This window comes from Peromyscus eremicus, chromosome 1 (assembly GCF_949786415.1).
Source record: "Peromyscus eremicus chromosome 1, PerEre_H2_v1, whole genome shotgun sequence".
Classification (NCBI taxonomy): Eukaryota; Metazoa; Chordata; class Mammalia; order Rodentia; family Cricetidae; genus Peromyscus; species Peromyscus eremicus.
In genome coordinates, this window is record NC_081416.1 from 187,774,341 (window position 1) to 187,843,408 (window position 69,068).

Here is a 69,068-nt window from a genome sequence, read left to right on the forward strand (position 1 = left end):
AGTGATATCTGTTCAAAAAAGAGGTTTCCCTGATGAGGGGTGAAAGCTAAGATTGCCTGTGGGTACAAAGGAAAATGTTTAGTTATTTGTTAGGGATTATGATGGTTTACTAAAATGGTAATTGTTTGTTGTCCTCTGTGATTCATGTCTTCACCTGCACCAGTAGTGTAGCCAGATTTTCTTTACCTGTCATTCTTCTCTTTTGTGAAGCCGTCTCAAGTTCAATGAGAGAGGTCTGGGTTGTTGTTGTATGATACTTTGTTTGTGTTCAGACAAATAAATCTTGCCTGCAGATCAGAGTGTAGAGCTAGCCAGTAGTTAACCACAGAGGCCTGGCAGTTGTGGCATACACTTTTAATCTTGGTTTGGAGGAAGAGAAGCAGGAAGATCTGGATTTCAAGGCCACCTTGGGCTACCCGAGATTGAATCAGTCTAAAAGAGAAACAGAGCTGGGTAGTGGTGGTTCACACCTTTAATCCCAGCACTAGGGAGGTAAAGACAGGAATATAAGGCAGGTGGAGACAGGATCTTGGCCCATTCTGTCTTAGAATATATAGAGACAGATTCCCTCCAGCATTTGGTCTGAGATTTCATAGAGGTAAGAATTCTCTGGTGATTGGCTGCTCTGCTTCTGATTTTCATTTTTCTCCTTCAATATCTGAATATGGGCTAAAAATAAATCTATTTTTTTTAAGATTTATTTATTTATTATGTATACAGTGTTCTGTCTGCACATATCCCTGCAGGCCAGAAGAGGGAGCCAGATCTCATTACAGATGGTTGTGAGCCACCATGTGGTTGCTGGGAATTGAACTCAGGACTTTTGGAAGAGCAAGCAGTGCTCTTAACCTCTGAGCCATCTCTCCAGCCCTAAAAATAAATCTAAATAGGATCGCAATTCAGGTTACCACCAAGGTATGCTTGTCACTACCACATTCTGAGGGCTATTGTTCCAGCATGACAATTGATGTGGTTCATAGACATCACAGGACTTTTGTTTGGCTCACTACTTTGGAAGCTTGCATGGTACTTCTGGAACCACGAAAGCTATTCCTCATGGAGCAATTTACATCATTTTGAGACAACATTTCCACTTTCCTAGAATCACTATGTAGATATCACTGGCCTTGAACTCAGAGTCCCCAGCGCAAGCCTCCTGAGTGCTGGATTAACTTGCATGACCTTCCTTAACTATATATAACTTTTTTGTTGTTTTTTTGAGACAGGATTACTCTGTGTAGTTTTGGTGCCTGTCCTGCATCTCATTCGACCATGCAGGCCTCGAATTCACAGAGATCCACCTGGCTCTGCCTCCTGAGTCCTGGGATTAAAGGCAAGCACCACCATTGCCCGGCTAACTTTTTATTATTATTTTTTTTGTTATTTGCTCTGTACTCTTTGCTCACTTGAACTCACTCTGTAGACCAGCCTAGTCTTGAAATCACAGAGATCTGTCTGTCTCTGCCTCCTGAGTGATGGCATTAAAGCAGTTTGCTACTACCGCCTCTCCTGTTATCATGTCTTGACAATTATACTAAGTACCTGCACAGCCTACATGATAGGAATTATTCATCAAGTGGATTTCTTGTTACCTGACATTAAAGACTTTTGTTACACTGTAATCCCAGCACAAGGGAGGCATAGGCAGGCAAATCTCTGTGAGTTCAAAGATAGCCAGGTATTCAGAATTCGAAGATAGTCAGGACTACAATGTAAAACCCTTCTTCAAAGCAAAAGAAAATAACACAACCAAAACAAACAAATAAAATCTTCTTGACACAAAAAAAGGAGATTCCCCCTGACTCTTAGTTTTACCTGATATTAAACCAGATAATGTGCAGGGTGTGGTGGCACACTCCTTTAATCCAAGCATGTGGACCAGAGGTAGGTCATTCTCAGTGAGTTCCACTTCATCCTTTTCTATAAAGGGAATTCCAGAACAGCCAGTGCTGTTACTCAGACTAATCCAGTCTCAAAAAACCAAAACTAAAACCAAAACCAAAAATGAAATAATTATACAGTGAAAAAGAATGTACAGACTGATATGGTCATTTAAAATAAACTTCTGAAAGGGTAGGATGGTGCACACCATTAATATCAATACACCCAAGATAGAGGTAGGCAGATCTCTCAGATTTTAGTCCAGCCTGATCTACAAAGCAAGTTCCAGGAAAGTCAGTGTTACACAGAGAAACCTTGATTCAAAAACTAAGAATTTTTTCTATTAATAACTATTTCATACTGACACACATATGTGTACATATACATACATACTCTATGTCGGAGCTTGCACACATCTCTGCTCTCCTGGCCCACAATTCCAACCAATCTCTCTAGAGTGTTCATGTCTATTAATTTTCCTTGGGATCCCCAGAGATTAACCAGGGAAATCTGTGAGACTGTGGGTTTGGAGCTATATTTTGGTGTCTGGTTGGCTCAGCAGAGGACTACAGCTAAAGACAGTGATTCTTCTCCTAAATTCCATATATAGCCAATATTTGAAAGGTAAGGGTGTGCCCTGTGAGCCTTTCCCTTTCCTAGTCTGATTGTGGTCTAGTGTGAGGTCCATGCAGGTCAGTACAGTTACTGTTGGTTACTGATTACAACAGCTGTGTGGAGTCTAGAGAAAGGCATGTCTAAGCCCTTCCTCCTTTCCCTTCTTTTTTTTCCTTCTTTAAAATTTTATTTTATTTATTTACTAAGAAATTTTTTATTCATTCTACATATCAATCAATGATCCCCCTCTTCCCTATTCCTGCCTCTCCAGCCTCCCTCTCCGAACCCATCAGCCATTCCCTTCTACAAGAAGGTATGGCCTCTCATGGGGAAGTACATTTAGAAGAGGCAAGTCCAAGCCCCTCCCCTGCCTCAAGGCTGTGTGAGGTGTCCTGTCATAGGCTATGATTCAAATGGACTAAATAGATATCCACAGAACCCACCCTAAAAAAAAAAAGAATATATCTTCTTCTCTTTCCCTTCTTACTCCCTTTCCTCCCCCACTTCCTCATTGTTTCTGGAACCATAGATGGAAGGTGTAACTGATATTTTTAGGCCAGGAACCACATACCTTACTTACTTTCTACTTCTGGCACAGCAAGAGTCTCTGCAGCCACCTGGGGTGGGTGGGGTTAGTGTGTGTGTGTGTGTGTGTGTGTGTGTGTGTGTGTGTGTGTGTCTGTGTGTGTGTGTGTTGAGGGGGAGTCTAATCAGATTATGGGTCACAGAAGACAAACTTGTTCCTGAGTTAGTATAATGACAAGACCACCATTTAGTGGTGAGAGCAGTACAGTGCTAGGTTTATTTAACTTCTGGATTTGTTTAATTGAGTAGTCTTCATATCAACTTCCAGAATGGCTAGATTTTTTGGTAATGGCATTTTCATTCATGTAGATTTTTTATATTGTGGCTGGTTAGATTATTGGGAGCATTTATGTGGTGATGTGTATGTACCCTAATAAAATTTTCCTGAAGATCAGAGGACAGAACAAGCTACTAGATTAGACATAGAGGCCACATAGTGTTGGCACATACCTTTAATCCTAGCAGCCCGGTGTCAGAGATCCATCTGGATCTCTGTGAGTTCAAAGCCACCCTGGACTACATTAGATTGACTCAGCGTAGGAAAGAAAACAGAGCCAGGCAGTGGTGGCCCACACCTTTAATCCCAGTACTGGGAAGCACACACCCTTTAATCCCAGGAAGTGATGTCTGGGCAGAGACAGGTATATAAGGCTTGAGGAGACAGGAACTAAAGGCATTTGGGCTGAGACCTTTTCAGCTGAGGAAGTTCATTCAGCTTGAGGTCTCTTGGCTGAGTTCTTTCAGGCTGAGGAGTTGGTGAGGTAAGAGGTCATGGCTGGGGCTTGCTCTGCTTCTCTGATCTTTCAGCCTTTACCCCAATATTTTGTTTCAGGATTTTTATTATAAGACCATTTTAAGAATCTTACAACGTATTTTTCTTCCTTCTGTGTGAGAATTGGTGATTTGCTGTCTTGCCCATGGATGATTACTTCCAAGTTCTCCTGTATTTATGTAGTCACCACATAGAATTATTATTTCCTGTATTTACATGGATAATTCTTCTGATACCCTTGTATAAATTTTGTCTCTAGTTATTGTCAGCAAAGCTACTTTAGTGAAATCAATTAATTATGTTATCTCAAGACTATCTTGAAATGTACTTATGTCTCCATCAATTTTAAGATAAATTTTTTCTTGATGCAGAAATAGAGTTGACAGTGATTTTCTTCAAGCTTGAAATATCATTCCACTCTCTTCTGGATTTGGGATCATTGTCTGGATACCTACCTGGTCATGTTTTGTTGCCTGGGTGTTTTCCTGTGGTTTGACATTGTTCTCTAACAGCTTTCTGTGGTGGTAGTTTGTGTATATTCTTTTTTTCTTTTTTTTTGGGGGGGGGGGGTTTCGAGACAGAGTTTCTCTGTGTAGCTTTGTGCCTTTCCTGGGACTCACTTGGTAGCCCAGGCTGGCTCTGCCTCCCAAGTGCTTGGATTAAAGGCGTGTGCCACCACCGCCCGGCTATATTCTTACAAATAAAGCTTGCCTGAAGATCAAAGGGCAAACAAAGCCAGCCACTAGGTAGTCATAGAGTCCAGGAAGTGATGGCACACACCTTTAATCCCAGTACTCAGGAGGCAGAGGCAGAGGCAGGCAGATCTCTGCAAATTCAAGGTCACCCTGGACTACACAAGATTGATCCAGTTTAAAAGAGAAACAGAGCCAGGCAGTGATGGCACACTCCTTTAATCCCAGCACTTGGGATCCCATGTCTTTGCTCCCAGTGCTGGGGAGGCACATATGCCTTTAGTCCAGCACTAGAGAGTTTGGGATAGGAAGTGGTGTTGCTGGGCAGAGAAAGGAATATAAGGTGGAAGGAGACAGGAACTCAGCACTCTTTCAGTTGGAGAATCTCACAGATTTAAGAACTAGTAGCTGGCTGCTCTGCTTCTCTGAGCTTTCAGTTTTCCCCCAATATCTGACTCTGGGTTTTTATTAATAAGAACAACAATTAGGGTTTGTGATACAGCTTTTGGTATTATTTTTTTCCTTTTCTTTTTGACCCCTTATATGAAAGGTCAGCAAGTCATCTATTCCTTGTTCCTGAAAGAGAAACTCAAAGAAAAGAAACAGAAAGAAATGGCTGATTCTCCAGTAAGTATTTTTCAGGTCAGTGGTCATGCCTACTTTTCTAGAAATGTAATATGTTCAGATATTGTAAACCTTTAATTTTTTGCTACTGACAATATTTTAAATTTTATTATGACAATTGTTGCAAATAAACAGCACACACACACACACACACACACACACACACACACACACACACACTGAAATTAACTGGACTCAAACACTGTACAAATACTTTACAAATACTGCAATTTTATGTAGTTAGAGTAGTCATTGGGAACATAAGCTCTGGAGTCTTTGGAGTCTTTCAAATGGGGCTTTATATTTTTGTTATTGAATATATTTTTATCAACTTATCCATCAGAAAAAAAGTAAAATTACTGTGAATTATAGCTAGAAAAGCACTTAGATTCATATCATTTTTCATAACTGTTGTTCATTACCTGCATTCAGTCCTACCTCAACCCTGTTATTTAACTTTTCTTGATCTCTTTTCTCCAAATTCTTCTATGCCCACATGTATATTGTTTCCCCTATACTCATATTATTGGCAATTTCTGCATATGAGTGAAAATGTGATTTCTTTTTTCTGGCACTGTGTGACCTACCTTAATATTGCACATTCTAAGTCCAACTATTTTCCTGCAATTTTTATTGCAATTTTCTCTTCAGCTGAATTGCATTCCATTTTATTTGAGTACCATCTTCATTATACTTAGGTTGATTCTAATGCTTTGCCATATTGAAGACAGTAGCAGTGAATGTGGAATGTAAATATCTCTGTAGTGGGGTGTGGAGTTCTCCAATTATGTTCCCAGGAGTGACATTACATTACATTAGTTCTATCTTCCATTTTTTCAATAATCTCCAAACTGATTACACAATGGCTGTATTAATTTTTACCCCCTGACATCAATAGTGAATAAGGTTTACTTTCTCTCCTCATTTTGCTTAACATTTCTTTTATGGCTAGTTGATGACAGCAAACTCTGCCTGGGGTGAGGCAGTATTTCAAAACAGTATTACTTTGTCTTTCCATGATGGCAGTTTAGGGATCCTGAACAGCTTTGCGATATTTATTCACCATTTGTGTATTTGTTTTTTAAGTGTCTATTCAGCTCATTTGCCCATTTGTTCATTGGCAGTTTTATTTCCTTGGTATTTAATTTCTGCAATTCTTGGTAAATGTAGATATGGGCTCCAATCCAAAGTGTTCTTGGTACAGATTCTCTCCTGTCACTTGGGCGTCTGTGTGCTCTGCTGATTGTTTCCATACAGAAACATTTTATATTCATCTTGTTCCATCTGTTCAGTTACTGTGCTGTTGGTGTTCTTTCTAATCAATAAGTCCTTGTGCATCCTAATATTCTGATGAGTGTTTCCTATGTTTTCTAGGTTTCTAAGAGTATCTGGCTTTAAATCAGATTTTTATCCATTTTGAATGGATTTTTGTACAAATGAGAGATAAGAATCTAATTACATTCTCCTGCAGGATCCATTTTTACCAGCACCATTAGTTGAAAAGACCACATTTCCGTACTGTATCTTTTTTCCTTCTTTGTCAAATATTAAGTAGGTTTAGCTTTCTAGTTTTCTACCTAGGCCCTCTATCATATTCTTTTATTCTCCTCTCTCCTTTTATGAACATACCAGGCTGTATTTATTACTACAGCTATGTAATGTAATTCCATAAATCCACACTTATTGCACTTTTCTCTTTTCTGTCCTTCCCAGATTATTTTTCCCCTTAAGGTAAATATCTCACATGAACTTATGACCTGTAATTTTGAAAATATATTTACATTTTAATAAATGAACAAAATGCATTGATGTGGTTCCTATTTGCTGTATAAAATGGACTACATCTTTATATATTAGTGAGTGAAGGCTCCTATGTCATATAGAAACTATTTTTGGGAACTGTCACATTTCCTTGAATTGTGATTATAAAGAGCTCATATTGAGACACATGGGATAGTTGTTACAACATCTTAGCAATATGTGTGATTAAGAGACAAAAATTTGGTTATTAATGCTAAATAATGCATGGTTCCTAACGCTAAAAATTTAAGTACAGGAGACAGTGTAGAACATGGATTGCACAAGTGGCTTGATTCTACCGTGAAAATGATGGGATTGTTAATTTTTTTTTTTTTTGGTTTTTTGAGACAGGGTTTCTCTGTGTAGCTTTGTGCCTTTCCTGGAACTCACTTGGTAGCCCAGATTGGCCTCGAACTCACAGAGATCTGGCTGGCTCTGCCTCCTGAGTGCTGAGATTAAAAGCGTGCACCACCACCAGCCGGCTTAATTTTTTTTTTCATTTTTTTGAGACAGAATTTCTCTGTGTAACAGCCCTGGCTGCCCTGAAACTGGCTTTGTAGAACAGCCTCAAACTCACACAGATCTGCCTTCCTCTGCCTCCCAGTGCTGGGGTTAAAGGCGTGCACCACCACCATCTGGCAAAAATGATGTTCTTGAATGTATATTCAGATTGTAGTTGTCTGAGTTAGGATTTCTAATGCAGTGAAGAGACACTAAGACCATGGCACCTCTTCTAAAGGAAAACATTTGGTTGAGGTGGCATGTAGCTGGAGTTTTCTCCAGTCCTGCCCGGGGCCCACAGCTGCTCAGACCCAAATAAACACAGAGATGCTTATATTAATTAAAACTGTTTGGTCTAATTGCTCAGGCTTCTTGCTAGCTAGATCTTACACTTAAATTAACCCATAATTCTTTCTATGTTTAGCCATGTGGCTTGGTACCTTTTCTCAGTTCTGCCTTCACATCTTGCTTCTTCTGTGTCTGGCTGGGACTCCTGACTCAGCCTTCCTCTTCCCAGAATTCTCTTCTCTGTTGTCCCGCCTATACTTCCTGCCTGGTTACTGGTCAATCAGTATTTTATATATTAACCAATCAGAGCAACACATTCACAGCATAGAGCGATATCCATAGCAGTGGCACCTTACAGTTTCAGAGGTTCAGTCTATTATCATCATGGCAGCATAGAGGCAGACAACATGGAGTAGTAGCTGAGAGTCCTAAATCTGCAAGCAACAGGAGGTCAACTGAGTGTCACACTGAGTGAAGTTTAAACAAAGGAGATCTCCAATCTCACCCCCACAATGACACACTTGCTCCAACAAGGTCATACCTTCTCTAACAAAGCCACAACTCCTCATAGTGCCACTCCTAATGTGGGCTAATTACATTCAAACTACCACAGTAGTCTACTTTTATTTCTCTTTGGTGTTTAATATCATGGTAGTGATGATGTATCTATGTATTTCTTGACCACTGCTATCTGTCTCAGGAGAACTGCTGCTAACATCTCTCACTTGGTTAGGATGCTCAGTTGTAACTTCCCAAACTAGAGAGATCAGTGTTTTGGGTTTTTTGTTTTTGGTTTGTTTTTCCAGACAAGGATTCTCTGTGTAGCCCTGGCAATCCTAGAAGTAGTACTGTAAGCCAGACTGGCCTCATACTCATAGAAATAACATTCCTCTACTTCCCAAGTGCTTGGATTAAAGGCATGTACCACCACACCCATCCTGAGATTAGTATTTTTTATTTCTCTTTTGCTTTTTGCCCCAAACAGGATCCCACTGTGAAGCCCTTTCTCTCTGAGACTCATTAGGTAGCATTATGTAGAAGGCATCAGGGGTAATGTCTTGAGGGCATTGACTGACTAATGTGTATAAGCCATTTATTCCTTTATAAGCCATTGCCTTCCTCTAGTCAGTTCCTGTGAGAGGGATGGCTCTACTCCCTGAACCTGCAGTGTTTTAAAGTGGAGATTTGGGGAATGGGCTCTGACCACCAGGTTTGCATTTATTCTTGACTCATGACTCAGACAGAATATGTCACCACTACACAGTTTGACAGAAATAAAGGAAGAATCATAAACACTGCTAACCTAAAATCTGTTAGACAGTACAGGATAAGTACTAAAAAGAAACACATTGAAAACTTCAAAATTCAGAGACAAAAAGCTCAAATTTTCTCCAGAACTGTTCTTCTAAGTTCTATTACATTTGAAAAGCAGTGAAAAGTGATGGTATTTTTCATGCAGTGTAAACAAGTATCCTGTAACAAATCTCCTTCAATTTTTATAACTCTTCAGAAATGAAGTATTCTTTTTTATTTTATTTTATTTTACAATACAATTCAGTTCTACATATCAGCCACGGATTCCATTGTTCTCCCCCAACTCCCCCCCCTCACCTTCTCCCCAGCCCACCCCCCATTCCTACCTCCTCCAGGGCAAAGCCTCCCCCATGGACTGAGATCAACCTGGAAGACTCAGTCCAGGCAGGTCCAGTCCCCTCCTCCCAGGCCGAGCCAAGGGACCCTGCATAGGCCCCAGGTTTCAAACAGCCAGGTCATGTAATGAGCACAATCAACTGTCTCACCCATTCAGAGGGCCTGATCCAGTTGGTGACCCCTCAACCATTGATTCATAGTTCATGTGTTTCCATTCATTTGGCTATTTGACCCTATGCTTTATCCAACCTTGGTTTCAACAATTCTCACTCATATAAACCCTCCTCTTTCTTGCTAATTAGACTCCCGGAGCTACACCTGGGGCCTAGCCATGGATCTCTGCATCCAGATCCCTCAGTAGTTGGATGAGGTTTCTAGCACAACAATTAGAGTGTTTGGCCATCCCATCACCAGAGTAGGTCAGTTTAGGCTGTCTCTCGACCATTGCCACAGTCTATTGTGGGGGTATCTTTGTGGATTTCTGTGGGCCTCTCTAGCACTTTGCTTCTTGCTATTCTCATGTGGTCTTCATTTACCATGGTTTCCTATTCCTTGTTCTCCCTCTCTGTTCTTGATCCAGCTGGGATCTCCCACTCCCGCAAGCTCTCCTTCCCTCGATGCTCGCCCTTCATTACCCCCACTCATGTCCAGGCTGTTCATGTAGATCTCATCCATTTCTCCATCATTGGGCGATCCCTGTGTCTTTCTTGGGGTCCTGTTTTCCAGGTAGCCTCCCTGGTGATGTGAGTAGCAGTCCAGTCATCCTTGTTCCACATCTAGTATCCTCCTGTGAGTGAGTACATACCATGTTTGTCTTTCTGAGTCTGGGTTACCTCACTCAGGATGATTTTTTTCTAGATCCATCCATTTGCCTGCAAACTTCATGATGTCATTGTTTTTCTCTGCTGAGTAGTATTCCATTGTGTATATGTACCACATTTTATTTATCCATTTTTCAGTTGAAGGGCATCTAGGTTGTTTCCAGGTTTTGGCTATTACAAACAATGCTGATATGAACATAGCTGAGCAAGTGCTCTTGTGGTATGATTGAATATTCCTTCAGTATATATATATATATATATATATATATATATATATATATATATATATATATATATATATATATATATAGTGGTATAGCTGGATCTTGGGGGAGATGGATTCCCAATTTTCTAAGAAAGCGCCATATTGATTTCCATAGTGGTTGCACAAGCTTGCATTCCCACCAGCAGTGGAGGAGAGTTCCCCTAGCTCCACATGCTCTCCAGCATAAGGCGTCTTCAGTGTTTTTGATCTTAGCCATTCTGACAGGCATACGGTGGTATCTCAGAGTTGTTTTGATTTGCATTTCCCTGATGATTAGGGATGTTGAGTAATTCCTTAAATGTCTTTCAGCCATTTGAGTTTCCTCTGTTGAGAATTCTCTGTTTAGTTCTAAAGCTCATTTCTTAATTGGACTGTTGGGCATTTTGATGTCTAATTTCTTGAGTTCCTTATATATTCTGGATATCAGTCCTCATCAGATGTGGGGTTGGTGAAAACATTTTTCCATTCTGTAGGCTGTTGCTTTGCCTTGTTGACTGTATCCTTTGCTCTACAAAAGCTTCTCAGTTTCAAGAGGTCCCATTGATTGATTGTTTCTCTCAGTGTCTGTGCTACTGGTGTTATATTTAGGAAGTGATCTCCTAAGCCAATGCATTCAAGACCACTTCCTACTTTCTCATTTGGCAGGTTCAGAGTAGCTGGATTTATGTTGAGGTCCTTGATCCATTTGGACTTAAGTTTTGTGCACGGTGATAGATGTGGATCTATTTGCAGCCTTCTACATGTTGATATCCAGTTATGCCAGCACCATTTGTTGAAGATGCTTTCTTTTTTCCATTGTGCACTTTTGGCTTCTTTGTCAAAAATTATATGTTCATAGGTGTGCGGATTAATGTCAGGGTCTTCAATTCGATTCCATTGGTCCACATGTCGGTTTTTATGCCAATACCAAGCTGTTTTTATTAATGTAGCTCTATAGTAAAGCTTGAAGTCAGGGATTGTGATGCCTCCAGAGGTTGTTTTCTTGTACAGGATTCTTTTGGCTATCCTGGGTTTTTTGTTTTTTCCACATGAAGTTGAGTATTATTCTTTCCAGGTCTGTGAAGAATTGTGTTGGTATTTTGATGGGAAGTGCATTGAATCTGTAGATTGCTTTGGCAAGATTGTCATTTTTACTATGTTAGTCCTGCCTATCCATGAGCATGGGAGATCTTTCCATTTTCTGACATCTTCTTCAATTTCTTTTTTCAGGGACTTAAAGTTCTTGTCATATAGGTCCTTCACTTGCTTGGTTAGTGTTACCCCAAGGTATTTTACGTCATTTGTGGATATTGTAAAGGGTAATGTATCTCTGATTTCCTTCTCAGTTTTTTTTTTGTCAATAGTATATAGGAGGGCTATTGATTTTTTTGAGTTGATCTTGTATTCTACTATGTTGCTGAAGGTGTTTATAAGCTGTATCAGTTCCTTGGTGGAATCTTTGGGGTCACTCAAGTATACTATCATGTTATCTGCAAATAGGGAAAGCTTGACTTCTTCCTTTCCAATTTGTATCCCCTTGATCTCCTTTTGTTGTCTTATTGCTCTAGTTAGAACTTCAAATACTATGTTGAATAAATATGGGGAGAGTGGGCAGCCTTGTCTTACTCCTGATTTTGGTGGAATCAATTTCAGTTTCTCTTCATTTAATTTGATGTTGGCTGTATGATTGCTGTAAATTGCCTTTATTTTGTTTAGGTATGTTCTTTGTATTCCTGATCTCTCTAGAACCTTTATCATGAAGGGGTGTTGGATTTTGTCAAATGCCTTTTCAGCATCTAGTGAGATGACCATGTGGTTTTTTTCTTTGAGTTTGTTTATTTGGTGTATTACATTGAGGACTTTTGTATGTTGAACCACCCTTGCATCCCTGGGATGAATCCTACTTGATCATGGTGGATAATTGTTCAGGTGTGTTCTTGGAGTCTGTTTGCCAGTATTTTACTGAGTATTTTTGCATCAATGTTCATGAGGGAGATCGGTCTGTAGTTCTCTTTCTTTGTTGTATCCTTGCTTGGTTTAGGAATCAAGGTAATTGTAGCCTCATAGAAAGAGTTTGGTAATGTTCCTTCTGTTTCTATTGTATGGAACAATTTAGAGAGTATTGGTATTAACTCTTCTTTGAAGATCTGGTAGAATTCTGTGCTGAAAAAATCTGGTCTTGGGCTTTTTTTGGTTGGGAGACTTTTAATGACTGTTTCTATTTCCTTAGTAGTTATTGGACTATTTAAATAGTTTATCTGGTCTTGATTTAACTTAGGTATGTGGTACCTATCCAGAAAATTATTCATTTCTTTTAGATTTTCCAGTTTTGTGGAGAAGAGGTTTTTGAAGTATGACCTGATGATTCTCTGGATTTCCTCAATGTCTGTTTTTATGTCCCCCTTTTCATTTCTGATTTTGTTAATTTGGATTCTCTCTCTCTCTCTGTCTTTTGGTTAGTTTGGATAAGGGCCTGTCTATCTTGTTAATTTTCTCAAAGAACCAACTCTTTGTTTCATTAATTTTTTGTATTGTTCTCTTTGTTTCTATTTTATTGATTTCAGCTCTCACTTTGATAATTTTCTGGCGTCTATTCTTCCTGGAAGACTTTGCTTCTTCTTGTTCTAGAGCATTCAGGTGTGCTGTTAAAGTCACTAGTGTGAGATTTCTCCAGCTTCTTTATGTGGGCATTTAGTGCTATGAATTTCCCTCTTAGCACTGCTTTCATAGTGTCACATAAGTTTGGGTATGTGGTGTCTTCATTTTCGTTGATCTCTAGGAAGTCTTTAATTTCTTCATTTCTTCCTTAACCCTTTGGTGATTAAGTTGAGCATTATTCAGTTTCCATGAGATTGTACGTTTTCTGTAGTTTTTGTTGTTGTTAAAATCTAACTTTAAACCATGGTGGTCTGATAAAACACAGGAGGTTATTCCATTTTTTTGTATCTGTTGAGATTTGCTTTGTGGTCAAGTATGTGGTCGATTTTAGAGAAGGTTCCATGGGGTGCTGAGAAGAAGGTATATTCTTTTTTGTTAGGATGGAATGTTCTGTAGATATCTATTAAGTCCATTTCAGTCATGACATCAGTTAAGTCCTTTATTTCTCTGTTAAGTTTAGATTTGGGAGATCTTTCCAGTGGTGAAAGTGGGGTGTTGAGGACTCCCACTATTAATATGTGGGGTTTTATATGTGGTTTAAGCTTTAGTAATGTTTCTTTTACATATGTGGGTGCCCTTGTATTTGGGGCATAAATGTTCAGAATTGAAACTTCATCTTGGTGGATCTTTCCTGTGATGAGTATGTAATGCCCTTCTTGATCTCTTTTGATTGATTTTAGTTTGAAGTCTATTTTGCTAGATATTAGGATGGCTACACCTGCTTGTTTCTTAAGATCGTTTAATTGGAAAGTCTTTTCCCAGCCTTTTATTCTTAGGTAGTGTCTATCTTTGAATTTGAGATGTGTTTCTTGTATGCAGCAGAAAGATGGGTCCTGCTTTTGTATCCATTCTGTAAGCCTATGTCTTTTTATAGGTAAATTAAGTCCATTGATATTGAGGAATATTAATGACCATTGATTGTTCATTCCTGTTATTTTTTGGTGGTAGTCTATGTGTACTTCTCTTCTTTGGGGTTTACTGCTGTGGCTTTATCTATTGCCTGTGTTTTTGAGGGTGTATCTGACTTCCTTAGGTTGGAATTTTCTTTCTAGTGCTTTCTGTAGGGCTGGGTTTGTGGATAAGTATTGTTTAAATCTGGCTTTGTCTTGGAATGTCTTGTTCTCTCCATCTATGATGATTGAAAGTTTTGCTGGGTATATTAGTCTGGGCTGGCATCCATGGTCTCTTAGTGTCTGCATTACATCTGTCCAGGTTCTTCTTGCTTTCAAAGTCTCCATTGAGAAATCGGGTGTTATTCTGATGGGTTTGCCTTTATAAGTCTCTTGGCCTTTTTCCTTTGCTGCTCTTAATATTCTTTCTTTATTCTGTACGTTTAGTTATTTAATTATTATGTGGCGAGGGGACTTTTTTGGGGAGTCTAGTCTGTTTGGTGTTCTATAGGCTTCTTGTATCTTCATAGGCATTTCCCTCTTTAAGTTGGCAAAGTTTTCTTCTATGATCTTGTTGAATATATTTTCTGTGCCTTTGAGTTGGTATTCTTCTCCTTCTTCTATCCCCATTATTCATAGGTTTGGTCTTTTTATGGTGTCCCAAATTTCTTGGACATTTTGGTTCATGACTTTGTTGGCTTTAGTGTTTTCTTTGACTGATGAATCTATTTCTTCTACCGTATCTTCAATGCCAGAGATCCTCCCTTTCATCTCTTGCATTCTATTGGTTATACTTGCATCTGAAGTTCCCAATCGTTTACTCAGATTTTCTATTTCCAGCATTCCCTCTATTTGTGTCTTCTTCATTTTTTCTATTTCCCTTTTCAGGTCTTGGACTGTTTCCTTCATTTGTTTCATTGCTTTTTCTTGATTTTCTTTCAGTGTTTTATTGTTTTCTTCTAGGACTTTATTGTTTTCTTCTACTTTATTTGTCCTTTCCTCTAGTTTTTTGTTTTGTTTTGTTTTTTAAGACTTATTTATTTATTATGTATACAGCATGTATGACTGCAGGTCAGAAGAGGGCATCAGATCTCATTACAGATGGCTGTGAGCCACCATATGGTTGCTGGGAATTGAACTCAGGACCTCTGGAAGAGAAGTCAGTGCTCTTAACCTCTGAGCCATCCCTCCAGCCTCCTCTAGTTTTTTATAGCGTTCTTCCCATTTTTTTGTCTTTTCCTCTATACGAGCCTCTACCTTCTTCATGATGTTATTCATAAGGCTGTTTTCTTCTGCTTCTTCCAATTTTTGATGCTCTGGTCTAGATGTTGGAGGAGGACTAGGTTCTGGTGATGCTGTATTGCTCTTCATTTTGTTGTATGTACTTCTGCCTTGACGTCTGCCCATCTCCTTGTGGTTCGTTCTTGGTCTTATCAGCGCACTTGGTTCAGACAGAGCTGACAGATTCAGGAAGTCTCCCTCTCTTGTCCAGATGGGAACTCCGGGGCAGGATGGGAGATCTTGTCCAGACGGGAAGTCTGAGGCAGGATGGGCACTCTTGTACAGAAGGGAAGTCTGGGGCAGGATGGGAGCTCTGGTCCAGAAGGGAAATTCAGGGCAGGATGGGAGCTGGGGGCTGCTCTGTAAGTCTCAGGAAGTGGCTGGGGTCTCAAGTGGATGGGCGTGGAGGCAGGGCATGGATAAGGGTCTGCCGGGGGTCTTGGAGAGGGGGAGCCTTTCCGGTAGGGCTAGAAGGGAACCTGTCCAGTGGCCAGAACCTGGGGCCAAGTTGGGCAGGTTTCCCTGGAGTGGCTGGTGCCCAGGGATGGGGTCTAGGCTGAGCCCGGACACTTACCTCTGGTCCAGAAGGGAAGTCCAGGGCAGGATGGGAGCTGGGTGCTGGTCTGTAAGTCTCAGGAAGTGGCTGAGGTCTTGGACGGATGGGTGTGGGGGTAGGGCGTAGAGATTGCAGGGTCTGCCAGGGGTCTTGGAGAAGGGGAGCCTTTCCGGTAGGGCTAGAAGGGAACCTGTCCAGTGGCCAGAACCTGGGGCCAAGTTGGGCAGGTTTCCCTGGAGTGGCTGGTGCCCAGTGATGGGGTCTAGGCTGAGCCCGGACACTTACCCCTGGTCCAGAAGGGAAGTCCAGGGCAGGATGGCAGCTGGGGGCAGGTCTCTCGAAATGAAGTATTCTTGAAAACTTCAAAATTGTTATTTTTCTAAGTCGGCATATTCCTAATTTATTAGGAAAATTTTATATTATATCAGATGTGGTTGATGTGGATTTTTCTATCTGCTTGCCAGTGGCTCAAAAATAGTTATAAAGGTATTTCCATAGACTACCTGTTCTTATATCTTAATGTTAAAATTGACAGTATGCAGTGTTATTACACTCATTATTAATGTAGAAAAAAGGAAAATTCTTTGTCTATGAACTCAACCATGAACTCTATCTTTCATATCTACCACTTTGCTGTTTAATGGACTGACATTGAACTTAGAGTTTAAACATACAAACTGAGCATGTTAGAATACAATCATGTAAGGCCAAAGAATACACAGAATTGATTGAGTGGCATTATATTTTGCCATGATCTACAGTTAAAGCTGCAGTTAAAGCCCATTTCTTCATCATGAATTTTCCTCCTGAGACACATACACTGTGATCTTGTCGAACATAAACACCACATCCATAACAGATGGATAACTTTGTCCAGACATAAATGTATGTTGTTTTGTGTATATTGCTTGTGAGCATATTGTGTCATCCTGTTTTCATACCTATAGAATGTGACCATATTAAAACTATCTGTTTGAATAATTGCCTTCATTATCTACATCCCTAATTTCCTTAACTCTCCTTATATCTAAGAAAGCATTCTGTCTGGTAGCATGTAGTCAAACAACTTTTTGTTTCAGGGTCTGTTGACATTCTGGGATGTAGCTGTGGACTTCTCCCAGGAGGAGTGGGAATGCCTGGACTCTGCTCAGAGGGCTTTGTGCATTGATGTGATGTTGGAGAATTACAGCAACTTTGTCTTTGTGGGTGAGAACATTTTACTTCTAGAATTCCTAACTAACCCTATGTAGTGGCATTATACATTGTAAATTCTCTGTTAAGCTGTCTTAGAAAGAGCAGGAGACTAGAAAAAGTTTTGTAGTAGAAAAGAATATTTTCATGGTATTTGATTTTTCCTGCCCATTTTCCATGTTAGAGGTGTCATGCACCCCTCTTTTTGGTTCCACAATGCATTCATAAACCTAAGATTGTATAGTATTTATACCAATATCTTAAAGTTCCATGTCCATAGTTGTATTTGAGATGGTTTTAATTGTGAGGAAAGTGTCGAGTTCTGCAAACTTAAAATTCTCCCTAAATATTCTGAAGATTCTGACAGTAAATAGCTATAGGAAATCTTTCCTAGATTCCTCTACTCAGTGTTCTCTTCATGTGCTGAGCATGATATGTTAGACATCTGCATTATTTCTAAAAATTCTAGCATGGGTCATGGGCTACCACAGAGAACATGTGGATTATTGTATGCAAGGTAGACCTGGTTGCATGTCCAGAGCAAATGAGATTTCCCTGAAATATGGAGAGGAGAGTGGAGAGGATGGGCTAGGGAATGAGCAAGACACCAGTGATGGTTTCAAGAGAAAAGCTACGGAAGAGCTGAGAATGTTTTCGAGATACTCCATTCCCCATGAAAGGATTCCTGATCATTTAACCCAGTGTAGTATCCTGGTCCCAGGATACATCCTACATGTTGTAATTATTAGAACAGGTGCTTATTACACCTAAATTATGATGACAATGCTAGTAAAAATGCAATTTTATTTGACTTTACTGACATCAGATTAGAATCATTTTATAAATTATCAGCCTAATGTGGATTCATGAAGCAGGATTTTTCTTTAATTGCCTTCCTTGCTGTCTGACTTTATATTCCACCCTTAATCTTCTTCCCAGTGGAGAATACACAGACACCCTTCTGGAAAATATTCTCAGGAGTTGGTGTACAGACTAGACTTGAGAATAACCATATATGGAAAAGTAAACACAGCAGTTTTTGGCTCTCAGACTATGGATGGTAGAAATAAGCAGTAGATGCCCATGACAGCCCTGCCTTAAATGATTTAGAGCTTTTTATGTCTGGAAAAGTATTTGGTTTGCCTCCATTACTTTTATAAAATCTAATGTGTTTAAATATAGGGACATGTATTCTAAATATAATCAGTCAATGAGCTTCATCTCAAAGTTAATTATTGAGTCCTCATATCCGTGATACATCTTGTGCCATTAGACATTTTTAATAAAGATTTGATATCTATTATTAATCACAGACCCTTGAAGACTATCATGCTGTTGTTAGAATACATTTGATAACAGTGAAAGAAAAATGTCTAAGTAGTTGCTGGTTGACTTATTTTAAGAGAGAATTTAGAGGGACAGTCACTTATCAAATGTTTAGTCTTAGAAAAAGCCCTATTAATATGAGCTTACTCATTTTTCAGGGAACTACTTCAAATGTGATCCTGTCCATCAACATGTGAAGACTGAAAGTGAGTCATGTCAGGGTAATGAGCTTGGCAAAGTACTTCCTGACCCCTCAACATGTGCACTTTATAGAACAAATGAAACTACAGAAAAGTCTAATAACTACAGATGCATTAATCACAGAGCTGCCTCTATTGATTCCTCAATCCCAGACAGACATGAAAGCATGCACACTGGAGAAGAACCTTGCAAAAATAAAGACTGTGAGAAATGTTTAAATTTGTGTTCCAACATTACTCAGGATCAGAGACTCTACACTGCAAAGAAAGAGCACAGGCAGGGAAAATATGATGACAACTTCAGATCTGTACACCATCTTTTGCAACAGCCAGTCTTCATTGGAGAGAAACCATACCAGTGTGAGAAATGCAAGAAATGCTTCAATAATGCCTCAAGCCTCACTGTACATCAGAGAATTCATACAGAGGAGAAGCGTTACAAATGTAATGATTGTGACAAATCCTTTACTATGAAGTCAAATCTTACAAACCATCAGAGAATTCATACTGGAGAGAAGCCTTACAAATGTAAGGAATGTGACAAATCCTTTAATGTGAAGTCAACTCTTACAAAGCATCAGAGAATTCATACAGGAGAGAAACCCTATAAGTGCAATGCTTGTGGCAAATCCTTTTCCCGTTCCTCGAGTCTTAAAAAACATCAAAGACTTCATACTGGGGAGAAACCTTACAAATGTATGGAATGTGACAAATGCTTTACCCAGGACTCACATCTTAGAACACATCAGAGGGTTCATACTGGAGAGAGACCTTACAAATGTAAGGAATGCGACAAATGCTTCTCCCGGTGCTCAATTCTTAAAACACATCAAAGACTTCATACTGTAAAGAAAGCTTACAAATGTAGGGAATGTGACCAATCCTTTACCTTGGACTCTTATCTTAGAAGACATCAGAGAATTCATACTGGAGAGAAACCTTATAGATGTAAGGAATGTGACAAATCCTTTTCCTGTTGCTCAAATCTTAAAAGACATCAAAGAGTTCACACCAGAGAGAAATCTTAGAAATGTTTGGAATGTGACAAGTCCTTTATCTAGGACTCAGATCTTAGAACACATCAGAGAGTTCATACTGGAGAGAGACTTACAGATGTAAGGAATGTGTCAAATCAATTTCTATAAGTTCAGCTCATAAAGAACATCAGATAACATATAGGAGAGAAACTTTACAAATATAGGGAATGTGACAAGTCTTTTACTGCATGCTCATATCTTAGACAACATCAGAAAATTCATACTGCAGGGAAACCTTACAAATGCAAAGACTGTGACACATCCTTTAATTGGATTTAAGGTCTTAGAAAACATCAGAATCTTCATGCTGGAGAGAAACTTTAATTTACATTAAATGTCTGTAATGTAACAAATCCTTTAGCTACATGTCAAATCTTAGAATACACCAGAGAGTTCATACTGCAGAGAGACTATAAAGACGTAAGGAATGTGACAAGTCTTTTACTAGCTGCTCATATCATACTGGAAATTCATACTGGAGAGAAGCTTCACAAATTCAAAGATTGTGGCATATCCTATATCTACCTTTCAAATCTTAGAAGGCATCAGAGAGTTCCTACTGGACAGAAAAATACCATTGTAAATCATGACATAGCATTTATACAGTATTCTCTACTTACAAATCCTGAGTATGCATAATAGAAAAATAAAGATAAGAAACTTGAGAGCCCACCAGCATCTGACTGAACTAAGAGAGCCTTTGTCCAGTGACTGATGGAGGCAGATGCAGAGATCCATGGCTAGGCACCAGGCTGAGCTCCAGAAATTCAATCAATGAGAGAGAGGAGGGATTCTGCAGGCGGGAGACTAGTGGAAGCCCATGAACTGTAGACTAGTGGCTGTGGAGCCCCCATGGGACTGGACTAGGCCCTCTGGATGTGGAAGACTGTGGTTTGGCTCTAACTATTTGGGGACACCCAGGCAGGGGGATCAGGATCTGTCCCTGGTGCATGGGCAGGCTTCTGGGAATCCAGTGCCTGTGGTGTGATGCCTTGCTCAGCTTTGGTGCAGTGGGAAGAGGCTTGGACCTGCCTAGGTTCAGTGTGCTGGGCTCTGCTGACTCCCCATGGGAGACCTTGATTTGGGGGATATGGGGATGTGAGGTGGCTTGGGAGAGAGGGCTGGGGGGTGGGAGGAGGGAGGAGGGGGGATCTGTGGGTGGTATGTGGAGTGAGTAGAAAATTTCTTAATAAAGAAAAATGAAAAAAAGAAACTTGTGAAAGTCTTCAATGAAGTTTTAAATCTTATAAAATATCACATAGTTTGTATTAAAATAAAATTCTGCTATAGTAACTATTTGAATTATTCTTTATGTGTATGGGTGCTTTTTCTAGAATATTTTCTGTGTACTACATGTTTATCTGATGCATGCAGAAGAGGGCATCAGATTCCCTGAGTCTGTAGTTAAAATAGTTGTGAGCTGTAGTGTGTGTTGAGAATTGAACCCTGGTCCTCAAGAAGAGCAAAGAGTGCTCTTATCTTCTACCATCTCTCCAGCCCTGGGGAAGAGCTGTAATAAAGCCATTTAGCTTGTTCAACATCCAAAAACTAATAGTGCCATACAAGTTGGTGCATGTTTTCAATCCCAGAACTTAGGAAGCAGGAGCAAGAAGATCTCTGTGAGTCTAAGACCATCCTGATAAACACAGTGAGTTTCAGGACTGCCAGGATGACATAACCCCTGTCTCAATAATGATGATAATAATAATAATAATAATAATAATAATAATAATAATAATAATAATAAACAACTATCACACACACACACACACACATATATATATATATATAAAATCTCATACATATACCCCAAGTGTTTGGTGTCTTTAGCAACACCATGTACTTAGGGTGGTCAAGCAAAAGCACTGGCAATTATCTGTTTGGGGTGCCTCTGGGGACTCCCTGACCAGTAAGTCCTAGGCAGATAACCATTATGTGGTACAGAGTGTTCCATTTGATACACCTGTGACTGGGACCAGCATTATTGAACCATGTGGAATACCTATTTAATGTTTTAAAGTTATATTTCCTATTAACTTGTAAGACAGTGGGATTTTATGAGGCTTCTTCATACAGTCATCCTGTTGGTTAACCCACCCACTCCTCCTCCTTTCTTTCTGCCCATCCCCAGTTGAAGATCCAGCACACATTATTCAATGACCCATACTTTTTTTAACACTTGTGTTCACTATCCTTGCTTATTTTATTTTTTATATGTTTTGCAAAATGATAGGTTCCCATGTAGCTTCTCATTGACATCTCATTTGGGTTGACCTTACAGCAGTCCCCTTTCTTCTCCATCTGTGCTGCACACTCTCTAATTTCATATTACCTATATTATACTATTTATCCCACTAAAGGTATATTTCTGGCTTACTGACATTTACTTGAACACAAAAAGCAACAAGTTTGAAGCTAGGGCTCACATTTTCATTTACCCACGTGTCAATTGATGAACATCTAAGTTGATTCTATATCCTAGATGTTGTTAACAAAGCAACAATGAACATGATGGGCAAGTTCTTATTGGTAAGAAGACAAGTCCTTGGAGTTCTTGCCCAGGAGTGTTTACTGAGTACTAGTTTTCTCATTAAACACTTTCATCTTGTAGGATGCTCCTTAAAACACAGGTTATTGAAAGAGATATAAAGGAATGTATTGCTCCAAGGCAAAATTTTTCAACCTTCTTAATGTTGTGACCTCCTGATAATGTTCTTCATGTTGTAGTGTCCCCAAGTGTAAAATTATTCTTTTTCTACTTTATAACTCCAATTTTGCGACTGTTATGAATCAAAATGTAAATATCTGATATGCAGGATATCTGATATGTGATGCAAAAGGGGTCCCGATGAAAGAGGGAAGGTAAAATATTTCATCCTGCAGAGAATCTCCAGAAGCTCAGAAATAGACATCTTAATATCTCCAAGAAGTCACAGAAACTGGCAAGATTCACTAGTGCCCTCCTGCCTCAAGCATATATAATCACTAAGGACTACTGACACTCATATGAGCTGAACTGCAAAGAAGATGCTAAGACCAGCCATGAAGCAGACACCAGTCAAGCTGCCTGGACCAGAAAAGGCAAGACAAGCTGCCTGGAGGAAATAGTAAGTGATTTGAAAGAAACTTCCAACCCCTTCCTTGTGCTGCCTGCAAGCTGTGCAGTGATCCCCAGGTTTCTGTTTCCTTAGCCATCACCTTCACAGGGTATTGCAGATAATATGCTTCAATAAGTAAGCTCTCACGCACATTCTTCTAAGTCACCCAGTATAATTTACTGGTCCACTTAGCTTTAGAGATTTCTCAGTGGTTAAGAGCACTCTCTGCTTTTTAAGAAGACTCATTGGAATTCCCAGCACCCTCACATGAGCACTCAATTTATAACCTCAAATCCAGGGCATCCAACACCCTCTTCTCACCTTTGCTGGTACCAGGAACACACATAGAGCACAGATATACATGCAGACAAATCACCTCTAAATAAGAAAACAAACAGAATTGTTATTGGTTCATCAATGAGGTTTTGTTGATTTCCCAACTTTTGTTGGTAATTGGTTCCTTACGTATGATAAATAGATGTTTGTTATTGTTTCCACAGGAGTAATATTACATATCAGTGCTGTAATTGTGTAGTGCAGTAGTGTTCCTTTTTCACTTATTCGTTGTTCTAAAAACACTAGACTGATTTCAAAAGTTGATTATCTAGTTCTAACTCTCACAGCAGGTTTGAACTCCTTTCCCCAAATTTATGCCAACATTAGTCATCATTTATATTTTTTTAATTTAAAATAAATTTTCTGGAGACTGCAACTGTTCCCTGAGACAGAGCCCACAAGCACCTGATTGGACTAAGAGGTGAGTCTTTATCTTCATACCCAAACATCCCAGCCCCTAGGCTTTGGGCTTGGGGCACAACAGTGTGCCCCTACACCACTACCCATAGCAGTCCCAGTTTCAGACCAGTTGGCAGGCAAACCTCCTGCAGACAGGTCAGATTACCACCATCCCCTATCAGACCCTGTAACCCAAGCCTCACCTCCCACAAATTTCACCCACCTTCTAACACTGCAACTGTTCCCTGAGACAGAGCCTGCCAGCACCTGATTGGACTAAGAGGTGAGTCTTTATCCTCATACCCGAACACCACAGCCCCCAGGTTTGGGGCCAGGGGCACAACCCTACACCCCTACACAACCACCCATTTTAGTCCTAGTTTCAGCCAGGCAGCAGGCAGACCTACTGCAGACAGGTAAGACTACCACCACCACCCACCAGACCCTGTAACCCACAAGCCCCACCCCTCCCGAACCACCCACTCCAAGATTGCAGCTACTCCCTGAAACAGAGCCCACGAGCGCCAATTGGATAAGAGCTGCTTCACTGAGACAAAGAGTCCATCAGCACCGACTAGACCAAGAGCTCCCACTGGACCAAGAGTACTGATCAGACCAAGAGAGGCTCCCTCGGACACAGACACTGCTTGCACCACGTGGAGAAAGAGATGGGTAGGTGCCAGTGCAAAAATACAGTCAACAACATAAAAACCAATATGGTTCCATCAGAAACTCAATCAGTAAGACCTGAACATCCCAACACAGAAGAAATAGAAGATATCTACCATAAAAAAATGACTTTAAGAAGATATTAGAGATCTTGAAAGAAGAAATGAAAAATTCCCGTAAAGAAATCGAGGAAAAGTCAAACAAAAAAATGGGAAGAAATCAGTAAATCCCTTGAAAGCCAAGAGCAAGCAATTAAACAAATGAGGGAAACAGTTCAAGATTTGAAAACTGAAATTGAGACGATAAAGAAGACACAAACTGAGGGAGTGCTTGAAGTGGAAAATTTGAGTAAATGAACAGGAACTACAGATGCAAGCATAACCAACAGAATGCAAGAGATGGAAGAGCGAATCTCTGGCATTGAAGATCTGATACAGGAAATAGATTCATCCCTCAAAGAAAACACTAAATCCAACAAAGTCATAACTCAAAATGTCCAGGAAATTTGGGACACCATGAAAAGACCAAACCTAAGAATAATAAGAATAGAAGAAGAATATCAACTCAAAGGCACAGAAAATATATTCAACAAAATCATAGAAGAAAACTTTCCCAACCTAAAGAAGGAAATGCCTATAAAGATACAACAAAGTTAGAGAACACCATATAGACTGGAAACAGAAAAAAAAGGCCCCTTGCCACATAATAATCAAACCATTAAACATACAGAATAAAGAAAAAATATTGAGAATTGCAAAGGAAAAAGGCCAAGTAACATATAAATGCAGAACCATAAGAATAACACCTGACTTCTCAATGGAGACTCTAAAAGACATGTCCTGGACAGACATTATGCAGACACTAAGAGACCATGGATGCCAACCCAGACTATTATACCCAGCAAAATTCTCAATCAACATAGATGGAGTAAACAAAATATTCCATGATAAAACCAGATTTAAACAATATCTTTCCACAAATCCAGCCCTACAGAAAACACGTGAAAGAAAAATCCAATCTAAGGAAGTTAAATACACTCATGAAAACACAGGCAATGGATAATCCCATACCAACAAATACCAAAGAAGGGAAACATACAGCACTACCACCAAAAAAGAGCAGGAATTAACAATCACTGCTCATTAATATCCATTAATATCAATGGTCTCAATTCACCTATAAAAAGACACAGGCTAATAGAATGGATATGAAAACACGATCCAACCATTTGCTGCATACAAGAAACACACCTCAACTTCAAAGACAGATACTACCTCAGAATAAAAGGCTGGGAAGAGACTTTCCAATCAAATGGATTTAAGAAGCAAGCTGGTAAGCCAAGCGGTGGTGGCATGCGCCTTTAATCCCAGCACTCGGGAGGCAGAGCCAGGCGGATCTCTGTGATTTCGAGGCCAGCCTGGGCTACCAAGTGAGTTCCAGGAAAGGCGCAAAGCTACACAGAGAAACCTGTCTCGAAAAACCAAAAAAAAAAAAAAAAAAAGAAGCAAGCTGGTGTAGCTATCCTAATATCTAATAAAATAGACTTCAAACTAAAAGCAATGGAAAGAGATCGGGAAGGACATTACATATTTATCATAGGGAAAGTCCAACAAGATGAAGTCTCAATTCTGAATATTTATGCCCCAAATACAAGAGCACCTACATTTGTAAAAGAAACATTACTAAAGCTTAAATCGCACATCAAACCCCATACACTAGTAATGCGAGACTTCAACACCCCACTCTCACCAATGGACAGGTCTGCCAGACAGAAACTTAACAGGGAAATAAGGGAACTGACAGACATTACGACTCAAATATACTTAATAGATATCTACAGAATATTCCACCCTAACACAAAAGAATATACCTTTTTTTCAGCACCCCATGGAATCTTCTCCAAAATCGACCACATGCTTTGTCACAAAGCAAATCTCAACAGATATAAAAAAATTGAAATAGCCTCCTGTATCATATTGGACCACCGTGGCTTAAAGTTAGATTTCAACAACAACAAATGTTACAGAAAGCCTACAATCTCATGGAAACTGAATAATTCCCAATTGAATCACCAATGGGTCAAGGAAGAAATAATGAAAGAAATTAAAGATTTCATAGAATTCAATGAAAATGAGTGTACCACATACACAAACTTATGGGACACCCATTAAGCAGTGCTAAGAGGAAAATTCATAGATCTAAATGCCCACATAAAGAAATTGGAGAAATCTCACATTGGTGACTTAACAGCACAACTGAAAGCTCTAGAACAAGAAGAAGCAAACTCACCCAAGAGAAACAGATGCCAGGAAATAATCAAATTGAGATCTGAAATCAATATAATACAAACAAAGAGAACAATACAAAGAATCAATGAAACAAAGAGTTGGTTCTTTGAGAAAATCAACAAGATAGATAAGCCCTTATCCAAATTAGCCAAAAAGCAGAGAGAGAGCATCCAAATTAACAAAATCAGAAATGAAAGGGGGACATAACAACAGACAATGAGGAAATCCAGAGAATCATCAGGTCATACTTCAAAAACCTGTACTCAACAAAATTGGAAAATCCGAAAGAAGTGGACGATTTTCTGGATAGGTACCCCTTACCAAAGTTAAATCAAGACCATATAAACTATTTAAATAGACCAATAACCCCTAAGGAAATAGAAATGGTCATTAAAAGTCTCCCAACCAAAAAAATCCCAGGACCAGATGGTTTCAGTGCAGAATTTACCAGATTTTCAAAGAAGAGCTAATACCAATACTCTTTAAATTGTTCCACACAATAGAAACAGAAGGAACATTACCAAATTCTCTTTATGGGGTTACAGTTACCCTGATTCCCAAACCACAAAAAGATGCAACAAAGAAAGAGAATTACTGACCAATCTCCCTCCTGAACATTGATGCAAAAATACTCAATAAAGTACTGGCTCACTGAATCCAGGAACACATCAAAAAAATTATCCACCATGATGAAGTAGGCTTCATCCCAGGGATACAAGGATGGTTCAACATATGAAAATCTGTCAATGTAATATACCATATAAACCAACTGAAAGAAAAAAAAACCACATGATCATCTCCTTGGATGTTGAAAAAGCCTTTGACAAAATCCAACACCCCTTCATGATAAAGGTTCTAGAGAGATCAGGAATACAAGGAATATACCTAAACATAATAAAGGCAATTACAGCAAGCTGACAGCCAACATCAAGTTAAATGGAGAGAAACTCAAAGTGATTCCACTAAATCAGGTACAAGACATGGCTGTCCAATCTCCCCATACTTATTCAACATAGCACTTGAAGTTCTAGCTAGATCAATAAGACAACAAAAGATCAAGGGGATAGAAATTGGAAAGGAAGAAGTCAAACTTTCACTATTTGCAGATGATATGATAGTAAACATAAGTGACCTCAAAAATACTACCAGGGAACTACTACAGCTGATAAACTCCTTCAGTAAGGTGGCAGGATAACTCAAAAAATCAGTAGCCCTCCTATATACAAATGAAAAAGGAGCTGAGAAAGAAATCAGAGAAACATCACTCTTTACAATAGCCACAAATAATATAAAATACCTTGGGGTAACTCTCAGCAAGTGAAAGACCTGTATGATTAAAAACTTTAAGTTTCTGAAGACAGAAATTGAAGAAGATATCAGAAAATGGAAAGACCTCCCATGCTCATGGATAGATAGAATTAACATAGTAAAAATGATAATCTTACCAAATGCAATCTACAGATTCAATGCAATCCCCATCAAAATCCCAACACAATTCTTCACAGACTTGGATAAAACAATACTTAACTTTGTATGAAAAAACAAAAAACCTTGGATAGCTATAAGAATCCTGTATAATAAAACAACCTCTGGAGGCATCACAATCCCTGACCTTAAGCCCTTCTATAGAGCTATTGTAATAAAAACAGCTTGGTACTGGCATAAAAACTGACACATGGACCAATGGAATCGAATTAAAGACCCTAACATTAATCCACACACCTATGAACATGTGATTTTCGACAAAGAAGCCAAAAACCATACCATGGGGGAAAAAGGCATCTTCAACAAATGCTGCTGGCATAACCGGATGTCAACATGTAGAAAACTGCAAATAGATCCATATCTGTTGCCATGCACAAAACTCAAATTCAAGTAGATCAAAGGCCTCAACATAAATGCAGTTACACTGAACTTGATAGAAGATAAAGGAGGAAGTAGTCTGGAATGAATTGGCACAGGAGACCATTTCCTAAATATGACACCAGTAGCACAGACACTGAGAGAAATAATTAATAAATGGGACCACCTGAAACTGAGAAGCTTTTGTAGAGCAAAGAACTTGGTCAATAAAGCAAAATGACAGCCTACAGAATGGGAAAAGATCTTCACCATCCCCATATCTGACAGAGGGCTGATCTCCAAAATATATAAAGAGCTCCAAAAGCTAGACTTCAAAATACTGAACAATCCAACTAACAAATGGGCTACAGAGCTTAACAGAGAATTCTCAACAGAAGAAGCTCAAATGGCTGAAAGATGTTTAAGAAATTGCTCAACATCCTTAGTCACCAGGGAAATGCAAATCAAAACAACTCTGAGATACCATCTTACACCTGTCAGAATGGCTAAGATCAAAAACACAGAAGACAGCTTATGTTGGAGAGGATGTGGAGCAAGGGGAACACTCCTCCACTCTTGGTGGGAATGCAAACTTGTACAGCCACTTTGGAAATCAGTATGGCAGTTTCTTAGAAAATTGGGAATAAATCTTCATCAAGACCCTGCTATACCACTATTGGGCATATACCCAAGGAATTGTCAATCATACCACAAGGACACATGATCGACTATGTTCTTAGCAGCATTATTTGTTATAGCAAGAACCTGGAAACAACCTAGACGCCTCTCAACTGAAGAATGGATAAAGAAAATGTGGCACATATACACAATGGAGTATTACTCAGTAAAAAAACAATGATATCATAAAATTTGCAGGCAAATGCATGGAACTAGAAAAAAATCATCCTGAGTGAGGTAACCTAGACTCAGAAGGACAAACATAGTATGTGCTCACTCATAGGTGGATACGAGATGTGAGGGAAGGGATGGCCAGACTGGAACCAACAGCTCAAGAGAGGCTAGCTAACAAGGAAAGACCATGAGAAAGACACCTGAATGGCCAAGCGAAGCAGAAGTGCATGAGATCTACATGAGCGGACTGGGTGAGGGGGGTGGCAGAGGGCAAAGAGTAGGGGATGGGAACATAGGGAAATGGGAGGGTCGAGCTGGAACAGGGACAGAGCAGGAGGGCAGGGAGGGAGATACCATGATAGATGAGGACATCATGGGAATAGGAAGAGGCAGGGTGTTGGGGAGGCTCTCAGGAACCCAGAAGGATGACCTCACCTTGGTGTGCTGGCAGTGGTCCAGTGGGTGCCTGGACTGGTCTACTCCTGTGACCAGTCTAGCAAATAACCTAGCTGTCATCATAGAGCCTTTGTCCAGTGACTGATGGAGGCAGATGCAGAGATCCATGGCCAGGCACCAGGCTGAGCTCCAGGCATCCAACTGATGAGAGAGAGGTGAGATTCTGCAGTCGAGGGGCTATTGAGATCATGATGGGAGGATGTGCAGAGATGACTGGCCACACTAGAGGAAGCCCATGAACTGTAGAATAGTGCCTATGAAGCCCCCATGGGACTGGACTAGACCCTCTGGATTCGGAAGACGGTTGTTTGGTTTGAACTGTTTGAGGGGCACCCAGGCAGGGGATCGGGAATCATCCCTGGTGCATGGGCAGGCTTTTGGGAAGCCAGTGCCTGTGGTGTGGTGCTTTGCATAGCCTTGGTACAGTGGGAAGGGGCTTGGACCTGCCTAGGCTCAGTGTGCTGGGCTCTGCTGACTCCCCATGGGAGACCTCGATTTGGGTGATGTGGGGTGACTTGGGAGAGAGGGATGGGGGTTTGGAGGAGGGAGGAGGGGGGATCTGTGGGTGGTATGTGGAGTGAGTAGAAAATTTCTCAGTAAAAAAAAAATGGAAAAAAAAAGATAAGTAAGATAATACAAGAGACAGGAAAAAATAAAATAAATTTTCATTTTACATACAAATCCCAGTTCCCTCTCCCTCCCCTTCTCCAACTCCCCGACTTCTTCCCATCCCACCCTCATTCACACCTCAGAGGGGATAAGACCTCCCTTGTGGAGTCAACAAATTCTGGCATACCAAGTTGAGGTAGGATCAAGCCTCTCCTCCCTGCATCAAGGCTCAGCAAGGTATCCTACTATAGGTAATGGACTCCAAAAAGCCAGTTCATGTACCTGAGATAAGTCCTGGTCACACTACCAGGGGCCCCACAAACAGATCAAACCGCACAACTGTCACCCACATTTAGAGGGCCTAGTTTGCTCCCATGCAAATTCCCCAACTGTCAGTCTAGAGTCCATGAGCTCCTACTAGCTTCGGTCAGTGGGTTTTGTGGTTTTTCCTATCATGATCTTGACCCCCCCACCCCCACCCTGTCTTGCACATATGGTCCTTCATCCCTTTCTTCAACTGAACTTTAGGAGCTCAGCCCAGTGCTGTGGATCACTGTATCTACTTCCATCAGTTACTGGATGAAAGTTTTGTGGTGACAATAAGAGTAGTCACCAATCAGATTACAGGAAAAGGCAAGTTCAGGCACCCTCTCCACCATTGCTAGGTGTCTGAGCTGGGGTCATACTTGTGGATTCCTGGGAGTTTCCCTGGCACCAGGTTTCTCCCTAATCCCATATGGCTCCCACTCTCAAGATATCTCTTTATTGCTCTCCCTTTCCATCATTCCCCTAACTTGGTCATCTTGATCCCTCATATTCCCATCCCCTTCTCCTCCCTTCTACTCCCTCCCAGTTTATCCAGGAGAATTTAACTATTTCCCCTTCCTGGGGCCCTTCATGCGTGTACCTTAGGGTCCTCCTTTTTACCTAGCTTCCCTGGGGTTGTGGACTGTAGCCTGGATATACTTTGATATGCATCTTATATCCATTTATGAGTGAGTATATATCATGTTTGTCTTTCTGGGTCTGGGTTACATCACTCGGAGTGATTTTTTTTTCTAGGTATACCCATTTGCCTACAAATTTCATGATGTCACTCCACTGTTTTTTTTTTACCGCTGAGTAATACTCCATTATGTAAATGTACCACATTTTCTTTTCCTTTCTTTTTTCTTTTTTTTTTTTTTTTGGTTTTTTCAAGACAGGGTTTCTCTGTGTAGCTTTGGTGCCTGTCCTGGATCTCACTCTGTAGACCAGGCTGGCCTCTAACTCACAGAGATCTGCCTGGCTCTGCCTCCCGAGTGCTGGGGTTAAAGATGTGCACCACCACCACCACCTGGTGTACCACATTTTCTTTATCCATTCTTTGGTTGAGGGGCATCTAGGTTGTTTCCAGGCTCCAGCTATTACAAATAATGCAGCTATGAACATAGTTGAGCAAGTGTCCTTGTGGTATAATTGAGCATACCTCAAACACTGTCCACTCTCACCTCTTACCTCTCTGCTATCCTGATCCACAATTCCAACAAATCTCTCTATAGTACTCATCTCCATTCATTTTGTTTGGCATCCCCTGAGATTAACCAGGGCTTCATGTGAGACTGTGGGTTTAGAGCTATGTGTTGGAGCCTGGTGGGCTCAACAGAGCACTACAGCTAAAGGCAGTGATTCTTCTTGTACAATCCAACCACAGCCAACATTTGAGAGGTAAAGGGTGGGCCTTGCGAGCCTTTCCCTTTTCTAGACTGATTGTGGTCTAGTGTGAGGTCCAGGCAGGTCAGTACAGCTGCTGTTGGTTATTGATTACAACAGCTGTGTGGAGTCTAAAGAATGGCATGCCTTAGCCCTTCCTCTTCTTTCCATTCTTATTCTCTTTCCTCAGTGTTCCCAGAGCCATAGACGGGATGATGTAACTGACAATTTTAGGACTGAGACCACATACCTTACTTATTTTCTGCATCTGTGACAGCAAGATTCCTTGCATCCTCCTGGGGTTAGTGTGTGTGTCTAAGCATATTTAGCATGAGTTACAAAAGAACCACTTGTTTGATAGTAAAATGATAAGGCCACCATCTAGTGGTGAGCGCAGTACAGTTCAGCATGAACTCAGTCCAGGGCTGTTAGCAATGGGCTGACCACTGACTTCTTGAGACACCTTTTTCTTTTCAAAATCCAAGACCCTGGAATGTGTCTCCACAAGTTACAATTGCAGTATTTGGTTTCGGTTTGTCATGTGTTAGCATTGGGAGGTTGGCATCTGAATTTAGCCTGTGATCATTTGTTTAAGTATGTAGAGATTAGGCTGCCTGTCTTTTATCTGAAGGGATCAGAACTCACTATGGGGTCAGATATTGGCATGCAGCATTATCCTAGATCCACTTCTGGTCTAGGCTGACAGCAAGAATGTGGGGAGGCTGTGCAGATCAGGTCAAGGGCAGCCTGACAGCTGCAGCTGCATGGAAGGCAGCCTAAGACCGAGTGGGAGGGACTGGTGCATTGGGGTGCAGTGTAGGGGAAGACCTTAGAGTGGAAGAAGCTAGAGGAATCAAAGCGATTGATTTTGGGGATACCAAGTGAGGACTGGGATGTTGCACTGTGGAGCAAAAGCCATAAATGTCAAGGACCAGACTGATCTTCCATGTTTGCAAAGTGAGGAATAACTTGGCGCAGACCTGGCTGCAAAGGATAAGGCCAGATACTCCTTGGGATTCGAAAACTACTCACAGCCACGTATTCCAGGCCAGGAGTCCTGGGAAAGTCACCAGTCAACAGCACAGTAGCAGAAAATGCTGGGCGGGGACACAGGAGGGAAGAGCACCAAGGTTGGATTAGTTTCTCTGCTGAACATAAGAAAACTGGCTTTGAATTGCTGCTGTGGATGTCTTACCCTTGTCAACAAATTTCAGATTATATGATTTGGAATAATTATTTATTTATTAAGAAATTTTCTATTCATTTTACATACCAACCACGGATCCCCCCTCATCCCTCTTGCCACCTCCTAGCCTTCCCCCCAACTCATTCCCCATTCCCACCTCCTGCAGTCAAGATCTCTCATGGGGAGTCGGCAGAGCCTGGTGGATTCAGTTGAGACAGGTCCAAGGCCCTCCTCCCTGCACCAAGGCTGCACAGTGTCACACCTTAGGCATTGGGCTCCAAAAAGTCCGCTCATGCACCAGGGATGGATCCTGATCCCCCTAACTGGGGGCTCCCCAAGCAAAACAACAGTCTCGCATATTCAGAGGGCCTAGTCCAGTCCCATGGGTGTTCCACAGGTATTGGTCCACAGTTCATAGGTTTCCACTAGTTTGGCTGGTCATCTCTGTACACTTTCCCATCATGATCTTGATGTCTCTTTCTCATAAAATTCCTCCTCTCTCTCATCAATTGGACTCCTGGGGCGCTGCCTGGCACTAGGACATGGATCTCTGCATCTGCTTCCATCAGTCACTGGATGAGGGCTGCATGATGACAGTTAGGGTATTCAGCCATCTGATTACTAAAGTATGCCAGCTCAGGCACCCTCTCGATTATTGCCAATAGTGTATGGTGGAGTCATCCTTGTGGATTCCTGGGAACAGCCCCTAACACTCTGCTTCTCCCTATTCTCAAGGTGTCTTGATTTATCATGGTATCTCTTTCCTTGCTTTCCCACTCTGTCCCGATTGTGGTGGTATTGTGTTCCCCAAAATATTGTGCACCCTAATAAACTTACCTGGGGTCAGAGAACAGGACAGCCACAATATTAAACATAGAGGACAGGCAGTGGTGGCACACACCTTTAATCCCAGCATTCCAGAGGCAGAAATCCCTCTGGATCTCTGTGAGTTCAAGGCCACATTGGAAACATCCAGGCATGGTGACACATGCCTTTAATCCCAAGAAGTGAGCCTTTAATCCCAGGGAGTGATAGCAAATACAGAAAGATATATAAGGCGTGGAGACCAGAAACTAGAAGCATTTGGCTGGTTAAGCATTTGGCTGCTTAAGCTTTCAGGCTTTTGAGCAGCAGTTCAGCTGAGATTCATTCTGAATGAGGACTCAGAGGCATCCAGTCTGAGGAAACAGGATCAGCTGAGGATCTGGCTAGGTGAGATAGCTGTGGTTTGTTCTGCTTCTCTGCTCATCCAGCATTCGCCCCAATACCTGGCTTCAGGTTTGATTTTATTAATAAGACTCTTTAAGATTCATGCTACACCTGTTCCAGCTCGAACCTCCCATTTTCTTATGTTCTCATCTTCCACTCCTTGTCCTCCATTACCCCACACACACACACACACACACACTTCCAGTTTGCTCATGTAGATCTCATCTATTTATCCGTCTCTGGGCTATGTATGTGACCATCTTACACCTGTCAGAATGGCTAAGATTAAAAAGCTTATGTTGAAAAGGATGTGGAGCAAGGGGAACACTCCTCCACTGTTGGTGGGAATGCAAACTTGTACAGCCACTTTGGAAATCAGTATGGCAATTTCTCAGAAAATTGGGAATCAATCTTCCTCAAGACCCAGCTATACCACTCTTGGGTATATACCCAAGGAATACTCAATCATGCCACAAGGACACATGCTCAACTATGTTCATTGAAGCATTATTTGTAATAGCCAGAACCTGGAAACAACCTAGATGCCCCTCAACTGAAGAATGGATAAAGAAAATGTGGTACATATACACAATGGAGTACTACTCAGCAGAGAAAAACAATGACATCATGAGGTTTGCAGGCAAATGTATGGAACTAGAAAAAATCATCCTGAGTGAGGTAACCCAGACTCAGAAGGACAAACATGGTATGTGCTCACTCATAAGTGGATACTAGATATAAAGCAAAGGATGACCAGACTTCAATCCTTGGCTCCAGAGAAGCTACCTAGTTAGGAAGACCCTGGAAAGAGCGCATGGATTGCCCAATGATGGAGAAGTGGATGAGACCTACATGAGCAAACTGGGGGTGAGGAGGGTAATTGAGGGCAAGGAACGGGGGATGAGAGCTTAGAGGAGTGGGAGGTTCAAGCTGGAATGGGAGCAGGGTGGAAAAGTAAAGAAAGAGATACCATGATAAATCAAGACACCTTGATTTATCTTAACAGCAGAGTGTTAGGGGCTGTTCCCAGGAATCCACAAGGATGACTCCACCATACACTATTGGCAATAGTCGAGAGGGAGCCTGAACTGGCATACTTTAGTAATCAGATGGCTGAATACCCTAACTGTCATCATACAGCCCTCATCCAGTGACTGATGGAAGCAGATGCAGAGATCCACAGCCGGGCCGATGAGAGAGAGGAGGATTATATGAGCAAGAGATATTGAGACCATGATTGGAAAAAGCACAGAGACAACTAGTCAAACTAGTGGAAACGCATGAACTGTAAACCAATAGCTGTGGAACCCCCATGGTACTGTACTAAGCGGTAGCTAGAGTTTTCCTGCCTTGCCCACAGTCAGGACAAATCTTTGTCACCCGCCAGTCCCACAACCAAGTAAACACAGAGACATATTGCTTACAAACTGTACGGCCATGGCAGGCTTCTTGCTAACTGTTATTATAGCTTAAATTAATCCATTTCCATAAATCTATGCCTTGCCACATAGCTCGTGGCTTACTGGCATCTTCACATGCTGCTTGTCCTGGCGGCGGCTGGCAGTGACTCGTTCTGCCTTCCTGTTCTTTCTTTTCTCCTGTTAGTCATGCCTATACTTCCTGCCTAGCCACTGGCCAATCAGTATTTTATTTATTGACTAATCAGAGCAACACATTTGCCATACAGAACATCCCACAGCACTAGACCCTCTGGGTAAGCAAGACAGTTGTTTAGCTTGAACTGTTTAGGGGGCCCCCAGGCAGTGGGATCAGGACCTGTCCCTAGTGCATGAGTTGGCTTTTTGGAGCCTAGTGCCTATGGTGAGACACTTTGTGCAATCTTGGTGCAGGGAGGAGGGGCTTGGACCTGCCTCAACTGAATGTACCAGGCTCTGCTGACTCCTCAGGGGAGACCTTGCCTTGGAGGAGGTGGGAATGGAGGGTGGGTTGGGGGGGAAGGCTGGGGGCGGGAGGAGGGAGGACTGGGAAATCTGTGGTTGGTACGTAAAATGAATAGAAAATATCTTAATAAAAAAGAATTTAAAAATTTTATTATTAGTTCTCTCTTTGTGTGTGTCTCTCGGTCTGTCACATACACCATTATATAGACACACTCTGTGTGTGTGCCTCAAATATTGTCCATTCTCATTTCCTACCTATCTACTATCCTGCTCCACAATTCCAACTAATCTCTCTGTTGTGTTCATCTCCATTCATTTTGCTTGGGACCCACTGAGATTAACCAGGGCCACATTGAGACTGTGGGTTTGGAGCTATGTGCTGGATCCTGGTTGGCTCAGCAGAGGACTACAGCTAAAGGCAGTGATTCTTCTATAATCCATCCATTGCCAACATTTCAGAAGTAAAGGGTGTGCCCTGTGAGCCTTTCCCTTTCCTAGACTGATTGTGGTCTAGTGTGAGGTCAACGCAGGTCAGTACAGTTTCTGTTGGTTACTGATTACAACAGCTGTGTGGACTCCTTCCTCCCCTTTCCTTTCTTATTCCCTTTTCTTGTCCTCCTCTCGGTGTTCCCAGAACCACAGATGGGATGCTGTAACTGGCGTTTTTAGGGTTTGGATCACACACCTTATTTTCTGCATCCGGGCAGCCAATAGTCTCTTGCATTCACCACTGCAGTGAAATTTTTTTTTCTTATATTTTGTGTAAAAGCGCCATTCGCGTTACTCCCAAAAGAACTTGTTTGAGTTAGTTTAATGACAAGACCACCATCTAGTGGTGAGAACGGTACAGCGCGGGATGAACTCAGCCCTGGGCTGATAGCAATGGGCTGACCACCGACTTGGGGGGCGCGGGGGGAGACACCGATTTCATTTCAAAACCCAAGTTCCTGAAATGTCTCTCCCCAAGGCACAATTGCAGTATTTTGTTTGGCTTGTCAGGTTTGTGTTGGAGATGGGACGCTGGCATCTTAATTTAGCCTGTTATCGTTTTGTGTAAGTTGTAGCCCAGGAGGCTGGTATTCAAGTCGAGGTTTGGCTGCCTGTCTTTTATCCGAAGGGTTCAGACTCACTGTGGGGGTCAGATACCGGGGTGCAGCGTCCTCCGAGATGCAGGTCTGGTCTAGGCTGGCAGCGAGCATGTGGGGAGGCTGTGCAGAGCGGGTCCAGGGCAGCCTGACAGCTGGAGCTGTGTGGAAGGCAGCCCGAGACCGAGTGGGAAGGATGGGTCCCCGATGGGGCGGGGACACACAGCAGGAAACAGCTGTTGGGAAGATGTGGCCCATTGGCTGGGTGTAGAGGAAGCGAAAGCGTGGGAGGGGTTGGAGGACTGAAGTAAACGAAAACTGGGACACTATGTGAGCCGGGGAAGTTGGAGAGGAACCAAAGCCAGCAGTACCGAATGCCCATCCCTGTTGTTGCTCCAGGGCCTGCACGGTGGGGAACCGCGTGGTGCAGACCTGGGTGCGGAGGACACGGCGGGGTGTCGCGGGGACCCGAAACCTCCCCGGAGCCGCAGTCCCCGCGCGGGGCGGCCTGGGAAAGTCACCAGTCAGCAGCGCAGTGGCGGGAACCGCAGCCCGGCGGCCCTGGAACCTCCCAGGTCAGAGGAGCTGCGGGGCTGGGACACGGGAGGGGAGGGACCGGGGTGCGAGCAGTTTCTTTGCTGTTCATAAGGAAGCCAGATCCGAAATTCTGCTGTGAACATCTTTCCCTATGGTGTGTTTTAAATCATATGGAATAAGCCTGTTTTTTGTTCTCAATTAATCTTCTGATTGCTAAAATATTCTTGTAAAAATAATCTAATTGGATATTTGAATGTTTCTGTTAAGATTTGCAAGCACGACTCTCTTTGCAATGATGGAAACGACAAAGCTCTTGAAGTTTACAATCATCTGTACTAACTTCTGTGTTGTATCATTTCCCTGTTCAAGAGTGTGGCACATTTACCCGGAGAGTTGGATTCGCTGAGATTTAGATTATAGTCATGAAAGGAAAGCCTGCAAATTTCATTGAATCTGAAAGTACATTTTTTTGCGAGTTCCACAATATACTTGTAAACATTAACTTTTAAAAGTAAACTTTTATCCACCATTAATTTTCCGTCTGAGACATATGCACACTGCAATGTAAATACAGCATTTTGAAAAGTGTCTTTGCCAGACGTGGTCGCCCATGCCCTTAATCCCAACACTCAGAAGGCAGAGGCAGGTGGATGCAGTCTGTTGGAGGATGGCAGTGTATACATAGTGACTTCAGGAACAGCCAGCACTACACAGAAAAAACCTGTTTCAGGGGAAAATATAAAACAACAACAAAAAGATATTGGAATGCATTATAATGTAGAATTATATTAGAAAACACCCTTTGAATAATTACAATAAGTCATCTATATCAGAAAAATGTCTACAATAGTCTTTTGTCTCCTTAGTCCAAGAAAAGCACTCTGTCCATGGACACATGACCAAACTGTGATTTTTTTTTTTTTTTTTTTTTTTTTTTTTTTTTTTTTTTTTTTTTTTTTGGTTCTTGTTTTTTCTGTGTTTGAGACCTGAACTCACAGTGTTACTCTGTCTGGCCCAGAACTCACCATGTAGAACAGGCTGGACTGGAAAACACAGAATTCCACCCCCCTGTTTCTCTCAAGTGCTAGGATTAAAGGTGTGCACCAACAGGATGATTCAAACTGTTTTTTTTTTTTTTTCCTTTGTGATCTGTGGACAGCCAGTAGTGTGACTGTGGACTTCTCCCGGGAGGAGGGGCAATGCCTGGACCTGCCCTGAGGGCTTTGTACAGAGACTGGATGTTGCGGAATTGCAGCAGAATGGTTTCTGTGGCTGAGAATTATTTGCTTGCAGTCTCCCTCAGTATCTCTTGACAAACTAATCTGCCAGTGTGTGAGCTTTGTGTGGATGAGTCTCACATCCCATAGAATAAAGTGAAATCCTCAAAGGAAAAAAGAAAATTTCCATGAAATGTTCTCTCTTCTTTGTGTGTCACCCTTTGGGAGGTGTAAGTCTTCATCACTATTGGTCCATGATCAATACAGAATCTCACTAGTATATAATATTCTCTCCCCAAATCATTCAGTACGATTTCTTCCCGAGTTTTGACCGAGCTGTGATTGGAAGTGGGATTCAAGTTACTATAACTAAAAATGCTTTCTAATTGTTTTCTGTATTCTGACCCTGCAGGACAGTTGGGGAATCATTTCTATAATCCTGTATTTTTTCTTCATCTCCTGAGCACAGTCCTGTGTTAGAAATCCAGGTGCTTCCTGAACAATCTCTTTCCCATGTGCAGGGCTAACTGACCACCCAGACCTGCTCACCTGTGCTGCAGAACAAAGTGGCCTGAAAGGAGAGAGGAGACAGTAGCTAAGGGTCCAGGTATGGTGGAGACATTGGTGAAGGAGTGGAAAGGGGATCAAGTGAATGTGGAAGTGAGACATGAAATCAGTTTTGCTACATTCTGTTTCACTAGAAATAATTCTGGAAACTTCCACTGAGGAGAATCTCCTCAGGATTATCCTAATGAGCAGACTTTCTACAGAATAATTGATAATGGAGTCAAATACAATTTTATTTGACTATGCATGTGAGTGATGCTGTCCTTATTCATTCACATCACTGATCATGTTTTCATGCCATTATTAAATCATTTTTATTTCTTTGATTTTAATATATTATAAAAGTAATGAAAATTAATACCTTTACGGTTATTGTATTCAGAGTTTTTGAGCTTTTGGTATTCTAGCACATTCTCTTTTAGGTTAATGTATCCGTTCCTGAAAATAATACCAACAGTGTTTTGATAAGAATCAGCAAGTATATTTACAGCCTGCTAAACTCCATCTATACTGTCTCGTATTGTCTGTTGGCAATAAGGATCAATATTTAGAATGCAGTAGGGACTTATGCTGATTTAGTAAAGTACTAGTTGTAGGTTCTCCTCCAGGATCCATGCCTTTACTAGCCCTGGAGAAACAGGCTAGGTTTCCAGTACCAGCCATGATTTCTCTCTGGTTGAGAGGGTCTTAATCCAATTAGAAGCTGTTGGTTACCACCAAGGTCTGTGTACCACTCTTACACTCTTAGGGCTATCATGCAGTGCAGATCATTGTTGTGGTTCATAGGCATCATAGCTGGGCAGGACTGTTGACTGGCTCCCACCTTTGGAAAGTTGCATGTTGCCTTCTGATACCATGAAAGCTAGTCCCCAGGGAGGAGGCGTTGAGGTCATGTCCATCTGGAATTCTCTTGGATTTGTGTCTGTAATATGTGGCTTCTTCAACATTAGGGACTCAACTACTTCCAGGAGGAAACCATGGGAAACAGAAATACTGTGTACTGTTTGGAAGTCTCTTGGACAAATGTGACCAACAACTTCAAAGCAGGCTTCTTACACCTGGTGTTGGTCATTTTGTTAGAAATTCTGTGACTCTTCTGAGGAGAATCATCAGTCCATTTGGGAGATTTTCGTTTATACTTAAAAGTATCTCTTACAGAGACAGATGTATTATAGGCATTTTTTGATGGATGGATAAGAATCAAGGAATAGATGGATTCCTTATGAATTTTCCAGACATCCTTACTGTTATTTTATCCTCCTTCTTCTGTGTTCATATCTATCCCTTCTGCATAGTTAAATCCTCAACCTTGTTTTTCCATTTCCTCCTTCAGATCACTTGTTCCCTGTTATTCCATCTCTATTACGCACCCACACCCCACAGTGATCTCTTTTCACTTTTCTGGTTACTGCAGTCACTCCAAGTTGCGTACTCACATCTGAAGATTTGTGGCTAGGAACTTCTCTGATAGAGATCATGCATTGTTTCTTTCTGGGGCCAGGTTACCTCACTCAATATGATCTTTCGTAAGTTAATCTATTTACCTGCAGAGCTCAGGATTTTAATTTTCTTTACAGCTGAATAGTATTCCATAGCGTATATGTGCCACACTTTCACTTATCTATTTGTCAGTTGAAGGACATTTAGGTTGTTTCCATTTTGTAGATATTGTAAGTAGAGCAGCAATGAACATGGGTGAGCAAGTGTCTGTGGAGTAGGATGTCGAGTCTTTGAGCTTGTACAAAGGAAAGGAACAGCTGGGTCATGTGCTGAATTTATTTAACTTCAGGGTTTGTTTACTTGAGGATTGTCTAGTTTGATTTTCAGTATGGCGAGTTTTTTTGTTTATGGCATTTTTACTTCCTATGGTTTTGTTTATGTTGTTGCTGGTTGGCTTATTGGTAGTATTCTTCCTTCTTTTTGAGAAATAGTAGTTTGTTGTCTTGCTCATGGATGATTACTCTCCAGTTCTCCTGTATTTCTCTATTCTTCACATGATATTTATTATTTCTCATGTTCTCATGGATGATTCTCTGACTCTCCTGTGTATGTTTTGCCTCTGATTTATTATCTGCAGTGCTGCTTTAGTGAAATCAATTGTGTTAATTGCTGACTATCTTGAAATGCACTTATGTCCCCATCAATTTTAAGAGAGTCGTTTACTTTGTGCTACCGGATACTTGATGGTGATTTTCTCTTCAAGCTTCAAATGTCTTTCCATGCTCTCCTTCCTGGTTTTGGGATCATTGACTAGACACCTGGTAGAAATCTATTGCTTGGGTAATTTCATGTGGTTTGACATTGTTCTCTAACAGCTTTTAGTATTAATTTTAACTCTTCCATTTTGACCCCTTGATTTGAAAGGGAAGCAACCATCTATTGATTGTTCCTGAAAGAGAAACTCAAAGAAGACAAACAGTAAGAAATGGCTGATTCCCCAGTAAACATGTCGCAGGTCAGTGGTTGTTTCCACTCTTTATCTAAATATGTTATACTTTGATGTATTAAAAGCCTTTAATTTTCTGCTTCTGATAATTTTTAAAAAAATTATTATGAATAATTCGGCAAAGAGACAAACAACAAAATCACACACTGAAATTAAGCAGACCCATAGACTATGCAACTCAATGTCCTTTTATACAGTTAGTCATCATAGGGAACAGAAGCTCTGGAGCCTCACATGGGATTTTGTATTTTCACAGTCAAATATATTTTGATTTCCTTATCTACCACCAAAATCCCAAAACCTTTGACAGAATTAGAACTAGAAAAGCACTTAGTTTTATATCCTTTTCCATAACTGGTGTTCATTACCTTCATTCAGACCCTGATAATTTAACTTTTCCTGTTCTCTCTTCTCCATGTTATATTGTGTCCACATGTACATTGTTTCTATATACATATATTATTGGGTAGATTCTGCATATGAATGAAAATGTGGTGTCTCCTTTCTAAAAGTGTATGACTGCACTTAACATTTTTGGGTCCACCCATTTTCCTCCAGATTCTTATATTTTTTTTCTCTTCAGCTGAAGTGTTCTCCATTTTATTCAGTATTCATTATTCATTCACCTGTTGATAAATAATTATTCTGATTCCAGTACTTTTCCTTTAGTGATTAAAACACAAGTAAACATGGGGTATAAATATCTCGTAGTGAGATGTGTTGTTCTCTGAGTATACGGCCAGGAGTGAAAGAACTGGGTCATCTGTTACTTCTCTCTTCAGTTTTTTCATTATCTCCAAACTGATTCCCACAATGGTTGTATTAATTTGTACCATCCCTTCATCAACAGTGAATAAGGTCTTCTTTCTCTCCATATCCCCTGGAAAATTTATTGTCAGGTTAGTTGGTGACAGCCATTCTACCTAGGGTGAGGCAGTATTTCCGAGTAGTTTTAATTTTTGTTTCCATGGTGTCCTTTTTGTGATCCTGAACACTTTTGCAATGTTTATTGGCCATTTGAGGTCCTGTCTTTAAAAAGTGTCTATTTAGTTCATTTGACTATTTATTGACTTGCAGTTTTATTTCCTCGGTATTTAGTTAATTTCATTTTTGGTAAATTCTTGCTATGAGCCGTATCCAAAATGTCACTGATACAGCTATACCTTAAACATTTTCTGATGTGTTTTTGGACTTCCCTCAATTTTTATTGCTCTTTGGGAGTGTAGTGACATATTCTTCAAAACTTCTGAAATTGTTATTTGTCTCTATTGGCTTATGCATATTATTAGGAAAATTTCGGATTATAGCAAATATGACTGATGCAGATTTTTTTTATCTGTTCTTAGTGGCCCAAATATTCTCATAAAATTAATTCAATAGACTACTTATCTTATATGTTAATGTTAAAATGACAGTATACAGTGCTGTTAACAATTCTTGTTAGGGTGGAAAAAAACCTAAATTTTGGGCTATAAAATCAGTCCTATATTCTGTCTCCTATCCCTACCCCTTGCTATTTAATGGAATAACATTGGACCTAGAGTTTAAACATCACAACTGAGCCTGTTAGAATAGAGTCATGTAAGGCCTAAATATACACAGGACTGTTTTGGGTTTTAGCATGATCTATGGGAACAGCATTTAAAGCACATTTCCTCATCATGAATTTTCCTTCTGAGATATGTCTGCTATGATCCTGTGTAACATAAACACAGCATCCAATAAAAGATAGATAACTGTGTGCAGACCTTAAATGTATTTCTTGTTTCGTTTCATGTATACTGCTTGTAAGACTATTGTTTTATCCTGTTTTCACAGAGTTAGAACATTTGTGAGAGAATGACTGTATTGGAAATCTTCTTTTTGAGTAATTACCTTAGCTCACCTACATTCCATCTCCTTATATCTAGGAAAGCACATCCAGGTAACAAATGGTCAAACTATACTTCTTTGTTTCAGTGTCTGTTGACATTCAGGGATGTAGCTGTGGACTTCCCCCAAGAGGAATGGGAATGCCTGGACTTTGCTCAGCAGTCTTTGTACGTTGATGTGATGTTGGAGAATTACAACAACCTGGTCTTTGTGGGTGAGAACATTTTGCTTGTAGAATTCCTAACCCATCTTTTGTTTGTTGACTTCATATGATGTAAAATCTGTTAATCTGTCCTGAAAAAGATACAGGAGATAAGGCAAAATTTAGTAGTAGGCAAAAACTTTTTTATGCTATTTAGTTTTCTCTTTCCATTTCCCATTCCAGAGGTGTTATCCACCCTTCATTTTGGTTCCAAGATTCACCCATAAGCTCAGTAGCATATAATATTTCCACTCATATCTTCAAGCTCTATGTCCATTATTGCAATTGATATGATTTTAGTTGTGAAAAAAATTCAAAGATATACACACTGAAAATACTAAATATACTGAAGACTTTGACAACAGATATCAATCAAAAAATCTTGCCTAAATTCCTCTGCTTTTTGTTTTCATGTGCTGAGTGCAGTATTGTCTTAGACTTCTGTATTCTTCCTGCAAGTTCTAACATGAGTCATGGGCTGCCTCAAAGAACATGTGGATTATTGTATGCAAAGTAGGCCTGATCACCTGTCTGGAAAGAATGAGATTGCCCTGGAATGTGGAGAGGAGAGAGTAAGCACAACTAGGGTGGGCTCGTGAATGAGCAGGAAAACAGTGAAGGCTTCAGGTGAAAGAGAAAGCAAGAGCTGAGAATGGTTTTGTCATATTCAATTCCACTTGAAAGGATTCCTGATCATTTAACTTAGTGTAGTGCCTGGCTCCAGGATTTATCAGTCTGTTGTAATAGTTGTTAGAAGGATTGTGCCTGTTGCACTTGAACTATGGTGACTTAATACTAGTACAAAATGAGTTTTATTTGATTCTGCTGAAATCAGATTGAAATAATTTTACAAAATTTTAAGTCTAACATGAGTTCATGAAGTAGGATTATTCTGTAATTGCATTCCTTATATGTATATCTTCATATTATATTCTTCGTTTTCTTCCCAGTGGAGAATACACAGACACCCTTCTGGGAAATAATCCCAGGGGTCGGTGTATAAAGTGGACTTGAGAATAACCCTGTGAGGAAAGTTAAGAAATATATAGCAGTGTGCGGAGACAGTGGAGGATAGAAATAAGCAATAGCGCCAGGCAGTGGTGGCGCACGCCTTTAATCCCAGCACTCGGGAGGCTCTTTGAGTTCGAGGCCAGCCTGGTCTACCAAGTGAGTTCCAGGAAAGGTGCAAAGCTACACAGAGAAACCCTGTCTCAAAAAAACTAAAAAAAAAAAAAAAAAAAAAAAGAAATAAGCAATAGGTGCCCATGACAGCCCTGCCTCAAACGATCTAGAGCCTCTGATGTCTTCCTGAATTCTGTCTTTGCATCCATTATGTCTGAAGAATCTAGTGTGCTTTTCTAGATAGAAAAATAAACCCTTTGATGCTTTTAAGTAAGACTTTAATCTTGAAAGGAATTGGGTCTTCTGAACAGTATTCTTCATTTCCTATCACTTAGTAAGTATAACCTAGGATTAGATTAAACTACTCTGCATTAATTTCTGACATGTATTCTAAATGTAATCACTCAGTCAGCTCTATCCCAAAGCTAATTCTTTTTTTTTCCAAAGGTTTATTTATTTATTATAGTGTTCTGTCTGCATGTGCCCCTGCAGGCCAAAAGAGGGCACCAGATCTCATTGCAGATGTTTGTGAGCCACCATGTGGTTGCTGGGAATTGAACTCAGAACCTCTGCAAGAGCAACCAGTGCTCTTAACCCCTGAGCCCTCTCTCCAGCCCCCAAAGCTAATCCTTGGCTTTCAATTCTTTTTTACATCTTTTTCCCAGTTAGAGATTTTTAAAAAAGATGAGATATCTGTTATAAATCACTGACCTTTGGAGGCTGTCATGCTGTTTTTATGAAAATCCATATAATTACAATGAATGAAAAATGTCCATTATTGGGAGTTCTAATCTAAATAGTTCCAGGTTCATTTATCTTAAAAGTTAACTTAGGGAGACAGTCATTTGTCACATGTTTATTATTGTAACAAGTCCTATTAATCTGAATTGTACTTATTTTCAGAGAGCTATTGCAAATGTCATTCTGTCCATCAACATGTGAAGACTGAAACAGAGTCTTGTCAGTGTACTGAGCTTGGCAAATTGCTTCATGACCCCTCCACATGTGCAGTTTATAAAACAGGTGAAACTACAGAAAACTCTAATAACTACAGATGCAACAATCACAGGGATGCCTCTATTGACTCATCTCATCCAGATAAGCATGAAAGCATGCACACTGGAGAAGAACCTTGCAAATCTAAAAACTGTGAGGAATCTTTAAATTTGTGTTCCAATATTACTCAGGATCAGAGACTCTACACTGCAAAGAAAGAGCACAGGCAGCAAGAATATGATGACTATTTCAGCTCTACATACAGTCTTTTGCAACAACCTATCTACATTGGAGAGACACCACACCAGTGTGGGAAATGTGGAAAATGCTTCAAGACTGCCTGGTATCTCAGTGTACATCAGAGAATTCATACCGGAATTAAACCCCACAAGTGCAACATTTGTGAAAAATCCTTTACCCAGCGTTCAAGTCTTAAAATACATCAAAGACTTCATACTGGGGAGAAACCTTACAAATGCAAAGAATGTGGAAAGTCATTTCCTCAGTTGTCAGCATTTCATAACCATCAGAAATTGCATACTGGAGAGAAACCTTACAAATGTAAGGAATGTGACAAATCCTTTACAAATTGCTCACATCTTAAAAGACATCAGAGAATTCATACTGGAGAGAAACCTTACAAATGTAAGGAATGTGACAAATCCTTTACCCGGGACTCACATCGTAGAAGACATCAGAGAGTTCATACTGGAGAGAGACCTTACAGTTGTAAGGAATGTCACAAATCTTTTACTAGGTGTGAATATCTGAGAGCACATCAGAAAATACATACTGGAAAGAAACCTTACAAACGCAAACTATGACATATTCTATATACATATTACAAGACTTAGAAGACATCAGAAAATTCATACTAGAATGAAAAATAGCATTGTAAATAATGTGATATAGCATTTATGTGCTATTTTCTCCTTACAAATCACAACAGTATATATAATAGAAACATAAAGACAAGAAACTTGTGAAAGCCTTTAATGAGGTTTAAATCTTAGAAAATATCACAGAGTTTATGCCAAAATAAAATTCTCCAAATGTTACTCTAGTAAAAGCTTCTTATTTCTTTTAATGTGTACGTGTGTTTTGCTACTGAGAGCTGCTGGTAGCAAAAGGCCATGGGAGTATACAGCAAGTGACAACTATCGTTCAGAAGGTCATCCTGTCAGAACCAAGGATTCTGGTGGAGGAAACCATCAAGCAAGGTGTTTTGGAATAACTGCCTTTTGAATGAATTGGCTGTTTCTTGTTGTAAACTTCTTGTGCAATAACAGCTATGATATCTTCCCATTACCATGCATTTTCATAAAATGTATATATGTAATCTCATGACTACATCTCAATCTATGGGCACATACATCTGTGGGTGGTCAGGAAGATAACTTTTCATTTATCTGTATAATTTGATATATAGAAAATATACTAGGATATGATTCATAGCCAGATCCATTTTCCCGTGATACTGTAGACACTTAAAGCCCGCTTTGTTCTATTTGCTCAGACTAACACAGAATAATAATTTCTCCTCAGTCTAACACAAACTCTACATGTTTAGCTCATTTTTACCTCATAGCAAGTTCAAACTAGACTAAAGCCCTTTTGATATATATCATAAGTTTAAAACTTTACAGTTATACAATAGGTCAAAGCCACAGGTGTCTAACACAAAATACCCTAAGAAAAGCCTGCCAATTCTTCACCTTCCAAGTCTGCTGATAAAAAGCTGTGTCTCAGAGTTTGTGGCACTGAGCACTGCACCCCCTCCCTCTAGTCCTGAGACCTTAGAACCTTGTGTTACTATGGTAATGGCTCTGCTCCTTATCATCTATTCTAGGAATGTGCTATGACCTTGAGGGTTTTGAAACTTCTGAGGATGGCAAGGAGTCTCCTGTTAGAAATATGAGGAGTCGCCGGGCGGTGGTGGCGCATGCCTTTAATCCCAGCACTCGGGAGGCAGAGCCAGGCGGATCTCTGTGAGTTCGAGGCCAGCCTGGTCTCCAAAGCGAGTTCCAGGAAAGGCGCAAAGCTACACAGAGAAACCCTGTCTCAAAAAACCAAAAAAAAAAAAAAAAAAAGAAAGAAATATGAGGAGTCAGGCAAGAGAGGAGCTAAGAATGAGAGCAGAAAAAAAAAAAAAAGTAGAACTAAGTGTCATGAATTGTGGCACAGGTGTGTGGTTTCACAAGGAGCCATAGAAAGAAGACTCAAAGGCACCTTAAGAATGAATTTAGCCTTTCGTGGCTGCAGGGGGTTCCAGTCTCTAAGGATTGAAGCACTTTCCCTCTGCCCAGGGCATTTTTATTTTTCTCAATATTTACACTTTGGCGAGTTGATTTCCTTGTACTCAAAACAACCTGAAGGAGCTCCCAAAAATACAATGCCAAGTGCAAATTCCTCGATTTATCAGATACCACAGTTTTCCGGGTTTCCTGAACGAAGTTTTGCATAGGCCTTTGTATCCTTGGGAGACTCAGAAACAAGATTCACATAGAGTGACAAGAGAAAGAAAAGGTTAAACAAAAGATGGATTAGGGCTAGGTGCTACTCTGGAGACACGCCAGGAGTAGCTCAGCAGGAATGCAGCCACATCTAAGAACTAAGCTAGAACAAAGAGGACAGAAATGGAGGAGAGAGCTGAACAGAAGCTGTAGATTTAGAATTAGCTTACTTAGAACAATGAAGTAAATGGACTGAAAGCACAGTGTATGTGGATTCTTTAATATTCCAAAGATTAAATTTCCAGCTGGTTGTAGATTCTCCTGCAGACCCTAAGAGAAGGTTATTCGGGGCTGGACCTAAAAAGCTCTTGTTGCCTTGCCTGCTTGTTTTACTACATGCACTACATGTAGGCCTGGTGCGTCTAGAGGCCAGGAGGATTACCAGATCCTCTGAAGCTGTTCACTGGAGGTTCTGTCCCTGAGATGCATTCAATTTGACAGATCCTTTGCCTAGTTCTGAAACACATTAAAAAAAAAAAAAAATCATGGTGGCTCACCCCCCTACCCCCACTCCAGGAGGTATTTTCCATTCTGGTGGTGGGATGGGGGAAGTGGAGATGGTGACAAGGGGGAGGTGGCCGGGAAGGGGTGGGGTTGAGGGGGGGGCATCCTGCCTATCTGGGTTCTCAAGTCTCCATCCTGAGGAAGCTAGGCTGCACTGACTTGGCAGGAGCCCAGGATGGCACTCCTTACAGTGGGACTTGCTCTGTCGCTGACTGAGCTGCCCTGGCCTGTCCTGCCTGGCCACAGGTGTCCTCCATGAGGCCGCTCTGAGTGTCCCCCATAGTATCCAGTGCTGTAGCTAGAGTTTTTCTCTCTGGATCCCGCCAAGTGCAATCCTGTAGCCCACTTATAAAATAAACATACAGACGCTTATATTATTTAAACTGCTCGGCCATTAGCTCAGGCCTACATTGTCTAGCTCTTACTCTTATGCTCAGCTCATTTTTGTTAATCCATATGTCGCCATGTGTTCCATAGCTTTACCTGTTGCCTTTACATGATGTTCCCTGGACGGCAGGCTGGCATCTATCCCTCTCTGACTTCCTGTTCTCTCAATTCTCCTCTCTGCAGGACAAGGAGAAAGGAGAATGCTGAAAAATAAAGGCTGACGTGAGAGAAGACGCTGCCAGCTGTCATGATGAGAAGCAGATGTTAAGATACCGGTAAGCCACAAACCACGTGGCAACTTATAGATTAATAAAAATGGGTTGATTTAAGATATAAGAACAGTTAACAAAAAGCGTGTCACGGCCATACAGTTTATAAAAATATAAGTCTCTATGTGTTTACTTGGTTGGGTCTGAGCAGCTGCGGGACTGGTGGGTGAGAGAGGTTTGTCCTAACCGTGGGCCAGGCAGGACCAGGAAAACTCTTGCTATACAGTGCCCACAAGCCGCCGCCTCTCCTTGACCAGGTCTCCACTCCTGTGCAGTCCTGTGCAGTCCTCCTCGGGCAGGCACCTCTGCACCTCGGTACAGGTGGCACCGCCCTTGCCCTGGGATGGCTCGATGTAGAAGAGCAAGACAAGCTGAGACATTGAGCCCCTGCACACTGTACCAGGCATTGTGGGAAGTTGCGGGAAGTAGGCTGTTGCTCTTCTAATCAATGGATAAAGAGGTGAACATGTGGAACAACTTGAAACACAGGTGCCAGGCTCTGTTCAGCCATGAAGGAGGAAGCCAGAGTGAGTGTTTGCATGAACTCCAGCAGGTTTATCTGTCAAAGAGAAAAGCATCAATCTGGGAGAGTCCGCTTGCCGGCAGCAGAGCAGTCCCTTAAGAGAAAGTGTTGTCTTACAGCTGGGACTGTCTTTCAAAGATTTTTTCAGGAGGAAACCGAAACTGTGTGCGGAGATGGCTCAGGTTGTTGAAATAAGCATCGAGAAGGACAGTGACTCGTGTGCCAACCTGGGAAGAAGGCTTGCCTGAAGAGACTCCTACTCTCAACACACCCGGTGCTGAGGAAAGAAGAACCATTCCTGCTCCACAAAGACCAAGAGTACACTGGATACTGAGAAAAAGTTTGGTAGGACTCGAAGCAGCCTTCAGAGGCTAGAGCAGCACTATGGAGTCAGCTCCGTGCAAGACATGGACAGTGTTTCCAGCCAAGTGGTCAGGAGCCGCTCTCTGAGGCAGAAGCTCCAGGACACTGTGGGTTTGTGTTTCTTTCTCCATGACAACTTGCAGCGTGCAGTCCAGCCTCTCTTTTCCAATAAAAGAGAAATTCATCTTTCTGAATTAATGCTGGAGAAATGCCCTTTTCCTGCTGGTCCAGATTTAGCACAAAAGTGGCATTTGATTAAGCAGCATACAGTTCCCATGAGCTCATAGTCAACCTTTTTTGATACATTGGATCCCTCACCGGTTTTTCCAGAAGATGAAGAAGATAGCCTCCCAGAGAGAAGGCAGTTTAGTATCGAGGAAGGGGTGGACCCCCTTCCCAGTGCAACAAGCACACACATTTGAAGCTAGTGCACAGGTCAATCCATTGTGTAAACTGGAACCAAAGTTAGCCCCTGGGATGACTAAAATAAGTGGAGATTGTTCTGCAGTTCCACAAATGAATTGTGTCTCAGAAGAGAATTCAACCACCCTGTGTCTGCAGACTAGGAGGCAGAAGCAGCGCTAGATGTCCAGGGACAGCCACTGGCTCGTTAGCAGACAGGGAACTTGGGAAGTTCATATGCAGATCAATTACATGCACAGCCTTGTGCCGGATTTGCTTCAGATCACAGGGAACCTCTGTTACTGGAGTGTGATAGACCGATAGAAATCAGAAGCTCTTCTGGAAGGGAAACCTGAAGGCACGTTTTTGCTCAGGGACTCTGCATAGGAAGACTACCTCTTTTCAGGGATCTTCTGCTGCTACAAAAGATCCCTGCACGCCCAAATGAAACAGTGGAACCACAACTTCACCTTCGATGTCCACAACCCTGGCATGTTTCACTCCTCCACTGTCACGGGGCTTCTGGAACATTATAAAGACCCCAGCTCTTGCATGTTTTTTGAACCATTGCTTACAATATCACTAATTAGGACTTTTCTTTCTATCCGCAGTATATCTGCCGTGCGGTGATCTGCAGGTGCACTATGTATGATGGGATCGGTTGGCTCCCTCTGCCATCAGTGTTACAGGATTTTTTTAAAAAAGTATCACTATAAACAGCTGGTTAGAGCAAAAACCAGTCAAGGCAAAGTAACCCCTGTCTTCAAAGTGCATTACCTAGGTCTGTTCTCATGTGCATCAGACAGTACACCCATAGGAAGCACAGAGTCAGCTGCTGGGACTTTTCATCCAGAACGTAAACCTAGTCATTAGCCTCTAACCAGTGGGATCTTCTGCTACACAGACAAAGGTGCCTAGAAACAGCAGATGGGTTGCAGGTGTCCAGGGCTGTGAAAACACAGCTAGTTGGCGAGCAGTATAGTTTTAAATGCCTGTGATGTCTGAGTGAGGCAACTCTGGAGCATTTGCTATGAAAAATTCTATTTCTTACTGAAGAACAAAATATTAATATTGGATGGGTGTTTCAACAGTGTGACTAATGTTTGAAATTATTTTTTTCGAAGAATTTTTCTATAACCTTCCAAAAGTAGTTATGTTTGTACTTAACTATAAATCAAGCTTTGAAAGTCCAAAACAAATAAGTAAAGACTGCCTTCCTTTCAGAGGAAAAAAATGCAGTTTTTTTTTTTCTGGCCAGAGGGCATTGTGCAGTGTTGATGTGATTTATGGTCAGTCTCCTTTTCTTTCCAGAGATAGACTCTCAAGGAAACCAATGTCTCTAAGATAGTTCTTAAAACTTAAGACTTAAAGGTTAGTAGTAGAGTCTTGTTTCAAAGCCCTCAGAATTCATTTGTGATGAGGGTTGTGACTTCATAGAGGCATGTGGTTGGATTTTTTTCCTAAGTTGACATGTGCCGTCCACATATTGTTTCATCAGAATTGGATCTTTTCCTGTGCCCTTGAATTTGTGAACCCAGAGGGAAATGAGATGCCCAGACACATCAGATAATAGTGACTACACTGGTTGCTGATGTTGAGTTATATTAAACTATAAACAATCATTTGGACAGCAGTATTTATCTCTTTGTTGTAAGCTCATAGCCGAATTACTTAAGTACAGTTTATAGCATTTTAATTTCTTTTGATTCTTCATAGAAAACCTAAATTGCAGATTTAAAGGTACTGTACAACCATGATGTCTGTAAATAACGTTCCTTGGCACCTTTTTGTCACTTAGAATAGTACATAATACAACATGAGTGACAGCTTCGGGAAGTACCGTCAGATTCTAGTGTTGCCTCCTCAGTGTCAGACTGAGTTCTCAGCTCTGTCCTAGACATTTGCACTACAGTACCCAAGTCCACTCTCATTGTCTGTCACTGTGCACTGTACCCACTGGTGAGCGCTTCTGGGTCCACGCCAGCTGCTGCAAAGGTTATTTTATGTCCCTCTGGCTATTGTCAGACTACTGAAAAGAGGTGCTGTATTTGTGTGTAGCACTAACCTTTTGAGTGCTAATGTCTGTTTCTGCTTGCTGTGCCTTGTTCTGGCTGCTTTTTCGGTCTAAGAAAGTATGTTTGGTGTTTGCCTTGTTAAAAAAAATCATGAAAGATACAGTAAAGTGTAGTTGGACTTTCTTTTCAGCTGCCAGCCCCCAAATAATGACACAGAGACTCATTAATTGTGAAAGCCTTCAACTTAGGCTTGTTCCCACCTAGCTCTTATAAATTAACCTGTTTCTATTAATCGATATTCTGCCACATGGCTCTTTTCCTCCATAATGACTTGCTCCATGGCTCACTGGCTTTTCCTGGGCACCTAGATTCATTTCCAGTTACTCTCTCTCCTTGGAAGTCCCAATTGTTCCCTCCTGTCTAGCTATGGGCCATTCAGCTCTTTATTAAACCAATCAGAAAATGCCTTTCACACAGTGTGATAAAATATCCCACAACAACAAAATGCTCAAAAACAATTCTCATCTTTTGTTTACCTTCAAAATAAACCTTGTAATTATCCAGAAGGTAACAACTTGGTCATGTTCAAATACAGCTTAGAAATCCTCAAAGGCAAAGGGCGTGGTCATGAATGTTTTTAATCCCAGCAGTCTAGAGGTGCTTATAAGTGGATATTGGCTGTAAAGTAAAGGATAACCATGCTGCCATACATATACCTATAGAGGCTAGGTAACAAGGAGGGCCCAAGAGGAAATGCATGGATCTTCCAGGGAAGGGGAAATAGAAGAGGTCTCGGTAGACTGGGGGCAGGTGCAGATGGGAACATGAAAGGTTAGGTTGGGGAGTGAGTGGAGGAGGAGAGTACTGAAAGAGATGATTGGAAAGTAGGGGCATTTCATGGTCAGGTTGAAACCTAGTGCAAGGGAAACTCCCAGGAATCTACAAAGATGACCCCAGCTAAGACACCTAGCAGTGGTGGATTGTGGGGCGTTTACCCACCAATCCCACAGCTCCCCAGAATTTTCTTGAGTGTGAGCAGCAGGAAATATTAGCTAGAAGGATTTAGATTGTGGATATAAACAGATAGAAAATAAAGGATAGCCTCAAGAGGGCCTGGAACCTTTTCCAATGGGCCCCCGACTGTCTCTGCCCCAGGGTATTTATAGAGATGCCAAGGGGTGGAGCAAAAGACCTCCTCCCCCAGCACAGGCAAGTGCAGACCATTTCAGACACCCTGCACTCAGGCCCATGGCCCTAATTATCCTCTATGTGAACCAGATGGGTAAAGGAACCTGAAAACGGGCTCCCACAGGTCCTCCTTTCTTAATATATAAAAAATAACTCATTAATAGCTTACAGCAATCTCCATAGCTGTTATAACTCCCAGTATGGGAGTAGAAGATGATAAAAATGGCATTTCTCTTTTGGATTAGGTCCAAGGTGACTATAGCAGTCTTTAGCTGCATCAAGCCCTCTTTAATCCAAAAACTCTTAAAGCAACTACAAACTTAAAGAATCCCTTAGCTTCATCATTACCATTAACAGATTAACATAAATATTGCTACACATAGTCACAATTCTCCCAATCTTACAACACAAAGCAAACTCTTAACAGAATCATTTGAATTAACATAAATGGTGCTATATATATATAGTTAATGTTCTCAGTCTTACAACTTTAACTCTTAATAGATTCATTTGAATTTCTTGCTAACAAAACATAGGAAAAACATCTGATGTATTCACATCAAACTTAAATATTTCCTTAACTCTACAAAACCAGGGTGCATTAATACCAATAGGTTAAACATAATTTCTGCAAACATACATTCAACCTTAATTCACTCATAACTCCTCCTTTTCTTTATAATTTTTTTTTAAAGATTTATTTATGTATACAGTGTTCTGCCTACATGCATGCTTGCAGGCCAGAAGAGGGCACCAGATCTCATTACGGATGGTTGTGAGCCACCATGTGGTTGCTGGGAATTGAACTCAGGACCTCTGGAAGAACAGCCAGGGCTCTTAACCACTGAGCCATCTCTCCAGCCCCCTTCTTTATAATTTTTTAAACAATCTCAAACCTAGTTAGAAAACCCAAACTTTTCTGTTTAAACAGTTCCACTTGTAACACAAAACCAGTTCCATAAGTAATTCAATTTTTACATAGACAGTTCCATAAAACAATTCATGAATCACCAGTTAATAAAGCATATATGCATACACAAAATTGCATCTTTAGTCTAGGTAGAAACAAAAAATTTCTTCATTTAAACAGTTCCATTTTTAACCCAATTCCAGAAAACAGTTCTTTACAATAAACTCAAAATTGTCCCATTGCAATGAAATCACTATTGTTCATTTCATTTCTTAAGTCCCAAAATTCAAATAATAAATTCTGGTATGAGCCTTCCAAATTTGAAGAAATCCATAACAAACATCTTTTTGTAGTTTTATAGTATTATTTTAAGTTTAAAAAGTTCAAAAAAGTAAATTCTGGTATCAGGCTTTCACTTCCAACTATGAAGAGACGTTTTACAACCAAAACTTTTTGCAGTTAACCATTTTAGTTCAAACAAGCATCTCTGCAACTTTTATTCTCAAGCCAGAGACCTTTTAGGTATGGTAATATTTTAAACTGCACCATTTTTGCTGTTAGCTCAAGTTTTTTTGTGTTGCGTTGATTTTCCACGGATCTCAGTTGTGGATGCCTTGTGCTGGCTCTGGCGTCCGTCATTTATAGCTTCTTAGCGGCTTCTGGAGCTTTTGGAAACCACTCAGACTGCCTACTTTGCAGTCTACTAGGACACTAACTTCTGTATCTCAGGTTCTTTCATTAAACATAGATTCACATATACATTAAACAGATTCATAATCAACATTTTTCACAAACTCACATGTAACATGTGCTTAAGCATAAACTCACACTCAACATTTACACATTTTTACAAACTCACATATAACCTATTAACATCTACTTATTTATATTCCTTAAGGAAACTATAGAACTACATTAGCATATATATTTCTTATTCACTTCTTATATTCATCTTATATTCATTCTATCTTATTTAAACTTACATTTACAACTAGCATCTTTACTTCTTACAAGCTTATTACTACATGTCTTAAGACTACCTTAGATACTTCTTGCAAGCTTATATTCTTAAAGGAACTCTATAGATCTATTTTACAAACTTATATAGGGCTACCATTACCATATATTTAACTTAGCAAACACCTAAAGACTTCTAACAAGAGAATAATTTCTACAAACTCACATATCTTTTCATCTTTTTCTACTTCTTACTCTTAATTATTATCACTATCTCTATTAGAAAGAGTCTCTTAACTAGACAGGAAGTACGTACATCATTTCTAAAGTTTAGAGTTTATAGTCAGCTTTGCTATAACAACACTGGGATTTAGTGAGTGTTGTCATAATAGAATTGTGATACTTGTTGCTAGGGGACTGTAACATTCTCGGGACGAAGCCACACCCCAAAGTTGCCAAGGTCTCTGGCTGTTCCTGAAGCGGCAGAGATGTCCTGTCAGCAGTAAACGGTTTTTAACTAGAGACTGTCCCTTCACCCAAACTCATAATAGCTCTCCTAAGTGCTTCAATTCAGACAAACGTTTCTATTACAGTAGTACTTTTGGTTTGTTCTACCGAAAAACTTCACTTCATGCTGAGCGTGAAATTACCATATTTAGCTGCTGTAAAGCTCTTGGCCAAATACTGTACAGCTATTAGGTGATATAAAGTATTTTTCTTTTCTTTTTCTTTTTTTTTTTTTTTTTCTTTTTTTTTTTTTTTTTGGTTTTTCAAGACAGGGTTTCTCTGTGTAGCTTTGCGCCTTTCCTGGGACTCACTTGGTAGCCCAGGCTGGCCTCGAATTCACCGAGATCCACCTGGCTCTGCCTCCCGAGTGCTGGGATTAAAGGCGTGCGCCACCATCGCCCGGCTATAAAGTATTTTTCTAAAGGAGCTAGTAAAGCCAAAAGTGGCAGAGCTCCGAACTCTATTTCCTCACTGTTTGCATTAACCAGTGACAAAACCTCAGAAACACTAATTGAGCCACTTTCATTCTGGTTCCTTTATAGGAATGTTATTGGAGCTGACCTTTCTTAGTTCCACGCTCCTTACCAGATGCTCCAGTAACTGCCAAGCTTCATTCTCCTCTTGTGAAAAAACACAAACATGTCCTCGACCCCATATTAAAATAGGATCGGGACCCTTCCATAATCCCGAGCAGGGATCTTTCCATTTCACTTGAGCAAAAGTCACTTGGATGCCACTGTGCCAAAATCTATCTGCTGCAGACTGCTGATGGACATCCATATTCAAAAAGTTCAGAACAAAAAGAGCATGATTTAATGCATTATGTGGTGATTGAGGGTAAATTTCTTCCTTTTCTATTTTTATTTTTTGAAGTTGTATTTTAAGACTGCTATGAGCCCTTTCCACAATACCTTGTCCCTGAGGATTATAAGGAATACCTGTTTTATGTATGATTTCCCATTGGGTAAAAATTGTTGAAATGCCTTACTACTATATCCAGAACTATTATCAGTTTTAATAATTTTTGGTATTCCTATATACAAAAAACACTTCAAGCAGTGCATAATTACATGTTTTGTAGCTTCCCCAGGTTGTGCACTAGCCATTAAAAAATCCTGAATAAGTGTCAATGGCCACATGTACATATTTTAATTTGCCAAATTCTACAATATGAGTAACTTCCATTTGCCATAGATGATTGGGAAGAAGACCTCGAGGGTTTACCCCTAAGTGAGGGACAGGAAAATATTTTGGACATACCCCACATCGTTTAACTATTTGACGAGCTGCTTCTTTGGTAAGATTGAACTGCTTTCTTAAGCTTTTGCTATTTTGATGAAGAGCATGTGACTGTTGAGCCATTTCCACTTGGGATAATGCTACTATCTTTGTTAGCTTATCAGCCATCGCATTACCCTCAGCTAACGGTCCAGGAAGAGTGGAGTGAGCTCTAATATGGCCCACAAAGCAGGGCAGCTTTCTTTTGTGGAATAGCATCTTGAATTTGTTGAAACATTTTGACTTGACTGTTGTTAGTTCCAATATTTTCACCAAAAAACTGTTACTATTCAAAGGAGCCAAGAACATAGATGTTCTTTCATGAAACATATGCTTCATTAGCTTACTCTGAGAAAAAGCATTTTCAGGATTTAGTATTTTCATTTCATTAGCTTTAACTCCTGATGTTATTAGCAGCTGTAATGTTTAGCATTGATTTCTTATAAGGAACTTTCAGGTGAAGCAACTACTCTTTTTGGGTTTTTTTTGTTGTTGTTTTTGTGGGTTTTTGTTTGTTTGTTTTGTTTTGTTTTTCAAGACAGGGTTTCTCTGTGTAGTTTTGCGCCTTTCCTGGACCTTGCTTTGTAGCCCAGGCTGGCCTCGAACTCACAGAGATCCGCCTGGCTCTGCCTCCCGAGTGCTGGGATTAAAGGCCACCACTGCCCGGCAGCAACTACTCTTTTGTAAGACAGATTTTCTGAAGTTTGTTTCCCATCTATAAAGCAGTCATTTCTTTTTTGAATGCCTGTTTCCTTGTCTCCTTATTAGATTTGCAAAGGAATTACTCATTGCAGGCAGGTTGTTCAAAAGGCAAAGAACTTTTAATTTCAACATAAATTTCTTCATATCTAAGACAAAGTTCAGTGTGTAAACTGCTTTCCCTTGTTTTAAGGATTTTAAAGTGGCTTGTTTGTGCCAGGCGGTGGTGGTGCACGCCTTTAATCCCAGCACTCAGGAGGCAGAGGCTGGTGGATTTCTGTGAGTTCGAGGCCAGCCTGGGCTACCAAGTGAGTTCCAGGAAAGGCGCAAAGCTACACAGAGAAACCCTGTCTCGAAAAACCAAAAAAAAAGTGGCTTGTTTGCTCTTATAGGTAGCTTTTTGTCTGATCTGAGTTCTCAAGAGGTAAGATTAAGCTTTCTAGCATTGCTTTGAAAAGAAACTTTATTCTGAGCTATAAAGTTTTTGGACAGTATCGCCATCTTTAGCTGAAATACTACATGTCCCAGAATTCATTTCTCTTCATCAGCTCACTGTTAGGAGCTAGCTTATGGACTCCATTTCCCATAGTTCTTTTTGGGTCCGGGAGTCAACCTCCTGTTCTCTTTTACCAGACTTGCTTACAAATTCTTGCCTGGGAGGTTTGAACCAAGTTTTTTGCTTTTGCAGCGGGAGATTTGAACAGGCATTGTACATTTTCAACTAGGGTACATTGGGAGATTTCTGGTCTCTCCTCAGCTGGCTTCAACAGGTTTTTCTCCTTCATCAGACACTGGCGCCAAATCAGAACTGCATCTGCCTTGTTAGTGGGCATTGAGGCTGGCATTTCTGATAGGAACTTTCCTCAGGGCTTGTGCTTGCCTTAGCCAGTCAGTGAAAAACAGAAACATTTACAACAGAGCTTTCCCATAGCTCCTTCAGAGAGATTTTCTCCCACTGATTTTATTCTCATTTTGCTTGTTCCTTCCTCCCAGTTGCAGAGCTTCAGATATCTCAGGCTGCTCTGTTCCTCTGCTAGCTGCCTTTGGAGGTAGGGGCTTTCTTCCCCCCAATCTGCCTCAAACTCTTAGTAGCTTTCACAGGTCATGCATTTTCTGGGGATGAATCTGTCCCTTCTCCGTTTCTTCAGAGAGTCAGTTCCTAGTTTGGTCTCAGTTTATGCCCTTTGCCCCAGAAACAGTTTTTGACACTAAAGTGGTGGCTTTCCCTGCTACTGGGGTCTGTGTGGTTTTGTACAGACTGAAAATTTAATGAGAGGTTTTTGCCATTTCTAAACTCCCATTAGGACAGGTGTTTTGCCTCATCAGGCCTTCACCTGGCCCAGTCCCCCAGTGGGTTGCATTTGCTTGTCTGGGTGCTCAAGGACAGAGCTTATGCCAGAGGCAATCACCCCTTAGGGCTACACTCCCTTATCTCACCAGGAGTCAGTTGAAACAGCTTTTCTCAAAAGATGCTTTCTCTGACAGAAAAGAAAGCTTCACTCCTGGATAGTTCTGTTCTGCCCTGGCTGGGCTCTTTCCCCAGACAGCGTTCTGACTCAGCAGCACAACTGCTTCAGACACAGTTGAGCTTTACTGTTTTCCCAGAAAGGTCCTTACTCTGATAAGAAAGCTTTTCTCAGATTTCTTTTTGCAACTGTGGACCTATCAACCCGGGACTTGTAGGAAAGTAGACAACTGTGCTATTTCCACTGGCTTTAGCTTTGGTTGTTCATCAGCTGTTTTCCCCTGGGTCCTGCACCTTCCTGCCTCAGCTCTGTGCTCCAGGAAGTTTGCAACTGCAGGAACCCTAGTATCCCGGAAATGCACTCCAACTCAGAGACGCTGGCCAGTCACCTCTGGGTTTTTGGTCAGAAGCGAGGATACAATGCATTGCTTCAGAGGACCTTTGCATTAGGACAATTAGGAGCACCTTTTCATTCTGAAATGCTTACTCAGAAACAAAACCTTTGATGCCTCAGCTTGGCTGTAACTGAAAAGCTTGGCTTTTTTGCTTTTCTCAGGTAAACAGTTTCCTGCTCTTTGGGCTCTCTGTAGCTCTTTACCCACACTCTCCCAAGCGTTTCCCTCAGGGTACTCTGACCCACTGTCTTTTACTAGCTTGAAGAGACAGAGCTTAGAAGAGGTTTTTAGGAACTTGTCCCTGCCTCCTGCATTGCAGGGAGGGTTTTTAAAGCTTGAAAGAGAACTTAGAGAGGTTTTGTGGTCTTAAGAAGTTTGTAGTTTTCCCTTAGAGCTAATCACAGGTGGTCCCCACACTAGTATCTTCAGGTGATTCTAATTTATCCTTCTGAGAGAGAGTTCTGAAAGGCTTTAGTTTTTAAGTTTGAGAGCTTTTGAGAAAGATTAGAGCTTTTTAGAGAGATTTTCCCCCAAATTTTCCAAGAAAAGCTTTTAGTTTAAGAAAAAGATTTTTTCCCCCAAGAGAGAAAGACCAACTTTTCCCAAAACTCCCCAACTTTAAACTTTTTGGCTTTTTACAGCCCCATTTTTTCCTCAGGGAGAAAACACTTTCTCCTGCTGCTTGGACTTAGCATTTCAGCTGTCCCCAGGTCAAAAGCTTCCATAGGAAACTTTTTCTTCCCCATAATCTCAAAAAAGAGCTTTTTTACTACCTGTAAAGCCCAAAGAAGGATTTTTTTCCCCAGTTTGTGTTCATAGCCCCCAAAGTTAGTAAATTGGAGAGTTTTTCTGTCTAGTTGCCTTACTTATTTTTTCTACACGATCTTACACTTCTAAGTTTTTCCTACACTACATTACTACCCTATGCCTTATATTTTTCACAGATAGAAATTGAGAAAGGGATAGAAGATAGACAATTTTGACAGAAGAGAATTGCGCTGCAGCATCGGACAGTCAATGCCAGACAGCCCTGGCTTGGGGTGGTGGTGGAAGTGAGGTGATGGGAGGAAATGGGAGGAGAGGAGGGAGGGAAAAACTGCAGATGGGATGTAAAATAAATGAATAAATTTAATTAATAAAAAATTAAAATAACAAAAAGTTAGTCCAAGGCAGATGACCAGAACCTGGTACAGAAAGTTTCACCTAATAGCCCTGATGTCTGGGAGCAGCATTATTCACTCGTATAGGATACCTCTGTTCAAAGTTTTTAAATTATATTTACTGTTAACTTGTAAAATAGTGAGATTCCATAAAGCTTCTTCACACATCCTTCCTTTTGGGTAACCCACCCACTCTTCCTCCTTTCTTCTAAGTCTATCCACAATTAAGTATCTAGCACACATTACCCAATGCCCCATTCTTTTATAACACATGTGTTCTACTACCCTCTCTTAATATAACATTTACTTGAGTTACAAAAGGAGAGATTCCCATGTAGTTTCTTCATGGACATCTCATTTGAGTTGACCTTTCCACAGTCCCCTCTATTCCACACTGTAGCATGTACTTGAACCATTCTACCCCTAGTATTCCCACTCTCTAATTTCATATCACCTATATTCTACTATCCACCCTCTCTTCTTACATCTCTCCATTCATTTCTCCACACGCAGCCTTACATAAATACACAAAATAAGTTTGAAGTGAGTACCCACATATTAAATAACCCATGTATCTGTTGATAGATATCTAGGTTGACTCCATATCCTAAAATACTGTCAATAAAGGAGCATTGAACATCATGGGCAGGTGCTCCATGATAAGATAGAAAATCCTTAGAGTTCATGCCCAGAAGTGATTGCTGTGTATCACCTTCCTCTTAGAAGAAACCCTTCAATTTTGAGGAAACTCCCTAAAAACACAGGACTTTAAAAGAAAGGTAGGCTGGGCGGTGGTGGCGCACGCCTTTAATCCCAGCACTCGGGAGGCAGAGCCAGGCGGATCTCTGTGAGTTCGAGGCCAGCCTGGACTACCAAGTGAGTTCCAGGTAAGGTGCAAAGCTATACAGAGAAACCCTGTCTCGAAAAACCAAAAAAAAAAAAAAAAAGAAAGGTAAAGGAATGGGATGAACGGAGTTGAAACAGTATATCCAACTGAGAAGCTCCCAAAGCTCAGAAATAGAAAACTTCATATGTTCAGGAAGTCACAGAAACAGGCAAGATTCACTAGAGCCCTCCTGCCTCAAGCATAGATAATCAGTAAGGACTGCCGACACTGTCAGACAGCTGAGCTGCACAGAAGATGCTCAGACCAGCCATAAAGCAGACACAGTCCAGCTGCCTGGACCAGACAAGAAAAGCTGCCAGGAGGAAGTAGTGGGTGTCTTGAAAGACATTTCCAACCTCCTTTGAGCGGCCTGCAAGCTGTGAAGAGATCCCCAGGTTTCCAGCTTCCTTAGCCATCACCCTCACAGGTTGATGCAGCTATCATTGAGTTCTTTCTGCTTCTATAAGTAACCCCTACACTCCTGTAAGTCACCCCAATAAAACTCACTTTTCAACTGCACTTAGGGATGACTCAGTGGTTAAGAGCACTGTCTGCTCTTTTAGAAGACTCACTTTGAATTCCCAGCATTCTCATATGGGCACTTAATCTGTATCCTCAAATCTAGAGCATCCAATGGCCTCTTTTGGCCTCTGCTGGCACTAGGAACACACGTTACACAGACAAACATGCAAGGAAAACATGCCAAAACAGAAAACAAACAGAATCCTCATTTGTTCCCCAAGTTAGAATGTTTTGGTTCCCAACTTTGCTTTGTCATTGGATCCTTATCTGTAATAAGTAATTTTCTGTCATTGTTCCACAGGAATAATGTCACACATTAGTGCTGTAATTGGGTCCCACAGTCATTTTCTTTCTCTTATTCGTTTTTTAAGAACATATAGACTGATTTCAAAAGTGGATTCTCTGGTTCTCACTCCCACTGCTGTGTTTTCCTCCTTTCTCCACACTGATGCCAATGTTAGTTATCATTTCTCTTCCTGACGGTGACCAGTGTAGCTAGGGCAATATGCAGACTTAAAGGCTAGTGTGCATTTCCTGATAAGTATATAACTTGTTTGTTGTTGTTGTTGTTATTTTGTTGGTTTTGCTTTTGGTTTGGTTTTAGCTTGGGTTGTTGTTATCCTTTGTTCATTTGTTTTATCTTTGTCTTCCTTTTTGACATTATTATTTTGGGATTATTATATAATTACAATATTTCTCTTGTGTTCATCCTATAAAATCTTCCAATATGCCTTTCCTGCTGTCTTTCAAATACATGGCTTTTTTCTTCATCAACAGTTAATATATACATATATGAGTATGTATACACATTCCTACACTACTCAGTCATTATAATGTGATTGGTATGTATGTTTTCAAAGCTGACTATTTGGTACTCAATAAACAACTGGTGTGTTCTTCCTGGGGAGAGACCATTTCTCCTTCTCCCAAGACTCCCCTGCTGTCTTTAGTTCTCTGTGTAGGGTTGAGGCCTGTGGGCTTTTCCTCACCCACTTTGGCATGTTCATTGTACTTGTCCTTGTTTTGCTCACATTATGTGGGTGTGTTGGTGAGATTTTAGAGACATAGTTTCTGACATTACTAGGTATGATGGCTACTCTTGGTTGTCAACTTGACTGAATCCAGAATTAACTACAATTCAGAAATGGAGGGCACATCTTTGAGATTATTTTTGCTTGGATAAAGGAGGTGAATCCACTTGTAGTCCAGAGCTTTGAGGTGGGAAGACACGCACCTTTAAAAATGATCTTGAGGCTGGAAGTCACACCTTTAATCTAGGCCACACCTTCTTCTGGAAACCTATAGAAGGACAAGGAAGAATAAAGTATTTTGTCCATTGTCTGCTTGTTGGCTCATTTCTTTGCTAGCACATCCATTCCTTCACTGGCATTGAAGTCTACTTCTTTGGGATTCCAGTATATACTGAAGACCAGCTGAATCATCCGTCATTGTGGATGGAGCAACTATTGGACTTTTGGACTTTCTCTTCAAAGCTATCCATTGATGTATTAGCTGGACAGCAGCCTGTAAATTATTCCAACAAATCTATGTATACACACACACACACGCACACACACACACACACAGAGAGAGAGAGAGAGAGAGAGAGAGAGAGAGAGAGAGAGAGAGAGAGAGAGAGAGAGAGATTCACTCTATAAGTTCTGTTAGTCTAAAGAATCCTGACTATGCAGATTTTGGTACCAGAAGTGGCTCTAGAACAACAGAAGTATAAGGATGAATCCTTTAAGTACCTGGAATATGCTTTTCAATTTAACAGCACCCTCAGATATTGAAACCTCTCCAGTCACTCCCTCTTCTTGGAGCTTGGAGAATACTGAAAGTCCATGGTGTGAACTATATTACAAAGCTAAGGAGATAAATGCATTTTGTTATCCTGATTCATCAATTGTGAGTAGCAATGCATTTGGGGAATCTGTATATAAAACTTTTGATGATTTGTGAGAAAATAAGAGAAATGATGTAGCTAGTTGGTTGCTCTTAGCAACTCTGAATAAATTGATACAGGATAGAAATGAGCTCCTTGATAAAACTAAACAATTTCTATCATTTCAGACTACTGTGAAGGTCATCAAAGAACTTACTAATAAAACTGACCAGCTCCAGATGCAAATAAATAGTTTAAATGTTTCTTAGTGTGAACTGGAAGAGAATCTTCTCTCCAGCAGCTATAAAGCTCAAGTTTCAGAAAATCAAACTGAAGCCCTCATTATAAGGTAGGCTGAACTACAACAAAAATTTAAATCACAGCCTCAGACAGTGTAGGCAGTTGAAGTAAGGGCATTCAATGGTCAAGAATGGGATCCTGTAACTTGGGGTGGGAATTGTGGGAGGACACTATTAAAGCTAAGAACTTTGACTCTTCAGATTCTCAAGAGTTTAATCTTACCGGAGGAAGTAGTACCCTCAGCCCCACCCCTTGAAATATTATTTTTTCCACATTTGATGAAGAAACTAATCCTTCATTGTCTATTAAACCAGAAGTGACTTTCTCTGAAGGAAATGTCAGGCAAGATAATACTGATGTTCCTCAGGGTCCACTAATTGTTGCTTCTAGACCTATAACCAAACTTATAGCCAAGCAGGCTCTTAGAGGGGTAGAAGTAAGTGTAGTCCATGAGCAGGTGTGCTACACTACTAAAGGGTTTAATGATTTTGCCGATTAATTCTAGCATAATTCTAGGAATATGTGTAGGAATTGGTTTTAATAGTGTGGGATAATGGTTGAAGAAATCTAAAACTAGATCAGGCTTAGTTTATTAATATCCCTCTGAGCAGAGATTCTGGGTTTAATATGGAAGCTCTCATAGTTAATCAAGGTGTCAAAAGTCTATTTGAATGATTGGCTGAAGCATTTGTCAAAAGATGGCATACTCAAAGGGATTTGGAGATGCCTGATCTCTCTTGAATGAGGGTTAAACAAGGGATTTTAAGGCTCAGAGAAATTGCAATGCTAGATGGGGTATGCTGTGTAAAACCTATTCCTCAACCATGCGAAGGCCAAGAAGAAATGCCCTTTACTAATTGTATAAAATGCAAAATGATGGAAGCAGCACCAGCACATTTGAAGAGTTTGTTGTCCCCCTTGTCCTTGTGCCAAACGTTATGATTGGAGATGCTGCTGCTCTATTGGATGAATTAAATGCACTGGGTTTAACTGGGCCCTGAGGTAGCATAGGCCACAAGGCAGCACTGAATCAATCACCACAGGAACAGTGATATTATTTATCATAATGGGTAGCATAGACAAAAAAATGTTTATAATGTCCTAACGCTGAATGGCCAGCATATGCAAAGTGAATTTTATGGTGGTATGTTTCTTTTGGACCTTTGGTACAGCTAACCAATCATGGTCTCTTCAGGCATAAAATAGAGAAGCCTACTGAATTTTTGTTTGACATCTATAAGCAGGAAAATTCTTAAACAAATGAAAGAATGGCTACAATGGATTGTGACAAAAGGCAATCTAGGCCACTGAGTACATTCCAGACTTGAGCCAAATTGCAAACTCAAAAATTCTTAAAAAGGATAGTGGGGTTTCCCTGAGAAGGACCATCGCAGAATATCTAAGAAGTTTTACCGTTAGCAATTCTCCATTTCTTCCTCAAGGAGACCTATGGCTGTGCACAAGGTACCATACACTGGGAGAATCGAAATAATCCTACTTTCTGCTACTCTAGAAGTCTTGATTCTAGACAGGGGAGCATTCCTATCAGGACTGAAACAAGCATTCTATTGAAATGGAAGTTCAGACTCCCCCTGGTCACTTTGGGCTTCTAATGCCCTTAAACCAACAGGCTGAGAAAAAAGTAACTGTGGAAGACTTATTTTCACTATGTGAATATGTATCACTGTGATTGGGTTAATAAAGAAGCTGCCTGGCCAATAGCTGGACAGGTAGAGTTTAGGTGGGAGTTGCAGAGAAAAGAGAGCATGAAGAAGGGGAGGAGTCTCTTGGAATTTCAAGGAGATGCAGAGACATGAACTTGTCATACTGAGAAAAGGTACAAAGCCACATGGCAGAGTATAGATAAGAAATATGGGTTAATTTAAAATGTAAGAGTTAGCTAATAACAAGCCCAAGGTTTTGTCTGAGAATTTATAATTAATATTAAGCCTCCTCATGGTTATTTGGGAACAGCTGTTGACACACTGAAATTCTGCCTAAAACTAACAACTCCTAACAGTGTTAGGAGGGATGATTGACCCATATTACCATGGGGAAATAGGACTGCCTCTGCACAATGCAGTGAGGATTATGTTTGCAGTGCAGAAGATCCTTTAGGGTGTCTCTTAGTGCTACCATATCTTATGATTAAAACCAATGGGAAACTACAACAGCCTAACACAGAAAGGTTTATAGAGGGCACAACACATCAGGAATGGAGGAATATGTCACCTTCCAGGAAAGGAGCCAAGACTTGCCAAAGGTTGAGGAAATACAGAATGGGTAGTAGAGGAAGGTAGTTATAAATACTTGTTAAAGCCATGTGACCAGTAACAGAAGGGGAGATTATCATTGACATTAGTGTTTCTACTGTATTTTCCTAAGAATGTTTTTGCACAGATAATTGTTTTTTTCCAATTTCTTTGTCAAGTGATGTAACATCAACTAAGAGAATATCAATGGTCATCTGTATTTAACTTCTAGATACTAAAGTCCTGTCCACAAGAGACATTGACATCTATTCTAAATTACCAATGTGCTTGTAGTAGTATGAGAGCAAGTTATATCATGTTAGGTATAATTATGACATGGTTAAAAACATAATGCATTTGCAATTCTATTTGGTATAGTTATATTATGTTTAGCTGTTATTATGACCTGTTTATTGTCTTCAATTGGAAATTAATCATGACATAAGGAGATATAATTGTGTGTCAAGTTGACAAGAAATGGACTTGTAATGGCTACACTTGTCTAATTTCCTACATCAAGAATGAACTACAATCCAGAAATAGATGGCACACCTGTTAGAGAAGATGTTTGCTTGGTTTGGTGTGAGTCCACTATTAGTCCAGACATTAGAGGTAGGAAGATAAACACCTTTGATCCATATCTTGAGGTGGGAGGACACATGCCTTTGAAAACAATCACAGGCTGGAAGATACACCTTTAATCTGAGCCATACCTTATGCTGGAAGTCTATATAAGGGCATGGAAGAATAAAGCTTTTGCCCTAGTCTTTTTAGCACACCCATCCTTCAGTGGCATTGAAGCCTACTTCAAGATTCCAGTATATACTGAAGATCATCAGAGAAAACCAGCATTGTGGATGGAGCAATGACTGGACTTTTGCCACTTGTATGGTTTGACTCTAGTATGAAGATTTTTGAAGGTGAATAAAAAAATTTATCAGAGTATTTTCCTGAATGATGAATATTCTTTTATCTCTGCAATTTCAGTACTATGTTGTAGATGTAACCAACCTTCTTATTAAATAAGAAACACAGAACCAATGCAAAGAAGAAAGCCAAGAGGTCAGAGCTAAGAGCTAAAACCTTATCCTTCCTCCTGCAGTGGTCCTACCTCTCCGAACAGTACAGCCTCATGGACTACTCCATGATCCTAAAATTTTCTTTGTTTCCCCATAAGATACAGCGCCCCCCTCCAGCAGGAAGTAGTAAGAGAAGCTACGCCCAAATTCCCAAATTATATGTAATTTTACTTTAAGGTTAAAACCTTCCTTTTTGGGAAAAAAAAAAGGGGAAGTGCTGTGGGATGTTCTGTATGGCAAATGTGTTGCTAATTAGTCAATAAACACTGATTGGCCATTGGTTAGGCAGGAAGTGTAGGCGGGACAAGGAGGAGAATAAAGCTGGGAAGTGGAAGGCTGAGTCAGAGAGACACTGCCAGCCGCCACGATGACAAACAGCATGTGAAGATGCCGGTAAGCCACGAGCCATGTGGCAA

General features: G+C 40.7%; 1 long non-coding RNA gene and 2 pseudogenes across 1 annotated transcript; 2 read left to right on the forward strand and 1 right to left on the reverse strand.

The window, feature by feature from the left end:
- The first annotated feature begins 17,015 nt into the window (after window positions 1-17,015).
- On the forward strand, window positions 17,016-47,251 carry LOC131894318 (zinc finger protein 665-like; annotated as a pseudogene).
- On the reverse strand, window positions 43,834-56,898 carry LOC131894324 (uncharacterized). The gene is made up of 3 exons (XR_009374885.1): window positions 56,451-56,898; window positions 49,694-49,774; window positions 43,834-44,167 (listed from the first exon to the last, which is right to left on the reverse strand). It is a non-coding gene; the product is annotated as an uncharacterized LOC131894324 (long non-coding RNA).
- Window positions 50,219-51,908, forward strand: LOC131894310 (suppressor of cytokine signaling 5-like; annotated as a pseudogene).
- Window positions 56,899-69,068: the final 12,170 nt, after the last annotated feature.